A 72089-nucleotide genomic window follows, 5' to 3' on the forward strand; every position below is an offset into this window, starting at 1 on the left:
CCGTAAATTTTTTCTCTGAGTTGGTTACATTTAGTTGTATATAAGCCCAATAAGGGCCCATGTAGAAAATTGATTTTGATAATAATAAATTCATTTATCTTTCTTTCCTCATCTGTGAATCATGGCTCTTGTGCCAGAAATCTGCACAAGTTAACACACCCCGATCTTTCATAAATATCATGTTAAATTGAAGCTGAAACAAAGAATAACTTTGCTTGATATATTTATTGCTTGAGTAAAGACGGTTAGATCTTGAGTTAAGGGTCTTTTGCAAAACATGAATAAGAAGAAGATGTGAATGATATAATGAAAGTTTCATAAAATAAATTCTAAAATGTGTGCTCTAACAAATTTAGGAAAATTGAATGCAAATAAATAAACCGGTGAATCCCATTCAGGATAACTTGGAAATCTTAACATGAATTTCATGTTTACATCCAGCATATTGATCAACGAAACCCTACAGAATAAAGCTATCTCATTTATTATCGTGCACTAGAAGAATAAATGAATAACTCATATATAATTTTTTACTCTTAAAACAAGTTGGTTTTCGTGTACTTTTTAGTTTGCAAAATATCTCTATTTATAGATAAATTCATGCCACTTGGTGAAGTGTGATATCCTTCGAATCATTGGTCATTTTATCTATTGTTTCCGTTTTAAATCATTGCACAAATATTGCAATGGTTCGATGGTAGACTCATTTTTCTTTATCAAAAAATACTATTAGGAAAAACGAACGCATAAAGATAAAGATGAAGATAATAACAACACAAGAATTTAACATGGAAACTATAAAATCGGAGAAAAAACCACGATCATTGTCAAATGACAACCAGAGAACAAAACTATGTGAAAATTGTTACATCATATAGACTACCCTTAACCATCCCAAGGCCCCAATACGCCCACACTTTTCAAAGAAAATATTTAACTACCCGTTACAACACTCTAATACAAGAGTATGAGAAAACAAAAAGTTTTATTTCTGAACAAGAAAACATGAAAAGTTAGATACAGGCTTAAAGTGTTTTTAATTGGTGCATCTTGTAATGAAGAACTTGAATCTTTTATAAATCATTGACTTCCTTTTCCTTTACGAAACTAAGTGAAGTGTGACTTCTTTAACATGTATATTTTCAACCAACCTTAACGATCTCTACCTTGATTGAAAATAATACATGAGCTTTCATTGTCTTCACTAACAATCATACTCCACCATAAATAATATAGTCACTTGAAGCTACACCACTCTAAGAATTTTCACATTGTTTTCACCAAAAATCATACTCTACCATAAAGAGTATATTCACTTGAAGCTACGTCACTCCAATAATTTTCCCATTGTCTTCATTGACAATCATAGTTAAAAAATTATGATACTCTCCGATGAAGAATATATTTCACTTGAAGGTAAAACACTACAAGAATTTCACATAATCATCAACTACAATCATATACTATCATAAAGATTATATTTCACTTGAAGTTAAACAACTCCAAAAATTTCACATGTCAAAAACCAGGTTGAAAAATTATGGTGCAGGTTGGCAGAAAGCTCTTTAACCATCGACATAATCTCATAGCACTTCTTGTATAATCATGATTGTATCAACACATCTTTAACATAAAATTTTCACAAGTCAAAAAAATTCTTCCATCAATTTTCTCTAAGTCAATCTTCACTGCACTTGAAAAACTTGATATTGCATTCAAAACCTTTCTCGCAGAAAAAAATTCTCAATCAACATAGAGTATACAATTTCTTTTCTGATGTGAAAGATTAGACAAAACTGTAACCACATAGCATACTAAAAAATTTATACCAATCAAATCAAGACTCTTTATACCAATTGTTAAGAAAAACAAATGCATAAATAAAAAGATAAACACAATAACGAACACCGGAGAAAAACCACGACCGTTGTCAGGTGACAACAAGAAAATAAAACTAAGAAAATTGTTATAATACATAGACTACTCTCAACCACCAAAAACTCCGATACACCCACGCTCTCCAAACAAAATATTTAACTATCCTTCACAACACTCTAACATAAGAGTATGAAAGAAAATATAAAATTTAAAGTGTTTTTGACGGGTACATCTTGTAGTAAAAAACTTAAATCCTTTATATAGATTTGAACTTCCTCTTCCGTTACAAAATTAAGCGATGTAAAACTTTTTGAATACTTATATTTTGAATAAACATAACCAATTAAATCCAAAAACCTTATTAAACAAAATTAACCATTATCATTCAAAAATTAATATTTTGAATATTTTTCCAACAAAGCCATGGCAATTTCTACCAACATGTCTAGGAGACATACTTGCATGGATACAAACCTAAATTCATATTTTTAAAAACAACCAATAAAAATAGAGAAAATTCAAATTTATATAATATTTAATTTTGTTTTTAATTGGGTATCATGGGGGTGGTTGAGATCATGCCCGACCCTGTGCAAGAGCTACAACAGCACATGGCCTCAAATTTTAAAGGGCCCCAAATATTTAAAAGTGCAATTTTTTTATATTAATATTAATAAATGTAAAAAGTGTTGTAAAAAATTTCAATAAATCAAAAAAAAGTTATAATAAAAAATCAATACAATCAAAAAATGATAATCAAAAAATGAGATTGATCAAAGTCAAAATAATTATAATTAAATATTTTTTATTAATATATAATTATATTTTTTATGTATCATTTTTAATTATTATTTTTTTCAAAAATTGAACCTATTTTTTAAATTAGAAGGGAGACTCTTATTTGATTGGACCGGCCCTAATTGTGATAATGGAGGAGAGAGACAATTTTATTTTTATTAACTGTTTTCCCATATCCAAATATTGAAGATTTTTTAAGTTGTATTGACCTTTTCAATTCAAAAGTGAGGTAATATACAACAGATCATCGTTTACTTTTTTAGGCTCACATCATCTCACATTGACAAAAAAAACACAAATCACCATCAAAAGACATATTAATTAGTTCCTTTCCTTTTAATAAAGTTTATAGAATGTATGATTTGATAAACTAGTCTACCTTCTTGGACTCAAATTATATATTTAGAATTTTTAATGCTTTTGATGCGACAAACTATCCAATTAGTTATTTAATTACTTTTTTCACCATTAATTATATGTGTGTAGGGGTGTTTAAAATCAAATCAATCCAATAGAAAACTGCAAACCAAACTAAACTAAACTAAAATCGCAAAAAATCACATTTAGTTCGGATTTGTTTGAGTTATCTTTTAACAAAATCGTATGGTTTGGTTTAATTTGCAGTTTATATATTGCAAACCAAACCAAACCGCATTATGTTACAACCTAAATTTTACTTAACTCACATTCAAAGCAAATCTAAGCCTATTATACATTAGTCTTATGATTACGAACAACTTTCTCATTCTTACGCTTATGGTTTCAATTTCAATCTTCTCAAATCTCTCATAGAATTATCGCACCATCTTTCCCACATACATCTTACCTCTTCTTCTCTAATCTTTCCTATCTTATATTTTTTCTTTTTCACTTTCTCATTTTTATGCAAATGTTTCCTCTTTCAATTTCGTTTTTATCGCACATCTTCTTCTGTAATCTCTCATCTCTTATGTTCCTTCTTTTTCATCTTCACTAATCTCTCATTTTTTTATGGTTTCATTATAATATTTTTGATACTATTTTATGCTATTATTTTATGTTTATTATTTCACTTTTGTCTAACCTAATTTATACATATTAAATGGAAAGTTGTTGTCTAAATATGATGAATTTGTTGTTATTAGGTAGTGTATGAATGACTAAATATAAAGTTATGTTGTCATCTATATGTGTAGGTATGACTCAATAAAATATTTATAAAAAACCCAACCAATCGAACCGTATCAAACCGCATTGATTTGATTTTTTTCTAAACGCCAACCAAACCAAAGCAAACCGCATGTCTTTTTCTCCTGCGGATCGAAACAGCACCGCAAACACCTCTATGTATATGAGAAAGAATTAGTCAGCAACTAGATTATCTTGCTTCTAAACATGTATGTTTTTTTTTCTTTATAAATATACATATCCTTCAAGTTATATATGTACTACTTGGCATTCTAAACTTGCAATTAATATAACTATTTTTGTTAGAAATATGAAACTTCTCTACAAATTAAAGTCATTTGTTGCTCTCTTAGCAATACTTTTATTACTCGTGTCATTTATGATGGTTAGTGCTGCCCAATCCAATTTCAAACGTGGTATGTTTCTGTTTATGTATTTAACTTTAAAATGTGAGAACCATATGTCATATACTAGTTCAAAATATTATCTTTTTCTCTTAATTGTTTAACTGATTCATTTAAATTTTTATATGGTGCAGGGAGAAAACTTTTGGAGGAGGAGGATGTGCCTGCTTACAAGGGATTTCCTGGTGGTGGAGGATATCCATGACTGCTTAGAATATATCTTATGATATATTTATAATAACTGTGTTACTTTATATAACAAACAATTAATTTTTAGATTTATTAAATAATTAATATATCTATTATATATATATATATATAAATATATATATATATATATATATATATATATATATATATATATATATATATATTAAGTATTCGATGAATCTAAAAAAATAAATAGTCTCGTATATAAAGAACCGAAGTAATAATAATTAAGGAGTTGAACACATCATTTGTACTTTATTTGGTAATACTTCGGCATGTCCAGTTTCAAGGCAATCATATGTATAATATCATCCATATCACAACTAAATAATGACAAGAGAGCTGTTAAATAAATAATTAAAATTAGTAGACCTGTTTTGTAGCAGGTATAATTTTCCTCTTCCTTAATTTGTCCTCTAAAACTTTATTTGCTGGGTGGAAACTTGGAATGTATATTTAGTGCGGTTTGTGTTAGATATTAAAAATAAAAATTTATTTATTTATTTTTAATATGATTTTTATGAAATACATTTTTTTTAAATAAAAGTCATTTTAAACTCTTTTTTTATAAAAGAAAAAAAATAATTTTCTCACCCAAAAACTTAAATATTTATTGTGAAAAGATTTACATAGTAAAATTAGTTTTAAAAAGTAATTTTCACACCCAAAAAGTTAAATATTTGTGAAAAATTAAGTTCTAATAAAATTTATTCAACCTGGTTTTATATGTAATTAATTTTTTTAAAATTTTGATATCTTAGTTAGTTTTAAATTAATTTTTCATTCAAAATTTTTAATAAAATATATATCAAAATATTTAGATAATATCATCAAAATTATTTTTAAAAAAATTAAACAAACAAATTTGTTTATAATATCACTAAACTAAATGAGAAATCATCACTCGTTAATGGGCCTTACATAGAGATAAATTTGAAGTATGAAAATATCTTCCATGCACAATTTACCCTCTCTTCATTGTTAATAGATTTTGAGAATTTCTTAATATATTTTTAAGGATTTTTAGAAGTTTTTGGCAAAATTTCTGCAATATTCCCTTGATTCGGATATGCATATCTAAATATACTTAATATTTTATTTTTTGAAAACATTTTATTTTATGAGAGTTTTTATATCTGAACTAATGGAGGGTATATCAATTAAGATTAAGGTGTATCAATTATATTAGTTGTATTACATTATATACAATTTATATATACAATTTATATGAATAAAAATATACTCTAATATTATCTCATTAAGCACATATTATAATATAGAAAATACATTTTCAATAAAAGATACATTAAGAATACAAATTTTTCTTAATTAATAATGGATTGTTGAGATTGGTTGAAAATATACATGTTAATACTCTTTATAGTAATGTATGATTGTTAGTAAAGACAATAAAAACTTACTAACTTAAAATAAATTGGTTTAAATTGTCAATATATATATATATATATATATATATATATATATATATATATATATATATATATATATATATATATATATATATATATATATATATATATATATATATATATATATATAATTCTATTAAATAAGATAATGATGTATTTATTAATGTATTTTTTATTACATAATTCATATCTATTATAAAATTAAAAAAATGTTTATCCAATATACATTAATTCTTGCTTTATTCTCTACCAAATAGTTAAAACTGTAATCAAGAAAGGTTTTAGATATGCATATTTGAATTCATCAAAAATACTCTCTAAAACATAGGTTGTTTTCGAAGATGCATATTTAAATTACTATTTTTTTTACAGCCTCTAAACAATACACTACTAGAAATATTCAAATTTCCTGCGGATTTACCTGCGGAGTTTAGCTAAATTTCTGCAGGAAACACGTTACCTGCGGATTTTCCTGCGATTTCTTGTCCCCAGCTAAAACCTGCGTGGGTAATATTTTCGGCAGGAAGTTCCGCAGGTAATTCCGCAGCTAAATCCGCAGGAAAACATCCGCAGATAAATCTGCAGGAAATATATTTAAAAAATAAAAAAAAATATCTATATTAATATTTGCTCCCCTAGAAGTATTAGGGGCAAAAAATTCAGCGCCTCGACGCTTTCAAGCCAGATTCATGTTGAAAGCCACCATAAAAATAGAAAGGTTTGCCGATTACCTTTACCTCGTGGCACCTCCTTTTGATCACCAAGGATATATGTTACGGGCGGTGGGTTTAATTTCCCCACATCACGTCCCCATTTCCCTGCTTGGTTTCTGATACATCTCAGCACCAGTAGTTTCCCTCCACTGAATTGTAACAGACAACATGCTTATACTTGTATAATCTATCATGAACTAAAATTAAAATGTAGCTCCAAAACTATGCAGTCTTCAACTTTTGCAGCTCATATTGCCATATTGGCTTGTTTCTTCTGAGTATAAAATGCCGTTGGGAGATAGAAGGCGCAGAAGGGCCACAAAAAACCGAGCCTAATGAACACGATATTTCCATGTCAGTATTTGTTCACAAAAAAATACTAGCACTTTCTATAAATTCTAGGTCCGAGTCTCACCCATTGAAATCCAACAAGGGAAAACCAACAGCCTTGCAAACCATATCTACTACATAAGATCTGGCATTGAGGTAAATTGGGTGTTAGAGAACAATTAGTCAAGCAATATTTCTATGTACCCAAGAAAGGGTTGTTACCGATAATACTAAAGCATTTAAACAAAAGCATCCAGTCGTCGACAAACTTATAAATCGTAGATCCTATCCATCCCGAATAAGCAAATATACACAATTAGCTTACAACCTTAAAATAATACTTGTTATATAATGCATTCAGTTGCCTTTATTTGAATGAGTAGTAACAAGAAACAAGCTAGGAACAAATAAGAAAATACAAGACAAAGTTAGAGATCCTAGAATAATTAAGTGGAAACTCCTTAAATAATGAAAACCCAAATATTCTAATCGAACACACGAGCGTACCAGCAATGTCCCTCCAGGCTGATAGTTGCAGGTGTGACCACCAGCAATCTCTAAACTTTTTAGGAATTTTTTTATACACACCCTTAACCTTTTTAGAAGTTTCTGGCGAAATTATAGTTTTACTCTTTGAATTCTGAGAGGCATATATGAACGCACCATATTTCACTTTTTTATGGGTGTTTTTGGAGTTGTATTTCTGAATTCACCCATCGATTTGGCCGAAACAAACATAACGTTACACTTTTCAACAGAAATATATTCATTACCAATATAAATAAAATGAGAAACAAACTAAGTATCAATTCTGGCACTCTTTTTACCTCAGCTAGTTTTTCCCTTAACGATTCTAACTCCGCGTCTAGTTCTTCATGGGAAGCAGCTACAATATCAATGTCATCTCCACCAGGGACGGACCCAGAAAATTTAAAATGTGGGGGCAATAATCATTTTAAATTTACAATATTAAAAATATAATAAAAATGATCCATGTAAAAAAACATGTAAGTTTCTAAAATTAAAATTATAAAAATATATGTTATTGTTTTCAATAAAATTTCATATAATAAAGACATTTAATAAAAATATATATTATTAGCTAATTATTTACATTAAAATAATAATTATAATGTATAAATAAATTGAATATCTTTAACAATTTTTTTTTTAAATACTGATTTGCTTTTTCTAGTAAAAAACAACGTTTTTTTATCACTATTCCATCCATATAATGAGGTAAGTAGCAGACAAATTATTTCCAACATGTATTTATTCTATGACCATATTATTAAATATTTGGATTTAAGTTATGGTTAAGTACATAAGATTCATGTTTTGTTAGCTTCAGCCTTCTATGATATGATGTTATAGGTTGATTTATAGTGGGGGCAGTAGCCCACATATATGATAGAGTAGGTCCGTCCCTGATCTCCACCCAATGCATCCTGAAAGGCAGTAGTACACTTTTAAATAAACACAACATCTACTATTAGCGTCTCTTCCACAACATTGTCCTTACTCGTCATTCAAACCTTCCCTAACAACAAATATTAGTATTAATATTATTCTATCCTAACTTGCTGAGTTGAAAAATATGACAAATTAAGTTTTGTTTTAGCTGTGCATTTCATCAAACAGCTAGAAGTCATAAAACAGAGCAGAAAATGAATCGTTATTGTTTAACTTTAATACCCAATGATTATAAGCTTCTATGATTGGCATGAAGTTCAAAGAAAATAAGATTCTAAAATGTATCTTATCATCCTTCATATTCAGAAAATCATTGTCACTCATTCAAGATTAAAAGCTATACAAAGAATGAGATTATGAACCATGACGAGAACGGTGAACGGCGGTGAGGACGCGAACGGTGGACGGGAGAACAGTGGACGGGAGGACGGCGGACGGCGATGAGGACGCGAACGACGACGATCGACAGTGAAGAGATGAGAGTGGCATGAGAATGTTCGATAGGGTTTCGACATTGAAGGATAACTCTTTTTCTATTTTTTTAGGTTTATATTCATATTATTTTATTTTTATTATTATTATTTTATTATTATTATTTTATTATTATTATTATTATAATTATAAATAAATAAAACATTATCTTATATATCCTATCATATTAATATTTTTTATTTAAAATTTAAAATTTTAACTTTTTATATTAAACTTGACAATAAAATATCAATTGAATTTAGTGTCTTAGTGTTAGAGCTGTCAAAATGGGCTACACGACTCTAAACGGGCCGGCCCATGCGGGCATTAGGATTTTTAGGGCTGTATCAAAAAGACCCTGTGTAATATGGGCTCGAGATTTACTACACGAGCCCGGACATAAATGAGTTTTTTTATTTAAAAAAATTAAAATAAAAACTCCTGTTAGCTGAAGATTTCGTTTTATAAATTGGTTCTTCGAAGAAGTAAAAATTCGAAGGAAAGATGGTTACTGATGACCATCCCTTAAAAATAAAAGAATGGCTCTTGATGGCCATGCTTCGAGAATGAAGACTTCTAAGTTCGTTATGAAGATAATGAATACTGAAGCTAGTAGAAGTGTATGTCTTCGAGGACTTAGACAAAATTTATGAAATATGTTCAAGTATTACTACTTAGCGTGTTTTCGTAGTGTTTTTAAATACACTGCCACGCGTCGAAGAAGGACTCAGGCGGGAAGATTTGAAATTCGAAGACGGTTTCGTAACTGTCTAAATAACAGATGGCGTCCCTGGAGTTCTTATGAGAAACGTGGCATTAGATTAGCGTAGGGCCGTTAAGGTCGAAATTAGTATAAATAGGAGTCTTAATGTTAGGATTCTGTGTATTCATTTTGTACAAATCACTCACATATTACTCAAGTATCAAGTGTTAAGAGAAAGAGTTCGCTGAGAAAATGTACGTATGACACCACCATTTTAATACATGTGTATTCTCTTTCGTTTTCAAATATCTTTCAGTATTATTGCATTTCATTTACTTCTTGCCATTTACATTTCTGTATTTTTACTTTCATGTCATTTACTTTTGAAGTATTTAATATTCCTGCATTTTAAGATTCCTTATGCTTTAACAATACTTTCGTTTCATATGTTATTTTACTTATCCTTTCACTGAAATTATACTTACGTATAACCAAGTGATTGTCAAGATTACTCGTTTTATTCGAAACAATTCTTATTAACGAAGACGAATCATGACTATGGTTCGAATGACCATTGATAACAATCTTTTTGACTATGTGTCCTAGGATCAATCTAGTCGATCCTGCGAGTAACCAAATCATATTTATTATAGTTTGGAAGACTAGCGGTTGTTTACCGGAAATCACCGTAAACAAATTGGCACGCCCAGTGGGACTGTGTCAAGCAGATTGTTTTTAATCAATTGTTTTATTTTTGTCTAGACAATATCAAGACCTTGTATGAACCTTAGGAACGGTAAGTTAACGAACAGTGCACAACCGATTCCCAAACGAAGGTACAACAAGAAAATGGTCGTTACGGCCAGTGCAGGGGGTGACCAGGGTCCCCCACCAGGTTCAGGATCAGGAGCGGCAAATTCGACTTCTAGTCAGGGAACACGGGATACACCGGGTCCAAATGGATCGAGACCTGCAGATAATTTCCAGGCTATGCCTGAAAATAATACAGGACCTTCAGGGACTATTCCAGTTTCAGTAACGACAACCGCACCCTCATCCACAAGCGTAGAGGAAATACCATTTTCCTCGACAAATGCTGCAAATAACTTGTTTGGTCAAGGCACGAATTCTACTTTTGAGTAGGGGCACTAAGGTACCCAAATTTACAAAGTTTTCAGGCGAAACTAACGAGTCAACGGTAGAACATATTGCTAGATATTTGACAGAAGCAAGGGACTTAGCAGGAAACGAAGATCTAAGGATCAAATATTTCCCTAGTTCGCTAACAAAGAATGCTTTCATTTGGTTCACTACCCTGCCACCAAATTCAATAGATGCATGGGCACATATAGAAAGGCTGTTCCATGAACAATTCTACATAGGCCAAACTAAGATAAGTCTGAAAGAATTGGCCAGTATTAAAAGAAAGTTCACAGAACCAATTGATGATTACTTGAATAGGTTCCGTCTGTTGAAATCAAGGTGTTTTACAACAGTCCCAGAGCATGAACTAGTCGAAATGGCTGCGGGTGGTCTAGATTATTCAATTAGAAAGAAACTAGATACCCAATACCTTAGGGATATGGCCCAGTTGGCAGATAGGGTTCGACAGGTCGAACGCTTGAAGGCAGAAAAGGTTAGAGCAAATAAAAGTTATAAAAAGGAAAGGGTAGCGTACGTCGAAGCCGAAGACGCTGATGATGAGTCTTTCAATGACTCCTATAACCTTGAAGAAGTCGAAATAGACTTAGCTGAGTTGAAAGAAGCGCCACCTTATGCCTGCAAATTGCTAAACCCTGCAAATGGAAAAAATCCAGTAGAAAACGATAAGAATGATAGGTTCCCTAAGAAAACTTATACATTCGACGTTACCAAGTGTGATGAAATATTTGATTTACTGGTGAAAGATGGCCAAATGATACTGCCTCCAAATTCCAAAATTCCTCCGTTGGAACAACGGAAGAAAAGAGGTTTTTGTAAATATCATGGTTTTTTAGGCCATAAAACTTCACAATGTTTTCTTTTCAGGGATCTAATTCAAAATGCTATCAAAGATGGAAGGTTGAAGTTTGCTGACAAGACCAAGAGTCACATGAAGGTCGATACCAATCCCCTGAACATTGCTGACGCTAGCCTCTGTGAGCTAGAAGATATCAACATGGTGGAGGCATCTGAAGTCGAAGTTGCGGAAACCAAAACAATGTTCAATGGAAAGCAGGCTACTGAGAGCCTAAATAATGATATAGTCTTCAATACTGATGTTGAAGAATCTTCCAAGACAGAGATACCTGAAGAGTCGAAGGGAGACAACAGTGAGGCCACTGAAGACCTCAGAATGAAACTCCAGAAAATCCAAATCTCTGAAGTTCCTCCAGCAGTTGTTAACATGGTCAGCGCCAGACGTCCAGTGTCTGAATTTGGCGAATTAGAGACATGGCTGACGAGGCAAAATGGGGGCATCGAAGCTCCTCCAAAAGGTGAAAGCCTCAAAGACTACCTTTGGAATTGCCATGAGAGGAATGGTGGAAAACAATGGATGTGTCCAAGGTGTTCGATCATGCTGAATCGAAGGGTCGAAGCTAACTTCGAAAGGGCTCGACGCGAAAGATGGGAACACCCAGGGAGAGAACCAAGTCCCCTACTACAAGTGTACCCAAGGATGGAGGAAAGCTTAGTAGGATTTTTGGTCAGATGCCACAAAGGGAACACTGAAGTTGCACTATGCCCCAGATGTGGGGCAGTCTATGATGAAATGTTGGCAAGATCATTCGAACGTGTGTACTGCTACATGGGTCGAGAAACTCAGGGGTTGCGTCCTAACCTATACGGCTCCGACACATGGACTCCAACGAAGAGGCCTGATAGCCCACACCCCAGAGCTCGAAGGATAACATTCAAAGTCCCTGCAGATGCACCCAGGGATAGATGGGTGCAAGCTAATGCAAGAAACAACAAATGGCGAAGTTGGGACCAAGGAGGAAGAACTGCAATGGCATATAGGAAGCAATTTCAAAAACCAAATCGAGAGGCGTATCGACTGGAGAATTACAAAGGAAAAAATCCTATGTCCCGATCCCAGTGGAGAAGGCATCAGAGAATAAAAAAGGCTCAAAAGGAATACAGACCAAGAGAAGTGGGAGATTCTAGTAGCAACCAAGTCCCACACCAGGGGGCAAAGTCAAACAAACCTCCGGTGGAACGCAGGCTATTCGAAGCTGAAAAGATCTTGGACGAAGAAGAAAAGATGCGCTCCAATTCCTGGAAAGAAGAGGATAGAATGACAAATGATTTCGATTCTAATGGAGTGTCGTCTATAAACCTCAATTGCAACGTTGTATCCGTACTCCCTCATGAGTTTAATCAGGAGACTGAAGTTGAAGACTGCGAAGAGGCAGATATCGAGGAAATGGCGAAGCACAGGCCTGTGTGTTATTATGTGCTGAATAATGGTGCAGTTGAAGAACAGAACGCTTTCTTCGAAAGGCCTGATGAGGGTATGCGAAATCATTTGAAGCCACTCTATATCAGGGCTAAAATTGAGAATGTTGGCATTAATAAAGTCTTAGTCGATGGGGGAGCAGCGGTGAACCTAATGCCTCAATACATGCTAAAGAGAATTGGTATGTTCGATACTGATATAAGGCCACATAACATGGTCTTATCTAACTACGAAGGCAAGATAGGACAAACATTGGGAGTCGTTCAGGTCAATTTGACAGTGGGCTCAGTCACAAGGCCAACTATGTTCATGGTTATACCAGCAAAAGCAAATTACAACCTTTTGCTTGGTAGGGAATGGATTCATGGGGTGGCAGCTGTGCCCTCGACAATGCATCAACGGGTGACAATTTGGAGGGAAGATGGTATAGTGGAGAATATCGAAGGAGATCAGAGTTACTATATGGCTGAAGTTAACCAGGTGAATAAAACCAACTTCGATAGGAACCTGGCAAACATAAGTCCTTGTCATGCTGCAGAAGAGATGTATACCCCAAATAAGAATGCATTGTACTATTTAACTTTACACCCAAATGGATTCCAGTGGGATAGAGAGATCATGGATGGTCTAGCAGATACAACACCATTGGAGAATTATCCAGCAGTACGGCCAACAGGCTGGGACGATGACATTAATAATGTCTGAGTCTTCATTCTTCGAAAAGATTTCGGCTTACGTGGCCGAGAACAAAAGGAAGGCGGCTCTCGAAGCCTAACTATTAAATGCAAAGAAGGACGCAGTTCTAACCAAAAAAGGAGTAACAGAGTTAGAGATACATACGAGTTTCGAATTCTCTGAAGACCCGGTTCAAGTCGAAAAGATCGTGAGAGAAGAAGCGAGTCAAAGGTTAGATGCAATTTACGACGAAGAACCTTTGGGATTTGAAAAAGACCCAATGGCGTCGAACATAAAGATGTTGGCTCAGGATCCACTTGAAGAAGTAAATCTTGGAGACAAGGATCAAAAAAGAATAACATACATCAGCGCGAAACTAGAACCAGAACTAAAAGCAACGGTCATCAAAATGTTGAAAGAAAACAGAGATTGTTTTGCTTGGGATTATGATGAGATGCCTGGTCTAGGAAGAGACTTGGTCGAATTGAAACTACCAATAAAAGAAGGGAAGAAGCCTATAAAGCAAACTCCCAGGAGATTCGCGCCAGAGATTCATTCGAAGATTAAAGCAGAGGTCGAAAGGCTTCTACGTTGCAAGTTTATCCGAACTACAAGGTATGTTGAATGGATTGCTAATATAGTACCTGTAATTAAAAAGAATGGTTCATTAAGAGTATGCATAGACTTTCGTGATCTTAATGCAGCCACTCCTAAAGACGAATATCCCATGCCTGTAGCAGAAATGCTAGTAGACTCAGCCGCAGGCTTCGAGTACTTGAGCATGTTGGATGGATATTTTGGATACAATCAGATCTTTATTGCAGAGGATGATGTATCCAAAACAGCATTTCGTTGCCCAGGGGCAATAGGCACTTACGAATGGGTTGTAATGCCTTTTGGTTTAAAAAATGCTGGGGCAACTTATCAAAGAGCAATGAATTCTATATTCCATGACTTTACAGAAACATTCATGCAAGTATATATAGATGACATTGTGGTAAAATCTACCTCGGGTATGAGTCATCTCGATCATTTGAGCCAATCATTCGAAAGAATGAGGAAACATGGCTTGAAGATGAACCCCCTCAAATGTGCTTTCTTTGTGCAGGCAGGTGATTTCTTGGGTTTCGTAGTCCACAAAAAAGGAATAGAAATTAACCAGAACAAGACGAAAGCCATAATGGAAACCAAGTCTCCATCCACAAAGAAAGAACTACAATCATTATTGGGAAAGATAAATTTCTTAAGGAGATTTATCTCTAATTTGAGTGGACGCACGCAAGCTTTCTCACCTCTACTACGACTTAAGCAAGGAAAATTTGAATGGCGTGCTGAACATCAAGAAGCTTTCGATCAGATCAAGCAATACTTGACTTGTCCACCAATCTTATCTCCCCCAAATGGGAAGAAGCACATGCGCCTATACATTTCAGCGTCGGATAAAACAATAGGCAGCATGCTGGCGCAAGAAGATGAGAATGGCATCGAAAGAGCCATTTATTACTTAAGTAGAGTACTCAATGATGCAGAGACTAGATATACTGCTATAGAAAAGCTCTGCCTTTGCTTGTATTTCTCTTGTATCAAACTTAAGTATTATATAAAACCAGTTGATGTCTATGTTTCATCTCATTGTGATGTTATTAAACATATGTTATCCAAGCCAATACTACATAATCGAATTGGTAAGTGGGCTTTAGCCCTTGCTGAATATTCATTAATATTTCAGCCTCTCAAGGCAATGAAAGGTCAAATTGTGTCAGACTTCATTGTCGACCATGCAGTAGTTGAGAGTCATCAACAGTATGTGGGTTTAAAACCCTGGAAGTTATACTTTGATGGTTCAACGCATAGAGAAGGAACTGGAGTTGGAATGTTGATAATTTCTCCTGATGGAATTCCAACAAAGCTCAAGTATAAAATCGAAGGTCCATTATGCTCCAACAACGAAGCTGAATACGAAGCATTAATTGCTGGACTTGAGGCTTTGTTAGAATTGGGGGCAACCAGAGTCGAAATTAAAGGAGACTCCGAGTTGGTCATTAAACAATTGACAAAAGAATACAAGTGCATCAAAGAAAATTTGATCATGTATTTTGTCATAGCAAATAGGCTACTCAAGAAATTCGAATATGTGGAATTAAAACACATATCAAGGATAAATAACCAAGAAGCAAACGACTTGGCACAATTAGCTTCAGGATACAAAGTATCAAAAGAGAAGTTAGAGGAATTGATTGAAGTAAGAGAGAGAGCAATGTCTACTAAACTTTCCCCAAGTGACCTAGAGAATTCACAATTGGGTTATGCCAACAAAGAAGAATTCGAAGTATTAAACATAGACTCATTGGCAGATACAGATTGGAGGAGTCCAATAATAAACTATCTAAAAAATCCTTCGACGGATACAGACAGGAAAATCAAGTATAGAGCCCTGTCATATTTCCTGATGGGAAATGAATTGTTCAAGAAAACTCCTGAAGGGGTATTATTGAAATGCTTGGGTGAAGCAGAAGCATATCTGGACCTGTCGAACGTACACAGTGGAGCATGTGGTGCACATCAAGCAGGGCACAAAATGAAATGGCTTTTGTTTCGTTATGGGATGTACTGGCCTTCGATGTTAAAAGATTGCATAGAGTTTGCGAAAGGGTGTCGAGAGTGCCAAGAACATGCAGGTATCCAACACGCTCCAGCAAACAAATTAAGTACAATAGTGAAACCTTGGCCTTTTAGGGGATGGGCATTAGATTTGATTGGAGAAATTCACCCCAAGTCGTCTAAAGGTCAAAGGTACATATTAGTAGGGATAGACTATTTCACGAAATGGGTCGAAGCAATACCACTGGCGAATGTGGATCAAGAGGCCGTGATTGAGTTTATTCAGAAACATATTATATATAGGTTTGGAATCCCAGAAAGTATAACAACTGATCAAGGATCAGTCTTTACTGGACGAAAAATGCAAGACTTTGCCAAAGAAATAGGTTTCAAGTTATTTACTTCTACACCTTACTATGCTCAAGCAAATGGACAAGTTGAAGCAGCAAACAAAATAATAATTGGCCTTATTAAAAAACATGTGGGAAAGAAACCCAAGAATTGGCATAAGACTTTGGACCAAGCACTTTGGGCTTGTCGAACATCTCCAAAAGAAGCTACAAACACAACTCCTTTCCAGTTGACGTTTGGACATGATGCAGTACTTCCAATCGAGATATATTTGCAATCAGTAAGGATACAAAGACAAGCAGATATTCCTCCCAACGTATACTGGGAGTTAATGATGAATGAGTTGGTAGATTTGGATGAAGACAGACTTCGAGCGCTGGAAATGATAAAAAGACAAAAGGAAAGAGTGTCCAGAGCATACAACAAAAAGGTGAAAGGTAAAACATTTATTAATAATGACCTAGTTTGGAAAGTTATTTTACCTATAGATCGAAAGAATCAGGCACTTGGTAAATGGTCCCCACACTGGGAAGGACCCTTTCGAATCTTAAAGGTATTTTCGAACAATGCTTACGAAATTGAAGAGTTGGCAGAAGATCGTAGGATCTTGAGAGTAAACGGGAAATATTTGAAGAGATATAAACCAAGCATGTACGAAGTAAAGATTGCAAAAACGTAGACATTCAGGGTACTACGAAAGCCAAAATGGTCAGGCATGTATCAAAACATATACGTTGCATTGATCAAAATGGCTTTACAATCAGAATGGGTTGATAAATTAAAGGAAAAGAGTCAAAGAAAACACCAAAATATTTTCATTCAAACACAGAAGTACATGCATTACAAAAAGGATCCAAAGAACATGATCTAGAAACTTCCGAGATTACAAAAAGAAAGCATAAAAACCTAAGGCAAACACTTGCTAATTAATCCTTTGGTCTAAACCCTCCAAGGACAGCACAGGCAAGCTTTCGGCTTCAAACATGTCTATGGATCCAGAATTGCGCATCCTCCTCACTACACCTTTCTTAAGGAAAATGTAAGAGAGGAGTCTCCCATAGGGAAGACAGGTCACAGTCCCTTGACGTGTGACACCTATGGAAACAGCCTTAACAAGTCCTTTGAAAATCATCAAAGGAAAGTTAATCTTCTTCCCTCGAAGACCACAGAGAATAAACTCCAAATCTTCAACCATGATGCTGTTTTCATCAAGCCTCCGAGGATGGAAGTTACCCACAAGCAGTTGATGCCAGATCCTGATAACCTTGGCACTGAAGGGGTCGTTGTCCATGAGAGTCCTCAACATGAGATGAGTAGTCATGTTGAAGCTGTTATCATCAAAAGTTTCCCCAGAATTATTGCATCTCATTAGGTTGGCAATGGTGGTGGGAGTGATGCTGATATGAGCATGTCGAACCTCAGAAACAATGGTGGTCCTACCTTCAGGATCTATGCGTAGAGACGCAAACATCCAGAAATCTGCCAACATGTTGGGGTAGACAGGACCCTCCAGGATTTCTCCAAAGTAGAAGTCCAGTTCTTGGTTGACAAAGAGGTTTTCGAGGCTGATGAAGTTGTTATCAAGTTCATCTTCAGAAAGTTTGAATTCTTTCTTGATAAGAGCTTTTATGTTGTTGAAAGAAAGAGGTGCAGCCATTTCAGAAAAAGGGTTTGGAGAAAGAAGTTGGTTTTTCTTTTCTGTTGTTAGTATGTGAGAAAGCACAGGAATGAAGAAGTGAAAGTAATATTAGACCCTTTATATAGACATGGGATACTGAAGGTCGGTTTAAATGTTGATGATTGATTAGACTGCATTTGGTTTTCCAAAAAGGGAGTTAAGGCTTCCGCCGTTTCCCGCCCTTGGAAGTTGAGAAGTAATCATGAAACTGATGCACGCACGTCTCAAATAGACGTTTTGAAGAGAGTGACGTCACTGTTTAATAATGATTATGGCTAGAGAAGTGGAAACGTCAAGTGTAAAGGCAAGGATGCTGCGAAGGATGGTCAGGGTCTACATGTTGCATTAAATAAAATCACTGTGGAAAATCTGAAGATATATTCTGGCAGAACTTGAAAGATTTGCTAAAAGGTAGTGCTTGCGAATATTAGAAACATAGACGGAATGAAAATAGAAGTCAAGCATACAGATAGATGTTTCTACAAAAGGTTCGATTACAAAACGAAAATGCAACAAAATACAGGATTGGAAACAGCTAGTTAAAATCCTCAGGGAGGCTATTTTTGATCTTCAAATATTGAGTTTCCCACGAAGACATACAAAGCTCAAGTAACGCCCGGTGTTTCTTCAATCTTTCAATCTCTGGCACTAATTTCTGCGCAGTTTCGAAATGTTTAATCCCCGATTGCACCACTTCGAGCAAATCCTGTTGATTGGCTTTTTGTAGGGCTGCCTGACAATGTTCAGCTTCCTTTATCTTTTCTTCGAGGGCCTTTATCTCTTGCTTCCAGGAGTTGATGTTCTTCTCGTAATCATCAAAAGCCTTCTGATTTTCTGAATGTTTAAGCTTGAGGGCCTCACCTTGTTTCGTTGCATCCACAGCAGAATTCCATGAAGAGTCATGAGAGGCCATTTTCTCAGATAGTTCCTTTTCGACATTTTGCTTTCGAAGAATGTTGGCCTGGAGTTGTTCAACTAGAGAACCTAGCAAAACAATTATCTCTGAAACTTCTGTTGAGACTTGAAACAAATCCACTTTCTTTAAGAGTTGATTTAAGTTGTGACTCTTAATAGGTTCCCGGCTAAGAACATCCACGAGATTGACCCCAAAGAACTTTTCTTTTATCTGTCGAAGGAGGTTGGGAATGTCTTCCTTGTCACCAGATTCTATAACGACAGCTGGAGAGACATCAAGTTCTGAAGGCGAAGAAGTATTCACATTCATAATAGCCTTTAGAAAATTAAGAGGATCAGTTTGCTTAAGCTGTTCCAGTTCCAAAGGAGTAGGCTTCGCAGGGGCAGGCTTCGAAGTTGTCCCAGGAGTGGTTTCTGTGTCTAGGGCTGAAGTTTCTTGAGGATTGTGTTTTTCCGGTTTAGAAGTTTCCTCCATAGCATCTTGTTCTGATGCAGTGTCTTCGCTGTCATGTGGTTGTGGATTCACATTGTCGCTGCCTGAGAATGGATGCTCTTCTTCCAAATTTTTGTCTTGATGAGTAGGTGGGGATTCGTCAGTAGATTGGCTTTCTTCGACTGGTTCATTAGGCAATATGGTGGTGAGTGGCCTAGCATCTTCGAAGACTGGTGAGAGAACATGAGTTTTGTTTTGAGAGATATCTGTGTTAAACAAACCAGAACTAGTCGTAAGGATAAGGCTTTGAGGAGTTTATCGACGAAAGTGAAAGAGTTACGATTACCGTGAAGTTTATCAACATTAATAGTAAGGTCAGGAGCCTTAAGACCTGAAGTGGCAGTGCCAGCATCATCCTGCAATAAACAAGGTAAGATGTCGGTTTAATCATTTAGTTAAAATTACAAGATAGTATGTGGGTTGAAACCCAAATACCTTGGTTGGGATATTGTCTGGACTTGAATTATGGTTTTCGACAACGAAAGCATTACTAGCGGTTTTCAAAGGAGATTCTTCAGAAGATGCCTTGTCGCCAGGAGAAGCAACTTTGGAGGAACTTACCCCTTTCTCTTTTCCTGAAGGGGTAACAGCTTTTTGTCTCTTTCTATGTCCTTGTCTGGTACGAGGAGGAGATTTATCGTCATCATCTGAGACAACTGTTGAAGAGACTTTCCGTTTCGAACTTGTTGGGGGTTTCGAGCTCTGGAAAATATATATATTAAGCAAAATGGGTACTGCTCACAAATTATACAAGATTAAGAATATAAAGTGGGTATGTACCGTGGGCTTCTTGTCAGTAACAATGGAGTCACTCTCACTTGGTTTGTTTCTTTTAGATGCCCCAGAATCCTTTTGGGTAGGAGCTTCTTTAATCTTTCTCCTTCGAGCAACAGCTGTAGTTGAAACTGAAATCAGTATATCAGCAAAGAAAAGAAAAGTCAGTCGAAAAATTGTCTGAATCCAAACCTTCAGGTATTGGAGTCAAGACACGAACATGTTCAAGATCTATATGAAGATGTCCTTTGAAAGTATCCAAGGTATGCTTAGTCGGAACCACTCGTTCAGCACGTTTTTTAGTACTTTCTTGAAGATCTCTTAAAACGTTGCCACACACAAACCAATTTGGAAAAGGGGGGCTTAGAGCCCCATCAAAATCCGCACTTGGTAGTGGAGGGAATTGTGGAGGATTAAGTTTGAAAGCCACTTCATAACGTAGTTCTGGTCGAACATACGAGGGCAATTTCAACTTATCCAGTTTGGCGGAAAACTTTTCGCGCAAAATGACTGCAGCCTCACGAACGGTCCGACTAAGATCATCAGGCCTGTAGATAGTTTCAAAGAATTTTTGAAAAGCTTGGATTTCTTTAATGTGAGTCGAGGTACCTTTTTGAAAATTCTCCTGCACATCAGCAAAAGCTGCAGTTAGTTCTTGAGTAAGACTATCGGCATCAAAGATTTGAGAAGTATAGTAATCCGTCCACCACTGGTGAAAGTCTGGTGTAGTATAAAAAGCAGGTTCGAAAGGAATAGGAGAAAGATTGGCGACGCCAACGTATTTGTTGATTTTTTATTCACATTCTTCTTCAGTCAGGTACAAGGTATGGAAACACATATGGTTCCTTTTCTCATATAAACACTTGGGTTTTACTTGAACCAACTCAAACTGTCTCGAAACCAGATTTGGTTGGTAGCATACAAGGACATATTGACTTTTTGATGGTCGAAGGCGATGAGAAAACAACCTTGGGGTCAGAAAGGCCTCCCAAATTTCCATAGACTCAGTTTGTTGATCCTGAGATGTTGATGGGAACCTTCGAGTAAACCATTCAGGACCAATTGTTCTGTGTACGAACGGAGCCATAGAAGGATCGAACTGATTGCGCTGGGCGAACATCATTGAATATGCTAGAAAATGTTCACGAAGCTTCCCAGTTTCTTCTTTTGGAGTTAGGTAAGCCAACCTGGTTCCTTCTATAGTTCGATTCTTAATTTTGTTATCTTCTTCGTCGACATTGCCTCGAAAAGGAAGGTGAGTTTCGAACGTAGCATTAAGCCACAGTTGCAGTAGCCAGAAAGGACCAGCAAAAAGCAGAGTGCCAGTTTCGTAGTTTTTGGTAAGGTTCGAGGCTTCGCTAAGATTTTCATAAAGAGATCCTAAAAGTAACTGGCTTAGGTTGAGCTTTTTTCCAGCATGTAGCTGATTAGCCATGCAAAGGTATCTCTTTGCGACCTGTATGGATCTTGAGCAGAAGGCACATCGTGAGAGCCATAATGCCAAGAAAGCAATATGTTCTTCATCAGAAACTTCTTCTTGCGTTTTGTCATGGTGCTTCTGGATGAAAGCAGTGTAAGTAACTGTTGATTCATTAAAACCAATAGTATCAGTATCCATCTCATTGGGATCGAAGGTCTCCCCGGTTGGTCGAAGTCCCGTAATAGCAGCTATATCAAAGAGAGTGGGGGTAACCATCCCACATGGGAGATGGAAAGTGTTGTGAGAAGCATCCCAAAAGTGAACCGCTGCTACTAACATGGGTTGGTTATATTCTAAGCCTGTTTTTGACAATTGAATTAAATCATATATGCCTAACGATTTCCAGAAAGATCCTTTCGTTCTCTCTACTTTTTCTAACCAGGCATAGTACAAATCAGGATCTTTGGCTAAAGGGATTGACCTAAACACTTTTACAAAGTTGGTCATATAGTTTAACCTAATTTTCGCCAAAGCCAAAGGGGTCATAGTTGAAGTTTCTTCAGTATTAGCAGATTCTCCTAAGGGGGAACGACCATCTTCATCTATCTTAATCTTACTAACTAAGGGTCTAGTTTTGTAATAAGCGGGGAAGAATCTGTTCATAGATGAATTGTTTTCACCTGGTAACGGACCCATAAAAGCAAGAGGTTTTCCAGAAAGTTCAAAGGGAATGATTACCTGGGAAGCGTAAATAGCACGCACTTCTGCGGTATTAGGGTTTGGAATGTGTTCTTGTTCCCCAGACCGCGTTGTTGTTTGGAGCTTCAGAACAGGTTGAAGAACATTTGAAGATGAAGCCATGGAGAGGTTTTGATTGGAAAAGTAAGCTTTTGAAAGGGTTGAGAGTGTTTTTCTTTTTCTTTTGAAGAGGATGAAGAAGTGGGAATGAAAAGTTGTATAAAAGTGCAAAACCAAGTATTTAAAGGTTTAACGGAAACCCTTTTTTAAATCTTTTTGGGTAAAAACCAAGGGACACGTGGCGGCTAGTGATTTAATCCAACGGCGGTCGAATAAATTAGCTTTACTCCTAGTATGTAGGAGTAATGATCAAGAAGTAAGGTCAAAAACGTGGGAATGTAAGTTATGAGAAGACATCTTTGAAAATGACAAGACGTTTTGGAAACAGGGTCAGCAATGATTATGACGTTAGTCAGCAATCTTGGAACTTTCAAAGATCAACAAGAGACGAAATCTTATGATGGCAAGAAACGCCTATTTCTCTTGATTTTCGAAACAGGCATTTATTGGGGACAATTTGTTAGCTGAAGATTTCGTTTTATAAATTGGTTCTTCGAAGAAGTAAAAATTCGAAGGAAAGATGGTTACTGATGACCATCCCTTAAAAATAAAAGAATGGCTCTTGATGGCCATGCTTCGAGAATGAAGACTTCTAAGTTCGTTATGAAGATAATGAATACTGAAGCTAGTAGAAGTGTATGTCTTCGAGGACTTAGACAAAATTTATGAAATATGTTCAAGTATTACTACTTAGCGTGTTTTCGTAGTGTTTTTAAATACACTGCCACGCGTCGAAGAAGGACTCAGGCGGGAAGATTTGAAATTCGAAGACGGTTTCGTAACTGTCTAAATAACAGATGGCGTCCCTGGAGTTCTTATGAGAAACGTGGCATTAGATTAGCGTAGGGCCGTTAAGGTCGAAATTAGTATAAATAGGAGTCTTAATGTTAGGATTCTGTGTGTTCATTTTGTACAAATCACTCACATATTACTCAAGTATCAAGTGTTAAGAGAAAGAGTTCGCTGAGAAAATGTACGTATGACACCACCATTTTAATACATGTGTATTCTCTTTCGTTTTCAAATATCTTTCAGTATTATTGCATTTCATTTACTTCTTGCCATTTACATTTCTGTATTTTTACTTTCATGTCATTTACTTTTGAAGTATTTAATATTCCTGCATTTTAAGATTCCTTATGCTTTAACAATACTTTCGTTTCATATGTTATTTTACTTATCCTTTCACTGAAATTATACTTACGTATAACAAAGTGATTGTCAAGATTACTCGTTTTATTCGAAACAATTCTTATTAACGAAGACGAATCATGACTATGGTTCGAATGACCATTGATAACAATCTTTTTGACTATGTGTCCTAGGATCAATCTAGTCGATCCTGCGAGTAACCAAATCATATTTATTATAGTTTGGAAGACTAGCGGTTGTTTACCGGAAATCACCGTAAACAACTCCATAATATTTTTTTTTTGAATCAATAAAATATATTGGATTAATTCAAAAAAGCGATACAAAGCACGGTGATCACAAGGGATCCAACCGAGCAACTAATACTTACAACAATAATTGGGCCACACTCTCTCTATACTTCCTACTTTGCCAACCTCTATGTATGACCATATTTTTGATGTTATCTACAACTATATTTCTATCATATGACTCCCCAAAACAAGAGTCATTTCTATACTTCCAGCAAAAATAAATGGTTTCTGCTGCAGCCATCTTCATGATCCCACATTTTTTGCCCTTGCCATTACAATATCTCACAATCCAATCAATTTCAACCTGCCAGTGCATAGGGGTACGGGTCACTCCCATCCAAAGAAGAATATCCTGCCAAATAGCAAACATAGGTTTACAACAGAACAAGAGGTGCTCTTGAGTCTCCTCTTCGTGACAGAAGCAACAAATAGGATCTAGATCTATTCCAATCTTCTTAAGTCTCGACTTTGTAGCCAATTTCTGGTGGCAGGCAAGCCAGAGGAAGAACACAGCTCGAGGCCTAGCTAAATTCCTCCTCAGAATAGAGTGCCACGCAACATTAGGCTCATGTTGATACAACCCATGATACATCTTGCTCATTTGAAATTTGTTTACCACCATGCTTTTATCCCAATGCTCCTGCATACCTGCAATGTGCTCTCTAGCACTAAGAATATTCTTGAAAATCCAGGAAGCAGTATTAGGCACATCCATGTGGCTCAGCTCTTGATTTTTTATATAATAAGCATGTATCCAACGGACCCAAAGACAATCTGATTTCATATTAAGATCCCAAAGCAGTTTCATCATAGTGATTTTATTCCACCCTTCCATGTCAATCACATTGTATCCACCCTTTGCTCGAGGCTTGCAAACTTTCTTCCAGGCAACAGGACTCTTCCTGTTTGGAGCTGTACCCCCAGTCCACACAAAGATTCTGCAGGCAGTTTGAATTTTTTGAATAACAAACTTGGGGAGAGGCAAACATTGGAGCCAATAGTTAGCTATAGCAAAGCTGACACTCTGCACAAGCTGTATACGGCCAGCAATGCTTAAGAACCTAGTACTCCAATGATGAAATCTTTGGGTAATCTTTTCTATAAGAGGCAGGTAGTGCGCTTCAGATAACCTTTTGCATGTGAGAGGGATGCCAAGGTATCTGAACGGCAGCTCTCCTTCTCTGAAATCAGTTACATTTAAAATTTGTTGTTTGATTGGGTAAAATATTAAATATTAAAAAAAAAAAATATGTTATTTTAAATTTTTAATACCTTTTATTTTATTAAAAAATTAAGATGAAAATTTAAAAATAACACAATTCACATTAAAATATTAATTAATATAATAATATTAAATAATTAACCATTAAATATACTGATTAATTTTTTAAAAAAATTTAAGACAAAAATTACTATTATTTTAAGAAAATAGTAAAATTTGCAGCAAAATCCGCAGGAACATTTCCTGCGGATTTTGTATAATAGTTTGGTTTTAATAAAATAGATATCCGCAGCAAAATTCGCAGGAAACTTTCCTGCGAATTTACCTGCGGATTTTGCATTACAGTTTTATTTTATGTTTGAAATATATAAATCGCAGCAAAATCCGCAGGTATACCTGCGGAAGTTTCTGCCAATTCTAGATCCACAGGAAATTTTATTTTATTTAAGAAAGTCCCAGGAAAATCCGCAGGTAAACCTGCGGAAACTTTTCCGCAGGAAATTCCGTAGGTAATACATGTATTTCTTGTAGTGATATTTTTAAAATTTATTATGATGCGTTTAGAGATATATCTCGAAAGAAAAATTTAAAATTTTTAAAAGTGTAGTTCACCCCATAAAAATGTATTAAGAAATTTCTATAGGTTTTTTAGCCATACTATAGGTCAATTTGTTACTATCTGGTTGAATGGGTGAGAAATTTTAAAAAAGATTGGCTTTTCCCTCTTACTGGTGAATAGCCACCTTAATAAAATCTAAAAATGTTATGGTTATACTATGCAAGTATATTTTATACAATTATCAATTAAACCATACGCTAATATAATTCAATTAAAATGTCATATATTAAAATCAATCTAAAATCTATAATCAAACATCATTGTTGACAAATTACAAACTATAATATAAATATTATTAAAATAAAAATAAAAAGAAATTACAAATATTTGCCCACATATTCCTTCTCCCCCGTACTATAAGACAATCCATGCATCAGATAGAATGACCTGTATAATATTCCTATATGGCCGTCTTTAAAGGTGTGCAAGGCGACCTACAGCACAGGACCTCACACTTTTTCATGTTTAAGTTATGGCAAAAAGGGCCTCCGATTATATATTCCCCTACTAAATTACGGTTAAATTAGGGCCGTTAAAAAAAATTCACAATTCAACTAAAGATTACCTCAACTTTTTACATATGACCTCTCAAAAGTTTGAGGCAACTCTGCCCTCACATATCTTTCAAAAATTCTCATCTCTCTATCCTTGTTCGCGGAATATCCATAATGTTACTACAAGCAGGTAATCAGGTTGAAATGGAAATGGAAGTTACTAGTATTAGAAATTGGAATTTCTTTTTGTTTAGACAATGTCCTCTTTAGAATGAAAATAAATGAAGTTACATTTGCTTGTCCTTAATCTAATGTGATCTAAAATATTTATATAAATAAGAGGATTTTCATACAGGAAAGTTTAAACATTAGATATTTTATTATGTAATATGAAATTCAAATAAAAATATAAATATTTTTGAATTTAATTATTTATTGCAATTAATAATCGTATATTATCAACATACAAATTTTTACATAGCCAAATCATTACCATTATTCATTTATATTATTTCATAATTAATCAAAATAAAAATAATATTTTTTTTCAACATTCAACATTTATGACATCTTTTTATGTTACATTTTAATTAAATTCTTATTTATTTTGTTAAAAGAAAATTATTTTCTATCTTTTTTTATTTATTAGTAGTAGTGATGTGAAATGACTTTTGAAGATGGTTCCCGAAAGTATGAGAGTCAGGGCCGTCTCGAAAAAAATTAGAGGCCCCGTTCAAATTTTTAACATTGGCCCTAATAAAAAAAATCATATTTTATTAAAATTATAAATAACATCAAAAACTAAAAAAATATTTAAAAATATTTTAATAATATATTATTTAGTTGTAATCTATCAATATTATTTAAAATTTATTTTAAGAAATTTACATGGTAAACATAGGTGAGGATGGGTTTATAGATTGATTTATAATATAAACATAGTTTCTAAATTATTTACAAAGTTCATCACCCATTTCAATGGTAAGATAACGTGTGCTCGAAACATTTCAACGCCATTTTGTCACTTTTCGTAAAAATGAGTATAAAATAATACAGCTATATTGTAAAAATTGGATCCAGCTGGGATCGAAGCCTAGACATTATAAATAATATGTACATTGAATAATAAATATATATAATTATTTATGGTTTATGGTTTATAAAAAAACAAATTGAGGCGCTCATTTTTTGGAGGCTCTGTGCAACGGGTCAGGTTGTACGGGCCTAAATCCGGCCCTGGTCAAAGTTCATCGTGATAACAAAGATGATCAACATCGGTCGTAGAAAGAAAATCTCGCAACCACCAAAGACTCCAATACACCTATGCTTTTCAAAAAATATATTTAATTATCTTTCACAACACTTTAATAAAAAGAAAATATAAAATCACAAATATAAATTTAAAGTATTTATAACTATGCATCTTGTAATAAAGAATTTAAATTTTTATAATAAAAAACTTAAATTCTTTATATAACACGCTTACAAAATTAACCGTGGAATTTGTTCAACATATATATATTTTCATCTTTATATAACACGCTTACAAAATTAATAAGCTGGAATTTGTTCAACATATATATATATATATTTTCAACAAACGTAACCAATTAAATCCAAAAACTTTATTAAATAAAACTAACCATTATCATTCAAAAATAAATATTCGAATATTTCCCCTAAGTCATGGCAATTTCTACCAACATGTCCAGATGTTGAAGATTTTTTAAAATTGAATTGACCTTTTCAATTCAAAAGTGAGGTAATATACAACAGATCATCGTTTACTTTTTTAGGCTCACATCATCTCACATCGACAAAAAACATAAATCACCATCAAAAGACATATTAATTAGTTCCTTTCCTTTTAATAAAGTTCACAGAATGTATGATTTGATAAACTAGTCTACCTCTGTGTTGGACTCAAATTATATATTTAGAATTGTTAAATAATTTTGATGCGACAAACTACCCATTTAGTTATATATTTACTTTTGTACGAGATTATTTTGCTTCTAAACATCTATGTTTTTTTCTTTATAAATACACACATCTTTCAAGTGATATATGTACTACTTCCCATTCTAAACTTGCAATTTATATAGCTATTTTTGTTAGAAATATGGAACCTCTCTACAAATTAAAATTAGCAATACTTTTATTACTCATATCATATATGATGGTTAGTGCTGCCCAATCCAATTTCAAACAAGGTATGTTTCTGTTTATGTAATTATTTAACTTAATTAAAACTGTGAGAACCATATCATTATTCTTCTTCAAAATATAATCATATATTTTTTTTAAATCTTTTTCTCTTAATTGTTTAACTGATTCATTTAAATTTTTATATGGTGCAGGGAGAAAACTTTTGGAGGAGGAGGATGTGCCTGCTTACAAGGGATTTCCTGGTGGTGGAGGATATCCATGACTACTTAGAATATAGCTTATGATATATTTATAATAATTATGGAGTTGAACACATTATTTGTATTTTATTTGGTAATACTTCGGCATGTCTAGTTTCAACGCAATCATATGTATAATATCATCCATATCACACCTAAATAATGACAAGAGCTGTTAAATAAATAATTAAAATTAGTAGACCTGTTTTGTAGCAGGTATAATTTTCCTCTTCCTTAATTTGTCCTCTAAAACTTTATTTACTTGGTGGAAACATGGAAAGTATATTTAGTGTGGTTTGTGTTAGATATTAAAAAAAAAATTTATTTATTTTAATATGATTTTTATGAAATCCACTTTTTTTTAAAAAAAGAAGTCATTTTAAACTCCTTTTTTTTTATAAAATAAAAAAAGTAATTTTCACACCCAAAAACTTAAATATTTATTGTGAAAAGATTTAGATAGTAAACTTAGTTTTAAAAAGTAATTTTCAAACCCAAAAACTTAAATATTTATGAAAAATTAAATTCTAATAAAATTTATTCAACCTAGTTTTATATTTAATTTTTTTTTAAATTTTAATATACATTAGTTAGTTTTAAATTAATTTTTCATTCAAAATTTTTAATAAAATATATATCTAAATAATTATATAATATCATCAAAATTATTTTTAAAAAAATAAACAAACAAACTCGTTTATAATATCACTAAATTAAATGAGAAATCATCACCCCTTAATGGGCCTAACATAGAGATAAATTTCAAGTATGACAATATCCTCCATGCACAATTTACCCTCTCTTCATTGTTAATAGGTTTTAGAAATTTCTTAATACATCTTTAAGGATTTTTAGGAGTTTTTGGCAAAATTCTTGTAATATTCTCTAAATTCGGATATGCATATTTAAATGCATTCAATATTTTATTTTCGGAGGATCTTCGAAGTATCTAAACATTTTATTTTATGAGAGTTTTCAAATATGCATATTTGAAATAACCCAATATTCTGTCTTTAACGAGTTCTCGGATATGATTATCCGAACTGCTTTTTTTATTTTAAAGAAAATATGTACTATTACATCAATTTAAAATAAATTGATTTAAATTATCAATATACATAAATTTAAAAGCATTATATTAAAAAAGATAATGACGTATTTATTAATGTATTTTTTATTACATATAAGTTATTCATATCTATTATAAAATTTAAAAAAAGTTTATTCAAAATTCTTGCTTTACTTTCTCCCAAATGGTTAAAACTGTAATAAAAAAAATTAGATATGCATATATGAATCCATCTAAAATACTCTCCAAAACATCTTTAGGTTGTTTTCGGAAATTCATATCTAAATTACTATTTTTAAAATTTATTATGATGCGTTCAGAGATATACCTCCAAAAAAGAATTTAAATTTTTTAAAAGTGTGATTCATCCCATAAGAGTGTATTAAGAAATTTCCATAAATTTATTTATTTTTGGCCATACCATAGGTCAATTCGTTACTATCTTAGAGAAATTTTAAAAAGGATTGGCTTTTCCCACTCTTAGGGTGTGTTTGGAACAAGAGAGAAGTATTAAAGAGAGAAGTTGCTGAAAAAAGACTCACTTCTCTTGCTGATATTGCATAGAAATGTTGAATAGAGAAAAAATATAGGTAGGTCTCACCACTTTTTGCTTTCTTCTCATTATAGAGAAGAACTAGTAGAAAATCCGTGCTAAGATGAATAATGTATTATAAAGGTAAAAAAAGAAGTTTAAAAATTCGAACGAGGAATGTTAATTTAAGTCAAATCTTTATATAGTGGCTATGTAAAAAATGTAATAGTCATTCAAATCTTAGGTCATTCGATAAGGTTGGGTTGTTGGTGATATATAATTGTTACTATAAAATCACTAATAATTGAAAATATTTAAAACGAAATATTTATCAAATCACCAACATGATAAATTTAATATGTTTAATAACTATAAATATTTATAAATATGATTAATAACTATAAATATTTACAAATATCACTGATACCTATAAATTTGTACAAATATTTTGTTGATTAAAATAAAAAAGGTATTGTTGTAATAATGACCCGTAAAAATAGTGAATTTCATTGATAAAATTCACAAGAGTTAGTAAAAACTACATCAAATACATTACTTAAATTAAGTACAAAACTTATAAGTAAAAACTTATTGGTAAAACCTTAAAACGTAAAACTCTAGCATCTTTTATTGATTTAAATGTTAGAAAGGTATGGTGGTGTTAGCACAACATATCTTTTAAAAATGTATGGTGGTGATATTTTAATTTATTTATATGCACTAATATGGATTATATTAAATAAATACTATATTAACTCTCCATAAATAATTAATCATCTTTAAACAGAAAACAAATTATTATTTAAGAAAAAATCAATTTAAAAGATATTGATATTTGAAAAAATAAAAAATGTAATAATCTTAATCTTAAATAATTAACCTAATAATTTAATATATTTTTTATAAATAAATAAGTATTAATTTATTTTAGTGATAGCTAAAGAATGCTAAAATGGATATAAAAAAATAAAAATGTAATGAGTAATCATTGTTAATTTTTTTTATTGTAAAGCTCTCCATAGTGCCATATTTCAATGGTAATATACATATTAAATACTCATAGAGATTGTGAGGCTAAGTGTGTAACACCCCCAATTCTATACTAAACAAATAAGGCATATATTTGCATAAATCAGAGTAAAGAAGCATGCATCTCACGAGGGCGTTACACACATTTCAAAATAGAACAAATATTTTATTTTTAAACATGCAATGGTCATTTCCAAATAACACGGGATTTTAAAACAACATGCAAACCACAGCGGAATAATCATATCATCAAATAAATGGTAAAATAGGATGATTCCCATACATCATCCACCATGTCTCAACATCTTGGCTCAAGGCCACACATTAACCAAAATAACATATTCAAATACGAATACAATATGAGTAAACAAATATCTCATAATATCGACTCATAAAAACATAAAACCCAACTCCCATGTGTTACATATGACCAGAGCACAAGTGACTACTTAGTCACGACACCCTACTAGAGACCTAAATCTCGACGCTAAGCCTCCTTCGAAGCATCACTATCCATGAAACCTGCACGTTACCAACAAAGGATAACATTCAAACAGAAGGGTGAGAACTTAACTTCTTATAGAAAACATAATAATGGGAAATGTAAAATACAATAAGAATACATTTCAAGAATTCATCACTCTCCCCATAAACATGCATCATATGCAATTAATCAAGATTCACATGCTCATGTCATACAACATAGCTCATTCAATTCTAAGTGATCAAACATGATTCACATCTCCACATATATATACATATATCATTAATACATATAAATTCGCATCTATATCACATGTGTTCCAAATCACATATATCACATTCATAACACAACAACAATTCATATCAAATGAATCACCAAATCCACATATAGGCATATCTATCAACATCATTCCACACAATTCATATCACATAAATCACACCAACAATAACATTTCACACCGACACGTGCGACTCAAGCGTGACTATATGCGATATGCATGTGGATTCCTCCGTTATCATTTCCGGTCATGCCGATTGTCATTCTCTCTAGACTAGATAACCACCTCAAAGCCCCATACTCGTTAAGCTTTCGAACCTCATACTCGTTAGGTTTGGGACAAGTAAATAACCTTCGCGAGATTACCCAACATTGCCACTTTCAAAGACTCATGCTTGTGTACGTGTGCAACAAAATTAGACTCATGCATTTAAGACGATCTCTCTATCTCTTAAACTACACAATCACATCTTTACAACTTTGCACAACATTACACAACATGACTTCTCTTCCAAACAATGCATCAACTAACACACATCAATCAATCACATATATTCAAGTCTAGCATTATCATTTATTCAATCCAAATCTCGATACATACACATTTAAATGATCATCATCAACAAGATACATTCAAATAGTACATATAAATACATATATGCATTCCAACATATCATGGATATCACATCACTTAACACATCTATGAATATTAACCACAAGTCATTAATTTATAATGCACACATAAGTAATCACATGTTATCCATATATTAACACCCAATTTAAACTATTCCACATCAACTAGCATTTAGAAATCAATCACATAATTCACGGTTATTATATCACATAATACATCCATGAACATTGATCATGCACAATTCATCCACAACATACACATATAGGTAAATGTTATTCCCAATTATCATCATAATTAATTAATGAAGTGCCAATCCATTCTATTCTATCATATAGACAATTATTTAAGCTTCAATATGCTTCAAACGACACCTAAAAAGGAGTTACGGATCAAAAGTTATGACATTTCAAAGTTTGGAAAATTCTGCATACAGCAGGGTTCGCGGCGCCAAAAAAGTTCGCGGCGCGAACTGAGTGAATCAAATCTTCCTGAGTTTCTGCCAAGCAGTTCGCGGCGCCAACAAAGTTCGCGACGCGAACTGGCGATTTTAGAAAATCTCAAATCACAGAAAACAGCATACGAATTTCATCCCAAATCCCCTAAACTCAACCAAATCAAGTTGAAAAACATCAACCATCACGAACAACAATAGAATACATGTTATAACCACAAATATAACACATATTATGGATCTCTTAACATCATAACATCATCAAACATCAATTAAAACACGTTTCAAATCATAAATTCATGCATTTGTTCATAAACCCTAACTTTTCTATGTTTCCATGAAATGGTAAAGATGAAGAGATAATCACAACAACACACATTACCCAATCATATAGTCTATAAGAACTTGGATTCAAACCCTTACCTCTTGAATTTCTCCTTTTAACTTCAAGAAATCTACAATTCCTCTTCTCTTGTTCTTTCTCCTCTCTTCTCTTCTTTTCCCCAAATTGTGTTATCTCTAAAACCCTAGTTTTCCTCTTCTTACTATCTTTCTCTTAATGGGCTTAGTTATGTTATTACCCACCCATCCAATTATTAATTTGGCCCAATACATAGTATACTACTAATAACCTAATTATACCATAAAACACAAATATGCATATGATTAGATATTTCATTTAACTAGTAATACCACATAATAATTAAATAAACAAATAATTAATAAAACACACAAATAAGCTAATAAATAAAATATCTAATAAAATCGGGCTGTTACAAAGTGTAATGTAGGAAAGGAAACTTAGATACAGCATTTACACTCTTGTATGAGAAAAAATCTTACACACTTTCTACACAACTAAACTATATAGTAAGCTATAAAGTAGGGAAATGAATGGTGCTCTAATATCAACATGCAGATCATTATATGAGCTGAATTTATCATATACCATCAACGAACGACTCATGCAAATGAGTGATCATACAACATATAAATTAAGGGGACAACTTTTCTACCCATCACAAAAAGATGGGTAATGTACCTTCAACCAATCAAATGACACCATTTAATTTGTATATAGTTATTCATTTATTAAATAGTATAATTGTTTGTTGTTTTCAATGTTTTTTACACTAAGGGTAACCTTAACCAACTTTTTGAGTTGGGTAAATAAGAATTCACCATAAATTAAACCAAATATAAGAAATTAGAAATCTAAAGCAAGTCAGAAGCAAAGTGTGGCTGTAAAGCAGCAACGACGGTGATTCACTTGACTGTTGAATATATATTACACAGGAGAACTGAGGAATTGGAATGAATATATATATTACACATCATGCAGATTCATGCATCATTTCGATTCTGGTAGCCACGGCCAAAAGAAAAAGAAAACTTATATTCAAGATAGTATAAGGAGAGAATATGTAGTATTAATTTTATAACCTCATATCATAACAATATTCAAAATGGATCCTTGAATCGGAAGGACGTCGTCTATCCTCCAATATATGAGAAGCCAAGTTCAGTAACCATCTATATATTTCTTCACTAAAATATGCAGATTAAAAAGTCAGTTTGATTGAGACTATGAAAGAAATCTGTAAAGGAAATCTTGTTTCTACGAAATTGGGAAGATGAATGTCAAAACACTGAATTCGAACTTTATTTAAACTGTGATGCAGAAATAACAAACATCTTCAAATTCATATCTTGTTTCTATAAAATTAAGGAGATGAATGTTTAAACATTGAATTCATGTTATATATCTTCAGAGCAAAATCAATTCAATATCAACTTAATACCTACGTTTTAGAAGTGCCGCCACGATCTCTCTCAACATGCTCCACAAGGGACACATGGTCTCTGAATCCTTTACTACATTTTGGACACGCATAATATGTAACATTAGTCGTAGATCGGTTGCTGCTTCTTTCATGAACTTTCTGCACATGATCGACCAAAGAAGTTACTGAAGAAAACTTGGCACCACATTGAGGGTATTGCTCCACTTGACCATTGTTATTGCTCTTTCCCCCAACATCAGTTGATGTCCCCCAGACTTGATTAATTTCAACACTCAACTTCGACATTCCAGCCTCAACTGAAGCTAAAATATTGGAAGTAGCATTAAGAAAGCTCGTTGTCCACTTAGATATTAATATAGTGACATATTACTATAGAGACATCTTGCTTGTCATCTTTTGTACACTGATGTTTGATATAACCTCGGTGCTCCAAACAATACACCTAAAATGGTTTGGGATAACACAGTTAGGTAAAATAAAAAGCTCTTAAGATTGAAAAAAGGAAGAATAATAATCCATAAAAAATCACCAGAATTTCATAGTTTGATGAGTTAGCATAGTCTTCAGTACTTCATACAACACAGTGGCAATCTGAACAATCGTAACCATCACCGGTCTTCGAGAAATATCAGAAGAATAATAATTAGAAATTGTAAATTCACATAATTCACACAACCTCCAAGAGCATGTTTAAGAAAAATCGAGCCTTATGGTTTTTTAGTAAATTCACCATCCCGGATTCTATTCTCATAGAAAGTTTGGTAGTACACTCTTGAGCAAATATAAGTGGACAACACCATTGATTAAGAAAAAACAACAATAACAGCAACGATGGAAAAAAAACAACTCTAGGATTCTCCAATTCAGTACCAATGGCAGCTATAAGAATAGGCACAAGAACATCCAGTGAAGAAGGAACAATCTCACCATTCATAATATTCTCTTCATTTGGCAACTCAACAGTCCTTGTTGGTGCCCTTATCATCCTCTTTGAAGGTTGTCTAGAGATCTTAAAAGGACCCATTGTTCCACTGGCGCTAGCCATGTTTCTACCACCACCAGAAACACCACCTACAAAAACACCAAAACCAATGCAAGTTTATATTACAAATCAAAAAGCAAGTGGCTTCAATCGGGGAAATACACTTAAACTACATTACTAAACCCATCTTAAGTTGTGAAATCATTCCATGTATGTATCTCATCCACACCAAACGTGATCCTTAAGGGTCATTTCATGTAACACGGGACAAAATCGCTTCAGCGTAAATGCGAGACAAAATTGTGTTTCTTGCAAATCTAGGTGATCTTTTGCTATGCCTACAAGATCTACTCATTTGGTTGATTAAAAGATTGTGCAGTAAAAAGGTGAAGTATGTCAAGTAATATTGGTTAAGAAAGTACTAAAGTTCTGATATTTGACATTGAAGTAACATGACACGGGTATCAAGGAACATATTTATGTGGTAAGAAAAATCAAAAGCAGCTAAAGCCTAAGGGGCTGTTTGTTTTAGAAGAAGTATATGCGAAAGAGGTAGCAAAGAGAGAAATTCCAAAGAGAGAGAACACTTATCTCTTTTGGAAGAGGAGAGAGAGAGAGAGAGAGAGAGAGAGAGAGAGAGAGAGAGAGAGAGAGAGAAAGAGAGAGAGTCTAAAATGAGTGATTTAATGTGGGGCACACACTTTTCTTTTTCTTCCCATACTTGCGAAGAAAGACGAGAGAAGCTCTGAAATTTGTTTCTATTCCTATATTGCCCCTTATCTTTCAAATTAACAATTACCAATTTATTCATTTGTAAATGAACATCTGTATATGAGTATTGAAAAATGGTACGCTAATTTCCAACTTACATTTCTTTTATTTTTAATTTGTTTTGATAACTTATTATTTTTGTGTGATAATACCATATATTTTATTTACTAAAATCCAGTTTAAACAACCATTTAAATAATAAACTAATTTTGTAAAAAAAAAACTAAGTAGCAATTAAGTTTATCATCTTATATACGTAATCATTAATAAATTTGGTCTAATTTATAAAACCAATAATAAAATTAAAATTAATACATTAATTTAATTGATTAATTAACTGAAATAATTAATTTTGGCCAATGTGCTTTTAACTTAAGAGTAATTTTGTACTTTTAAAAACAATAAACATATCTTTCTTTATTATTTATTCTTTATTCTCTTATACTAATTAATACATCAAATGGACTCTATTTCTCTCATACTTCTTTCTTTTATCACTTTTTCTCATCTCTTTCTCTCTTTTTTATGTAAAGGGTAATTTTGTATTTTAAAAAATAATTACATTTCTTTCTCTTCTATTTATCTCATACTTCTCTTATAACAAACAATACATTAAATCTATTCTATTTCTCATCTTTTTCTCTCTTCTCTCACTCTCTCTTGCCTACTTCTCTCTTCACAACTTCTCTTCTAAACCAAACAGAAACCTGCGAATACAGCAGTCCTTGTGCCTAGGTGCACAGAGTTTCTATATGTAGCCGCTTTTAGGGACTCCTGCAGCTAGAAGATTCAAACTTAGCTGTGACAACATCGATATAACATATATGGACATCATTGATAGAAATTAGCTGTGACAGCATTGATATAACTTATATTGACAATAATGATAAATATGATATATTAAAATACTTATGGAAAAGTACAAATAGTACAAACATAGTACACGGGTAAAGTGATAACAATGCATTCTCCAACTAAACTATAACTTTTAAGGGTTAATGAACTTTTTGGTCCCTCTAAATATTGCAGATTTCGTTTTTAATCCCTCCAAAATTTTCCTTTAAGAAATCGTCCCTTAAAAATTTTTCGTCTAAACTATTGGTCCCTAATGTCAAATTTGCTAGAGATTAGCTACGACTTTAGCCACCGATTAGCTACGAAATTTGACGTTAGGGACCAATAGTTCAGAAGAAAAATTTTGACGAGACGATTTCTTGAAGGAAAATTTTGGAGGGACTAAAAACAAAATTTGAAATATTTAAAGGGACGAAAAAGATCATTAACTCAACTTTTAATTCAAATTAGTTCAAGTTGTTGCAAATGTTAGTAATGACAAAATATTAGTAATAACAAATTAGTCCATATATATATATATATATATATATATATATATATATATATATATATATATATATATATATATATATATATATATATATATATATATATATATATATATATATATATATATATATATATATATATATATATATATATATATATATATATATATATATATATATATATATATATATATATATGTGTGTGTGTGTGTGTGTGTGTGTGTGTGTGTGTGTGTGTGTGTGTGTGTGTGTGTGTGTGTGTGTGTGTGTGTGGACATGGTTTCAGGTTGAATTGCATAATTTAATCAAGCTTAGGCATGTTAGAGTATATATATATATATATATATGGATATAAACAGCATAATTGTCAAACCAAAATAAACAAAAGACTGCTGATAAGCTAATCTATCAAGCTTTCTGTTAACCCATGGCCTTAACAGTTTTATTCTCTCATTCTCTAGAATACATGACACCAGCATCAAGCATTTCCTTAGGGTCTGTTTGGATAGCTTACAACTAACGGAGCGGAACAGAGCGGAATGGAGTGGAGCGGAATGGAATGGAACGGAACATAAATTTCATTCCACTGTTTGGATATTTTACAACGGAGCGGAACTAATATCTCATTCCACTGTTTGGAAATAGGACGGAGCGGAAAATATTATAATATTTTTATTCCAATTTTACCCTTTGAGACAATATAGATAGATCCAAGTAAAACAATATATAATCATAGAAAAATATCAACTTAGCAGAAAATAAAATAAACTATAATAAATTTAAATATTCATAAATAGAACATGATTATTATAAACTGAAATTGAAATTTCAAAGACCAGGTACATAAGTTTTGATAAACACCATACTTAATAATCATAATAATTCAAAAAATTGAAATTTTGCTAAAATTAAAAGATAAATATAGGTCTATGGTAGATAATAATAGCAAGTCAAAAAAATCAAATACACAATTTTAAACCAAAATTAATTGAGAATCTTTATAGCAAATCAAAAAATTATATTTCTACTAATCCTTATTTCTCTCTGTACGGCAAATTGAAAAAAGCAATTATACGGCAAATTGAAAAAGCAACGATACAGTAGAAAAATACAAACTTTGTTCTTAATAATAATGAAATTTATCACATAGAACTCTTTTCTTAAAAAGAAGCAAGTAAATCCTAATTTCTTCCATTTTCTAAATTTTAACATTCAAACACTATACCTAATTTTTCAAAACTGAAAGAGATATGAACATGAAAATAAATCAATGTATTTCATATAATAGAACACACATATAATTACAGGAAAAAAATGATAAGAAAAATGATGTACCTTGTTAGGGTTGAAGCAAGAAGAAGGTTGGGGAAGGAGAAGAGTTTTCAGTAAATGAGAACAAAATTCTAACGTGAATTGAAATGAGTAATAGGAATAGATAATGAAAGTGAATTTTTAGAGGACAAAATTGTAATTGACTTTTAAATTTGATTCCATTCCATTCAATACACCCCAATTTGGGGGGAATGAAAAATAGGCAAAAGTAGTGGTATTGGATGGAATGAGTTCCATCAGATTCCATTCCATTCCATTCAAATTTTGTAAATCCAAACAAGGGAGCATAACTCCATTCCATTCCATTCCATCCTATTCCATCCCATTCCATCAATCCAAACAGACCCTTAAATACTGCTAATGCTTCATTCTTCCTTCTAGCTTTCCCATAAGCATTGATGAGTAAGGCATAACTAACCATGTCGGGTCTGAGATCAACTCTTTGCTCTTTGATCTTTGTATCCCCTGCATGAAGAAATTAAAGTTAAGAATGCAACAATTAATATATTTTACTTCATACAAAGATTATTGAAACCACTCCATGAATGTTTTGGAACCAATTTACACAACCCACAAAGCCAATTAACAACCTCACAACAGGGTCCTGAGGAAGTGCTATTCTAGGATCATAAACACTAAAAAACTTCCCTTTCTTAATAAGCGGAATAGCTCAATCCACAACTGATGGCGGCGAATAAGTAACATCAATTGCTTTCCTTCCACTTATAATCACCAACAAAAAAAATCCCGAAACCAAAAACATCAATCTTAGTACTCACATTTAAAAAATCACATTAAGAAACAATTTATCATTAACTTTAGTCATTCGTGTGAAAAGAGAAATGCTACTTTTCACATTGAGTCATAGCCTACATTTTCTTCACCTAGGTGCATTGCATCAATTCCAGCAGCAAATTGGTTTACACCCTTCCAGAAATATTCCTCACGTGTAGTTCCTGCCAAAATTTAGACCACTCATTACATTACCCAATTAAATAGCAACAATATTAATAACACAAATAAAAAATATCAGCATGTCATATATAATCAGTTACCTTTTATTTACTTACAAGTAATGTTTTAAACATTGAGTTATAGGTGAAAGTTCGTAAAAACATTTTATCAAACATGGAAGGTGCAAAATTAAGGAAATCTAATTCACTAAGATGGAAAAAATAAAAATCATTCATACACTACTTATCAAGTTGTGAAACTATGTATCCTATACAATATAAAATTAGATATAATATTGGTGTAATCCAAGTTCAGGAGGACCATATTCCATATGAATATATACAATATGCAATCCAAGTTTCATGGTTCTAATATTATGTTACCATTCAATGTGTGTTTCTTTTGTGAGTAAACAAATGAAAAGTATTATTATTAAATACTTGAAGTGATATCTAGGCTGCTTGCAGTGATTCTGCTTCAAGATATTTTTACATATTTGGGTAATAAAACGAAGCAAACAAACTAGTGACAACAACAACCTTTTGTTAAATGGAAACGAAAAAACAACGAAAAATATGATGAACATGAAACCAGCGATAAACGAACATGAAAATGACCAGCGAAAAAACAGAACATAAAAAGGAGCATCAACAAAGACGAAACTGGATTTGTGAATACGACTTGATGGATATGTAAAATGAGATGAACATCAATATTTAACAACATTAGATGGTGTTTGGTCGCACAAATTTTTACCTGAGATGAAGTGGAAGGAATCCAGATCTGGATGAATGGAAGGAAGTTCTTTCTTGAGTTTGAATTTGGGAAAAGTGATGAGAGAGAGGGAGACTGTATGATAAAGACGAGAGGGGGGAGAATAGTATAGTAGAAGAGCCATTGGTTTGAAAAGGAGGAGAAGAATTTTATCCGGTCATTTACATGTTCCAATTCCAAAATTTCAAAATTGTTTGAAAAAAATAAGAGGGAAACATTGAAAATGGGATGTAGTTGTCACTTGGCATAATTCTTGGTTTTCATTGGACAACAAATGTGTATTTAGTCAATTACATAAAAAGACATCAATTAGTGTAAATGAAAATTGAATTAAAGGGCAATATAGGGTGTTTGGTGGTATGTCTCAATTTTAATTAAGTAGTTGAAGAGAAGAGAAATATCAATTTCTTTTTTTGTTTTCAATCATGCCCTTATTTCTAATGTGTATTTCTTTTTATATTTCAACAACAAAATCAATTCATACATTCAGTGGTTTAGTGTGATTTTGTTATTTCTTATATGACTTTTAACCATATGTTTTTTTAGAATCTTTTTAATCATGTTTAACTAATATTAAATATATTGGGATTTTTTTACATGCTAACTGGTTTGTTTTTCTTATAAAAACAAACAAATTTTATAAATTAAATTATTTTAAATAATTGAAATGGTAAAACCATTAATTAAATTAAATTAATTAAATTATTATGATTTTTAACTAAAATACATATTTAAATAGATATTGATAGAAAAAGTAATTATAGAAAATTTTGCAGTATTAATTTTTATAATTTAAGGGTATTTTTGTCCTTTTAAAATAATTACACTTTTCTCTCTTCTATTTCTCTCATACTTCTCTTATAATAAACAATACATTAGTGATAAATAGCCACCTTAATAAAATCTAAAAATGTTATGAGTATACTATGCAAGTATATTTATATACATATCTAAAATACACCACGTTTATTTATTTGTAAGTGAGTTGTTCAATTCATTTCATAAAAAAATAGTACATAAATGTATCTCTGTAATTATAGAAGGATGAATTTGTATGTACATTGGTAATAATTCTGAAAACACTTTGAACTCCTGATAACCTCTCAGGACTTTGGGATGAATACATTTTCAAGACTCAAGCATTCACCACTAGATGATACGTTAATATAATTATCAATTAAACTATACGTTAATATAATTTAATTAAAATGTGATATATTAAAATCAATCTAAAATCTATAATCAAACATCAAACCATAATACAAATATTATTAAAATAAAAATAAAAAGGAATTACACATATTTGCCCCCATATTCCTTCTCTCCCCCTATACTACAAGACAATCTATGCATCAGATAGAATGACTTCTATAATATCCCTCACCTAACATAAGTGTCTTTCAAAAATTCTCATCATCTCTCTATACTTGTTCGCAGAATATCCATAATCTTACTACAAGCAGGTAATCAGGTTGAAATGGAAATGGAAGTTACTAGTATTAGAGAATTTCTTTTCGGTTAGGTGATGTCCTATTTAGAATGAAAAATAAATGAAGTTATATTCGAGGCAGATTGATCTAAACTTGCTTGTCCTTAATCTAATGTGTCTAAAATATTTATATAAATAAAAGGTTTTTCATACAAGAAAGTATAAACATTAGATGTTTTATTAAGTAATATGAAATTCAAATAAAAATATAAACATTTTTTAATTTAATTATTTATTGCAATTAATTATCCTATATTATCAATGTAAAAAATTTTATAATGCCAAATCATTATCATTATTCATTTGTATTATTTTGTAATGAATTAAAATAAAAATCAATTTTTTTTCAACATCCAACGTTTATAAAATCTTTTTACGACTAATAACTGTATAAAATCTTTTTATATTATCGGTTCATTTTAATTAAATTCTTATTTATTTTGTTAATATTATCGGTTCACTTTAATTAAATTCTTATTTATTTTGTTAAAAGAAAATTATTTTCTATCTTTTTTTTTTATTACTAGTAGTGATGTGAAATGACTTTTGAAGATGGTTCCCGAAAGTATGAGAGTGAGAGATAAACACAAAATATATAACCAGATGGGTCCAGAACTCTCACAATTATTCTCAAACTCTCTAAAACCTTCTCCACCTTTCACACTCACTCTATATATTCACATCTCACACTTCCCACTCTTATCAACATAACTGCAATCGATTCTAATCCTACGAACCAACTCTTGTCGCACTTCATTTCTTCATATTTTCCATAACAACTAACTATGGCTCAGGCAGTGTCATTGTCAACAATTGCTTCACCTATGCTGTCCCAAAAACCATGCAACTCTGTCAAAAGCACACCACCTTGCATGGCCTCATTTCCATTAAGGAAGCAATTGCGGCCAGGACTGAGAAATGTAAGAGCTCAGGCCAGTGGTGGTGGTGATAACAAAGATAACTCCGTCGAAGTTCATCGTCTTAACAAAGACGATCAACAAACTGCCGTAGAAAGAAAGCCTCGAAGAAGTGCCATCGATATTTCACCATTTGGTTTATTGGACCCATGGTCACCTATGAGAAGCATGCGTCAGATGCTGGACACAATGGACAGAATCTTCGAAGATGCCATGACGATTCCCGGAAGAAACATTGGAGGAGGTGAGATCCGTGTGCCTTGGGAAATCAAAGATGAAGAACATGAAATAAGAATGCGTTTTGATATGCCTGGTGTTTCTAAGGAAGATGTTAAGGTATCAGTTGAAGATGATGTTCTTGTTATAAAAAGTGACCATAAAGAGGAAAGTGGTGGAGAAGATTCATGGTCAAGAAAGAGTTATAGTTCTTATGATACAAAGCTCAAGCTTCCTGATAACTGCGAGAAAGATAAGGTTAAGGCTGAGTTGAAAGATGGTGTGCTTTATATTACTATTCCTAAGACTAAAGTTGAACGCAAGGTTATTGATGTTCAAGTTCAGTGATGATAGGCTTAAACTTGAAAAGTTGTGTGCTTTTTATGCTATCCTCCTCTCTGGGAGCTGATGCGTTTTTTTTTCTTGTTTTATCTATAAAAATGTTTTGTCGAAATGTAGAATAAATAAGATCATTACTATTTTATAAATGTCTAGTTTGACTAATTATGCAGAAAGAATCGATACTAATTACAAAACAAAATAAAAATATCTAAATATGATGTTAGAGTTAGTTTTATCTTCTTCAAAATAGATTTAAGACTCATGATTCTTAGGCATGACAACGAGGCATGACAACGAGGCGGGTCGATGATGGTTATTACTTCCACTAAAATCAAAACAAAATTTTAAAAAAATTATGTTTTTCACCCTGAATTCAAACAGGGATGAAGAATTAAAACTCAAACCCAACCTAAACTGGTCTGAGTATCCCTGCCCGCAAATAGGGATGAAGAATTAAAACTCAAATCCAACCTAAACTAGTCTGAGTATCTCTGCCCGTTTAATAAAATCATTTTTTAATAGAAATACTTATTTTTTCCAAAATCAAATTACATTATAAATAATAAAATAAAATAATTTCAAAAAATTTTATAATACATTTCAAATACTTTAATAATAAACACAAATCAAAATATCAAAACATTAGTTACATATTTAATATTCTAAATTATCAAAAACTAGCGGGATACCCGTGCGTACGCACGGGTACTGGTACGGGATGCGAATTTGTTTTTAATACATAATAAAAATGAAATAAAAGAAAAATGAAATTGTAAAATAAAAAAATTTGATTAATATATTATTTATTTAGAAGATAAATTAGTAGTAAAGTTGTTATTGTTTATTACAATAATAATTTTTGTCATATATTAAAGTTAGATTAGTTATTTTTAATACATAATATATATTATGTACAACAGTATTATTTCTCCCCTTAATGTTTTCACATATTTGAAACAAATTATTGATAAATAAATTTGTTATCCAATATTTAGATTAATAGTAAAATTCTTTCCATTTATAATAGTTATAATTTTTGTATATATAATAGAGAAAATGAAAATAATGTGATAATGACATAAAAAACAAAGGGTTAATAAATTATTTTTTATTTATACAGAGTGGTGATAAAAAAATATTTTAAAAAGGTAGTAGTTTGTTAAAAACATAAATGGAATGTGTAGAATTAGATATAATATTATTAATGTGTATATATAATGTTAAAATAGGTAAATTGAGATATGAGATATTTATAATCTATATATCTATATATAGTACCAAGTACATCGCAAAAGTCAAAACTTCCTCAAAAAAGAAATTGTAATAGGTCCAAAACATCTATAATATACAGAGAAGACAATAAATTGAGTTGGCCAAAAAAGAACTGACAAAAAGACAAATTTTCCAACGAAGAAAAGTATTTCCCAATGTTATGTTTTTTTTTTTAAAAAGGACAAAGGAAGTGGTATAGGAAATGGGCCCAACGACAAGGACTTAGGTTAAAAAAAGCATATAGTGGCCCAAGATAGAAACAGAAGTACGTATTTGTGTTACTTTTGTAAGTGAAAAGCCAATCATTCCAAAATAGACGGTAGGGTTTTGCCGCTGTGGCGAGGAGCAGGTTGACGCCGCAAGAACTACATTTCCGGAGCAATGACATATTCTTCGCCCTTCAATATTCCAGAGCCGTAAGTTGCATCTTTCATCGTTTATAAGTTGCATGTTCATTGTTGTGGTTTATAAGTTAAATCTGTTGTCTTTGCTAAATTAGAAACGAAGAGGAACTTGCAACTGAAAATAACTGGGAAAGACTCAAGAGGGAGGCCGAGATTCGGCGAGTGATTGAGTTGTTTGATGTAGCAGCGGTTTGGAGGAGAGGTTGGGAAAGACCCAACCGCATGAAGTGGAGGGGATGCTTATGGAAACGTGAAAGTCATTTTAGGGTGGTTATGGGTGCTCTTGAGAAAAGACGAACATCAGTGAAATGGAAGGCAGCTTGGCAAGCATTAAAATCTGGGGTGGGCGGAAATCGATCTGGAAATACCGTAGGGGTCGGTGAAAGGCGAAGTATGTCCAGAAGAGAAGCAAGACATACTGTTATTGTTTTATCTTCAGATTCAGAGAGGTAAAATGTAGAAATGATTTGTGTTACTTACATATTCATTGCTTGGCTTGTCTGTTATTAGGAATTTTTAGGCTGGACATGTTTTGATGCATGTAAGATATAGTTGTAAATTTGAAGGTAATAGATATAGGAATGTTTAGCAGCCGATTTAACTTCTGTTACTGATGTTGTAACTATTATATTAACATTGAGACATGTTCTAATGTTGTTTCTCGGGATGCAGGGATGAGATGCTTGGCAAAGAAAGTGATAATTGGAAGAACCCACGAAAGATTCAGAAAGGACAAAGTTCAGGTGTTAAAGGAAGGTAAAACATAGACTTGGTATTTGGTAGTTAGATAAAGTGTTGATTCATGTAAGATAAAGAACATAACAATTATATAATAAATAATGACAATGATTTAGTCATTATTGTTGAAATGCTATTTACAAAGTGTTATTGTTGATTTTCTGGATGCAGGGAGGAGAGGGATGGAAGGGAAAGGAGTTCAGATTGGAAGGGAAAATCGGTTATGGTAGAGGATAAATAAGAAGAAGAAGGGTAAATATATTAATTTATGTTACATATTTATAAGCCAAATCATAAAAAGTTGTCCAACATAAAATCTGGTTTAGTATGATAGTTTGAAATGTTTATTTCTTTAACAGGGAAGCTGATGAGGTTGTTGTAATTGAAGAAGAAAAAACCTGGACCAAGGTGGTTTCAAACCCAAGAGCTTTGGGCAGACAAGTTCTCGTAAGTTATTTAGTAAGATTGTCCTTTTGTATGGATTTAATCTAAGTGGGTGAAAGTAATGCGTTGTGCTAACTCTATGAATCTATATTGAATGTGTAGCAAATTCCTGCTGATGTCATTACTGGATGTGAACTGGTAGGCAAGAAAGCCATCAGACTATACGACAAGGACCAATGCAAGAGCTACCAATGTGTCCTTAAGAAGAGAGATGGGGTGAACGAAATGTTTCTCTGCAGGGGGTGGTATGAATTTGGGAAAAGCAGGACTTTCAAGAAAGGTGATATCCTGCATTTCACCATAAGGTATCCCCCTGTCGAAGAAATCTTGGCTTGCGTTGTCCGTGGTAATGAATGAAGAATTTGAAGCTTGTAATTTATGTTGTGGTTTAGAATTCAGTGACTTTTGGTGATGTTTAATTAAGTTTAACTACATTTTGTTGTAAAATATGTATGGACAAGCTAACTTGATAGTAGCTGCACTTTGGAACTTGTAATTATAGTAGTTAAATTATATAAATCAGTGTTTGTGATATCTGTTTTATTGATATATCAGTGGAACGATAATTAAATGGGTGTTTGTGATATTAAGGTGGATATTATATTTTTGGTATAAGTATAAAGTTAAAAGAATTTCCTCTAAAATATAATTTAACATTATTTATTCTTCTAAAATATTAATGAAAATATTTTAAATAGAAACAGTATAAAAGCAAATAGTAGAAAGAAGAATAATATAAAACAAATTAAATAATTATATTAATTTACATCTATGCTATTATATTGACATGAATATATTAATACTAACTCAATAGATTATAAAACATACAAAATTATTTAATTTAAAATATAATAATTAATTTTTAATTTTCTGTTTTAATATAACAAACTAAAGAAAATTTGATTGATTAACTATATTTTAGTTTAATAATGATAAAGCTAAAATTAAAATAAATTTTTGTTCTATAGAAATATATAAGCTAAATATATATATTAACTAATAAAAACGATTTGTTCAATGGTGATTATAAAATCAATATAAATTTAATTTGTAATCTTTAATTGTTTTTGCTATAAATACAAAGTAATGTTAAATAAACTAACATATTTAATAATCTATCAAATAAAATATTTTAAAATTTGTATTACCACGCATTAATCAATAAACTTAATTTGTAATAAATATAAATCAATATATTATTTTCCCAGCCAATTAACAGATAGAGTTATATATTATGGTGTGAAATTAATTATTACTCTTTAAAAGAGTTGATCATATTTAGTTCTGCATGCACAGAAAAAGGCGTTTCAACAGTATACAAAAATTAGTGCACGTTTACCAACTAAAAGGAAGTGTAACAGGTAATGGGCCTTTGAGTATATAAAGGAGTGATGAGACATTGCTTTGCCACGCTTAAAGTACCAAAGCAAGAAGCCGAATCCGTACGTTGGAAGAAAATGGGTAGCTTCTCCCAAGTTGTGAAAGCTTGCAGGTTGTTGATTATTTTTTTCTGTAATCCAATCTTTGTATAATTGTTTGTGTTATCTGAAATTTTACTTTACTTAATGATTGTTTCTGATTATGTAGATCTATGAAATTTCTTGTGGTTCAAGACCGTCATCAGCGATTCGTGATGAAACGGAGGATGAAGCAAAGGTCGAAGCTGCTGCGAATGAGGTTGAAGATGAAGAAACAACGTTTTACCAAGTTGTGCACTGAGTGGGCTTTGTATGCAGTGGACGGTATTGCATGCGCCTGGGAAAGGGAAAGTAAGATTCAGAACATATCATGGGTGTGGCAGAATGAGATGCTTGGAATCAGGTGGTCAAGGAAGCATCAGGAACTGAGGGCTGGTATGAAGTTTGCGATAGTTGAAGACGTCGATTTTATAGCAGATGTTCTGGGAAGCGTCGGACTGCAGATAAACCCCAGAATGGTTGAAATATCCAATTCAGTGTATTTTGGGAAGTTTGTCTTTGAAACTGAAAGGTATAAGAATCCTATTCAAAGATTTTTGGAAATACATGACATTAGGTTATAATATTTTCCTTCAGATTCACGCATTAAGTTTATGTTTGTTGTTTGGATGATAGGGAATGGATGATATGGACAGAGTTGGTGAAGAAGCTAGAAACAATGGTTAGTAATACCTTTTACACATTAAAGTTAAAACTTATATATGTTGTTTGTTATTCTGTATGTTTATGGAAATTAATTGAAATTATGATTCTTGTGTGTTGCAGGTTTAAGTGAACATGTATTGTTTAGGTGTAGATGGCTATAATGGATGAAGGAGTGGAAAGTTTTGGAAGAACAGTAGTTTGTGTTCAATGATGTTGCCGGTTTTTTTTGGTTTAGTTGTATGTGGTTTCATGTAATGTTTCAGACTTTTTTTGTTTCTTACTTGCAGTTTGTCTATGGATTATAACAGTTAATGTTTACATAGCTACTTTATAATTGCAATATAATACTGGTATGCTTTGCACCAATGTGTGAAAATCAAATGGATGATCATAGTTTACATTCAGTGATATGTACTGATGTTATTATAATTTGGTTATGTTTAAGATTTTAATAATTTAAAGTTAAATGTTAGGTTAATAGGAGAATGGGATATATATATATATATATATATATATATATATATATATATATATATATATATATATATATATATATATATATATATATATATGTATTTTTGATAATATGATGATAATTGTGGATATGAATGATAATAATATATATGTTGAATAATATACATAAGGATATAAAAAATTGGTAAATTTCTAGATAAAGGGTGTTTTTGTCATTCTTAAAATAAAACACACTTCTTTCTCTTAAATAATAAAGTTATAAACCAAGCAACATAAAAGTGTAATGTCGAATGCATGGCCCATAGGCCCAACAAAAAAATGTACTAAAAGTTGAGGGAAAAAGTAGGATTTCTGTGTCTATAAATTAGGTGTAGTTGCATTTAGATTTTCCACAGATTCGGCACGCTCTTTACACAACATCAAGTCACTTCCTACTGTGTAGTTTGCAGAAATGGAAAGCAAGGGTCCATTCAATTCTTTTGCGTTTCCAGTCGAAAGGAAAGTATTAGTTTTTCCTTTTTATAAATTATTTCATAAATTATATTGTAATATTTTATCTGACTAAGAAATATATAAAATGGTTTGTTAAATGTTTTTCAGATGTTTGGCCTCTTTGCAAGCGGAAACATCATGGACACGTATGAAGATAGAGAAGGCAATTCGCGAGGACATGGAAGAACTTTGCCTAGCTATGGAGGCCAAGGGAACAACGGTAACGGAGGAAGCTGGCATGAATGTTGGGAAAGATGATGGTGTTAACATGCAACAAAATGGTCGTCATTCAGAAGAAGCTGGGAAAGATGAACGGCTTGGTGATGTTAAGGGAAAAAACATTGGTTTGGGTGAAACATGTGATGAGCGGGTGCAAGATGTTGAGAAGGGGAAGCTGCATGCAACTGATGTTAACAAAGGCAAATTGTCAGTGAAGGATGGGGCTTCTCAGATCCACGTTTCTTCAGATAGTGAAAGGTACTGTGTTATGTTGTGTTTAAAAGATTTCCAAGCTGATATTTTTTGGATTTTATAAAATTAATGGTTGAGAATGTGTCTGATGTGTTAAAGTGGAATTTCAGTTCAGATGATGATTCAATTGAAGAAGAAATTTGTAGGAGGGCAAGGTCTTTTCTATGGAAGAAGAAAATTAAATCTGGAAGGAGTGTTAGAAAGAATCTTCTTGTAAGTAAAAGAAATGTGGAAGTATTAATTTGTTATTGTCGCACGCTCGCGAAAAATGAACAGAGTCGCCACCAATATATTTATCCCATAAGGGAAAGGAATATCAGAAAACCTAACAAAGGAAGGAACAGGGTCTTGCGACCAGAGAATCAAGGTACGGAAGTCGGTTACGCGAGGGGAAGGTATTAGCACCCCTCACGCCCATCGTACTCGATGGTATCCACCTATGTTTGTTTCTATCTAAAGGGTATGTACTATGTCTATGTCTATATGCGAATGAATGCAAAAAGGAATACGGGGAAAAGAAGGAAATATTTACAAGTGTGCTCGTTCAAGCCCCGCGACTTGATGCCTACGTATCCTTTTCAGGAATCAGAGCGCCGTAGTTCGGCTAACGATTTTCTGTTTGTTTTTGTGTTTTTTAGTTGGGCGGAGTTAACGCTCACGCTCTTGCATAAGGGATCGACCTAGGATGCAGTGGAGCAGAGATAACGGTGCCCTTAGGTGCCAAGCAGGCAAAAGAAAAAGAAATGATTGGTTTGTGTCTTTTAGGGTAATTCCATGATGACGAGAACCTACTACAAGGTCTCGCACCACTTCCTCACTTTTGTTTTAAGTCTGAACATTTATTAGGTTTTTTTTGAAGTGTTTTTGGTTGGTGTTTTTTAAGGGGATTTTATTCAAGTATTTTTATTAATGTTTTATGGTTGTAAAAGAAAAAGAATGAAAAAGTGGGGGACTAGCCTAATCTCTAAGCCTATTTTGTAAGAATATTCTAAAAGGAAATGGGGAAGAAAAAGCAATTAAGCGGATTAAAGCAACATTAAAGACCAAGGGTATTTTAGACAATTCACATATATGGAAAATATTCACACCGAAAGAAAGAAAATTAAATCTAAACTATTTGTGAAAATATTTACAAGCAAATGTATTTTATTCATGTGAGAAGATATTTTTGAATTAAAGACTAAAACCATTTATTTATTATGGTTAATCAACCAATCACAAATCAAAGAAAACAATCAATTAAAATTCAATTAAAGAAAATAAAATTCTAAAAGTCTAATTGGTTAGAAAAAAGTTTTTTCATTTTTTATTTAAAAAGAAATTCAATTAATAGGCAAAAGAATTAAAGGGAATAGAACTATTTTTATATGGTTTTTTGTTACCAGCATGGGGGTGCCTTAGCAAACCAGAGTAAACTAAAAAAACAGTTAAAAGCATACTGGGCTCAAAAAAAGGGGGGTGGCGAAATCAAGGGTGCGCAAGGCCCAAGTTCATTAGCATGGGGCGCACTAGCAGTGAGGGGGTGAGATCCAGAACCAGTCTAAGCCCAGGTCACGCGTGGCCCAAAAGCAATCACTCATCCACTTCCTTTTATTATTCTACTTCAGCATGTGGTTTGTTCCTTAATGACTTTACTACATGGGTTTTTTATTAGAATAAAACGTAACAGCAAAAGGGAATATGTGTAACATGATATCAATAGGATCAAGTGGGTTTAAGTGACTAAAGGACAAAATTAAAACCCAGCCAACGATAAGCTGACACGCGCCCCTCCAATCATCACATGCAGATTGTAGCTGCCAAGAGATAAATGCATAGGCGAATGGGAGGCTGCCACGTGTGCGCATGCATGAGGCTGCATGAAAACTCCGCCGGAGCCAGCCACGGACCACCACCCTCTCCGGCGGCCTCACCACGCCGGAAAAAAATTTCGCCCAGAATTAAAAAACAGAACCTCTTTCCCACTCGATTTTTCGTGCTGATTTCAAAAATGCAGTCGGTTTTTAATAATACTCGCTCTATCATGCAGAATGAAGGGATTCTTAAGCTTTAGCTAATGAAAACTTCATCAAAACAATCACTAATGGCATCCAATTAATTCCTACTCTATGCATAGTTCAAGCACACATTTCAAACATCCAGAGAGTCAACATTACACACCAAACAGAGATGATAATTCAAGGCTCCTAATGTTAGACATAATGGGCATGAATTTGCTACATGATATGCAAAAGGGGTTTGTGAACCTTACTTGTGGAAGAGTCTTGGACTAAGCTGTAGAGAGAGCCTCAAAGTTCCTTCAATATGCGGATGAGATGAAACCAATGGTGCTTCTTGAATCCAAAATGGTGGGGGTGAAGGATGGAGCTTGGAGATGTGTGTGAGAGAGAGGGAGAGAGGTGAGAGAGAGAGAGAGGAGAGAGAGAGGGAGAGAGAGAGAGAGAGAGAGAGAGAGAGGGAGAGAGAGGGAGAGAGAGAGGAGAGAGAGAGAGAGAAGAGAGAGAGAGAGAGAGAGGGGAGAGAGAGAGAGAGAGAGAGGAGAGAGAGAGAGAGAGGGAGGGAAGTATAGTGATATAGTGAAGAGTGGAGGTGAAGTAGAATGAAGTGTATGAGTTTCTATTTATATGGCCAACCATTGGTTTGTGATTCACAATTCTTGGATGTGGGACTTGGACTAGTTTGCAATACCTCTTTCTCATTTTTCCAATGTGGGACTTGCAGCACCACTTTTTCCATTTCTCCAATGTGGGACTTTAGTGTGTGTGTAGTGCAATTGTGTGTTGTTTTACTTTTTCTCTTCATGCTGGGGTGCTTACTTTGAACACTTATATCTCAAACCATGGGTTGTTAAATGATGCAAGAATGGGGTCATATCAAAGAGGGCATGGGATAGAACAAGATTGGTGTTGAAAATATCTCAAGATAAGGCTTGGAAGTATGAGAAAAATGGCCTTGAATTCATGCAAATACCACTGCACACGCCCAGCAGCTTGCTGTCACATGCGTATGGCCAGAACGTGACTCTGCGAGGGCGATACTTTGAGCCTCTCTATCTCGATCAATACATGTCCAAAATCAGTGATACTAGTCTCATTGGATAGAGGACATGGCAAGGAATAGCTTAGAACTGGGCTTGTTTAAGATAGAGACTTGTGGAGGAAGAAATAGGCTTTGACATTTGGCCCACCATGTGTTTGCTGAAATGTGTTGCGTGCCCAGAATTCTGTGTCATGGCTGCCTGCAGAATTTGGCCAGGGTTGGGGCACCACTTTGAAGGCTTGTATCTCACTCAATATTTGCTCAATTACCCCAATTCTTATTTCTATGGATAGAGGAGATGGCAAGGAAGGGAATGATACCAAGTTTGCGTTCATATCAGTTCTGTACAGTTCTAAAAATGACTGGAGATTTGGCATGCCATGTGTTTGTGAAAATGCCAGGTCATGACCTGGCTGGTGACCTGGAATGTGACTTGATTCAGATGAGTTTCCAGCAACTTCACACCACTTTAACTCTTCATACAAGCTTCAAATGAAAAAGTGTCCAACTACAAAGTTGTTCTCCTCCATGAGAGGAACAACTTTGATGTTGGAAACTTTTTCGGAAAATGTCGTTTGCCACGTGTAATCTGGTGCTGAAGTGGACTGCTCAACAAGATTTAAGACATCAAAAATTTTTCTAAGTGTTGGAATGTCTTTTTTCTATTTTTCCCAACTTTTTGCCGAACTCCCGATTTTATCCGTTCTTCGACTTTCTTGATTAATTTTCCACCAAAAGTCAATAATTTTCCCCGATTTTGACCCAAAAGTCAACTGTTCCGATTTTTCCGACTATTGATGAAATTCCCGATTAAATCTCTTCCACTCACATCCAGTCAAACAAACACATCCACACAGTCAGTATGAGAAGTTTTCCACACATAGAAGCCACTTCTGATTAAATGTTGACCAGAAAGTCAACTAATCGACTTTGGTCAAAGAAACCCTGATTTAGAGAACCAGATGATTTGCAAGCTTGTACCCTCTAATCAATGCCCTGATTTGGAGCGGAGAGACACCCCAATCCAGGAGGACTTCAATGAACATAGAGCCACATGATTATACTTCAGTTTTCTCGTTCTCTGATCAAAATTCTTTGCAAAAGAGCTTTTTCTTGCTGGCCCTTGAATAACACCTATGACATGAATGCATGGGTATGGATTATGACCTAAGTGATGTATGTACATGAATGCAAAGCCTAAGCCAGTTAGAAGTTAAAGGGTAGGACAAATTTGGGGTATGACAGCTGCCCCTATTTAATCGTCTTATACTCGAGGGTGAGGTTGGCGCTAGCCTTTCGAACATTCGGAGTATAAGAAGGTTAAATATCAAAGTACCAGAAATTTGTCCTGAAGGGGAGATGGTGTAAGTGGTATCCTTATTTTGTTTTTTTTTTGTTTTGATATCTGCTGGGGAAGTATTTACAGTGAGTAACTGGATGGTGATAACTCGTAACGTAGCCAAGGTGCCAACGCAAGGTTCTCAAAGGGATTGATATTTACATGGAAATGATTGGGAGAGGAGTAGGTTTGACAGAAAGATAAAGTGACATAGACAATTGTTTTTTGAGGGAGATACAGACGAGTATCGAAAGAGTGACACATACGAGCATCAAAAGAGGATACAGACGGGTATCGAAAGAATGACACAGACGAGCATCGAAAGGAGATACAGACGAGTATCGAAGGAAGGACACATACGAGCATCAAAAGAAGACACAGACGAGTATCGAAAGAATGACACAGACGAGCATCAAAAGAGATACAGACGAGTATCGAAAGAATGACACAGACGAGCATCAGAAGAGATACAGACGAGTATCGAAAGGATGACATAGACGAGCATCAAAAGGAGATACAGACGAGTATCGGAAGAATGACACATACGAGTGTTTGAGGGGGGGTATAGACGAGTATCGAAGGAATGACACAGACGAGCCTCAAAAGAGATACAGACGAGTATTGAAGGAGTGACACAGACGAGCATCAAAAGAGATACAGACGAGTATCGGAAGAATGACACAGACGAGTGTTTGAGGAGTTTGGTAGATTGAATTACTGGGGGTTGGGATACCAGGCATCGGCACCATGGCTGGAAGAGATTTGCGATGGAGTAGCAGATATCAAGTGAAGTTTATACGGACGACAACTTCTGTGAGGATGCACCATCGGCTTGATTGAGTGATGATTTGTACTATCTGGCTTATGCTTTGAATGCATGCTTGAATTTTTCTATGGCGTAATGCTCCATTTTGATGGATATGCTACGCTTTTGAGGATGCAATGTTATATGCGATGAATTCTATATGCAAAGTGCCAAATAAAGGCGTTAGTGAGATAGAGAAACATGATCCTTGGAGTCCGCTGCTTGTTGTCTTGAAACATTATTGCGGATGGGCGTTGGAAACCTCATAGTGCCACAGCTTATTGGCAACCATGTGGAGAGTTAGAACATAGCTTTGCTGGGGAGGAAGTGACTTTACTCGACTTTCCTTACATCCTATGATGCTTGGGGAATCACGAGTTTTGAGAGACCGCTCTTCGTCCGTCATATGGAAGAGGGATATGGACTTTTCAGGCGCTCCATGCTTACCAGTACTGATGGATTACACTCTGGAACTTTCACGTGGGATGATGATGACCTTTGTGACATATCATGAGCCAAGATGATGGCTAGAACCTGCAACCTGCACAGAAAACAACGTTTGGATGCAGATGGCGCCTCTTAGAGCACTTTTATGTTTGTGTAACATCATGTTTCGTTTTGATTTTGTGATTATTGCCCCCATGCTTTCAGTGCAATGTTTAATAACGAATTAAATCACATCTCGCATGCGTGAAAATAAAAAAGAAAGAAAGAAAGCTTTTGCATCAAAAGATCATTTTATTGATGGAGCGCCTGTGAATAGGCTTCTGTACAAGGAAGCAACTCCTAAATGAGGTAGTTGCGAAAAAGAAAATACAAATGCAAAGAGCAAAATGGCAAAGAGAAATGCTCGGATTTCCACTAAAACTGATATTGCTACAGTTCCCATATCCTCGATCCTCTCAATGCTTTGCTTCAGAAGGGTAGCGGTTGGATTGATTTGTCCGTTCTGTCAAGGGCGTATAGTGGTCTTTGTGAAGGATATTCAGACTGCAGCCTCTCGCTTTTGATCCCTAACTTTTGCCTGGATCGCCCTTTCGGGTTTTCAACCCAGCGGGATGCCCCTTTTTTGCCTAAGTCGCCTTTCCAGGTTTTCAACTTAGCGGGTTATTCTTCTTTTCTTTTTTCTTTTTTTTTTCTTTCTTCTTTTTTTTTTGTTTTATCCCTAATTTTTGCCCAAACCCTTTTGGTTTGCCGGGATGCCCTTATTTTTGCCTAGGTACGTCGACCTAGCGGGTCTTTTATGCGTAGTATTTTTTGACTGAGTCTGAATTGACTGGAAGCGGAACGTCTTCCCCATCCATCTTTGTCAGGATTAAAGCACCACCTGAAAATGCTTTCTTCACAATGTATGGTCCCTCATAGTTGGGAGTCCATTTGCCCCTAGGATCGGTGTGAATTGGCAAGATCTTCCTTACGACTAGGTCACCGGTGTGGAATTCTCGAGGCCGAATCTTCTTATCATACGCTTTCTTGATCCTCTTTTGATACAACTGGCCATGGCAGATAGCAGATAAGCGTTTCTCCTCAATTAGATTGAGATGATCAAGCCTCGTTTGAACCCATTCCGTTTCATCGAGTTTGGCGTCCATCAAGACTCTCAACGAAGGAATTTCCACTTCAACAGGTAGTACGGCCTCCATGCCGTAGACAAGAGAGAAGGGAGTTGCCCCAGTTGAAGTACGGACAGAAGTTCTATAGCCATGCAAAGCAAATGGCAACATCTCATGCCAATCTTTATACGTTCTAACCATCTTCTGGACAATCTTCTTTATATTCTTGTTAGCAGCTTCGACTGCGCCATTCATCTTTGGCCGATAGGGTGATGAATTGTGATGTTCAATCTTGAACTCTTCGCACAACTCCGCCATCATCTTGTTATTAAGATTGGACCCATTATCAGTGATGATCTTGTTTGGAACCCCATATCGGCATATGATCTCTTTCTTGATGAAGCGAGTAACGACTTGCTTGGTTACATTCTTGTAAGAAGCAGCTTCAACCCATTTGGTGAAGTAGTCGATAGCAACAAGAATAAATCTGTGTCCATTCGAAGCTTGCGGCTCTATCCGTCCGATCATGTCTATGCCCCACATAGCAAAGGGCCAAGGCGATGTCAGGACATTCAGAGGAGTCGGAGGGACATGAATTCTGTCAGCATACACTTGACATTTGTGACATTTCTTCACATACACATAACAATCACTTTCAATCGTCATCCAATAATATCCTGCTCGCAAGATCTTTTTGGCCATAGAATGTCCACTGGAATGAGTTCCAAAAGATCCTTCATGAATTTCCCGCATGATCAATTCTGCTTCGTGTCTATCCACGCATCTGAGCAAAACTGAATCATAGTTTCTTTTGTACAGGACGTCTCCTGACAAGAAGAATTTTGATGCTAACCTTCGAAGCGTTCGCTTATCACCAATCGTAGCATCTTCGGGATACTCTTGCTTCTCAACATACCTCTTGATGTCGTAATACCATGGCTTTTCATCATACACATCTTCGGTAGTGAGACAATGAGCCGGGAATGCATGGGCAGGCTCTTTGTAACGGAGGATCGTTATGTCTGGCACTTCTTTAGGGGAGCTAACTCTGAACATAGCCGCCAAAGTAGCCAAAGCATCTGCCAATTGATTTTCCTCTCGGGGGATGTGATTGAAAGTGATTTCCTCGAAAGCGGGCAGCAACTCCAAGATGTAGTCCTTATAAGGAACTAAATTGGGGTGTCGTGTCTCCCAATCACCTCTCACTTGATGTATAACCAAGGCAGAATCCCCATACACTTCAAGGATCTTAATCCTCATATCAATGGCTGCCTCGAGACCCATTATGCAAGCTTCATATTCTGCGACATTGTTCGTGCAATCAAAGCATATTCTAGCTGTGAAAGGGATGTGAGTTTGACGAGGAGAAGTCAAAACTGCCCCAATACCATGGCCCATAGCATTTGATGCACCATCGAACGTGAGAGTCCATCGCTCCCCTGGTTCGGGTCCTTCATTATCATCTAGTTTCATGATATCTTCATCAGGAAAGTCAAACTTCATTGACTGATACTCTTCTAATGGCTGATGAGCAAGATGATCTGCAAGGACACTTCCTTTGATGGCCTTCTGTGTGACATATTGGATGTCGTATTCTGATAAAAGCATTTGCCATCGGGCTAGTCTTCCTGTAAGAGCCGGTTTTTCAAAGATGTACTTTATCGGGTCCATTTTGGAGATCAATAGAGTGGTGTGAGTCAACATATACTGCCTCAGTCGGCGAGCAGCCCATACCAAAGCACAGCAAGTTTTCTCGAGTAGTGAGTAGCGGGATTCACAATCGGTAAACTTTTTGCTCAGGTAATAAATGGCGCACTCTTTTCGACCAGACTCGTCATGTTGGCCCAGCACACACCCCATAGATCCTTCAAGCACAGTTAAGTACATAAGAAGCGGCCTCCCAGGAACCGGAGGCATGAGAATTGGTGGCTCTTGGAGATACTGCTTAATCTTTTCGAAGGCTTCCTGACAATGATCATCCCAACGGATATCTTGATTTTTGCGCAGCAGCTTAAAGATGGGTTCACAAGTGTCAGTGAGGTGAGAAATGAACCTGGCTATGTAATTCAATCTCCCAAGGAACCCTCGAACTTCTTTTTCATTCTTTGGTACTGGCATATTCTGTATTGCTCTTACTTTATCAGGGTCGACCTCAATCCCTCGCTGGCTCACAATGAAACCAAGTAATTTACCAGATCGCACTCCAAAAGTGCACTTGTTTGGATTAAGCCTCAACTTGAATTTACGCAAACGGGCAAACAGTTTCTCAAGATATACCAAGTGTTCCTCCTCAGTTTGGGATTTTGCAATCATATCATCGACGTACACCTCAATCTCTTTATGGATCATGTCATGGAAAAGGGTCACCATCGCACGTTGATATGTTGCACCAGCATTCTTAAGACCAAAAGGCATCACTTTATAACAATATGTACCCCACGGAGTGGTAAAAGTGGTCTTGGTCATGTCTTCAGGAGCCATTTTTATTTGATTATAGCCAGAAAAACCGTCCATGAAGGAGAACACCGAATACTGAGCAGTGTTGTCGACTAGCACATCAATATGAGGCAGAGGGAAATCATCCTTCGGACTTGCCCTATTCAGGTCTCGGTAGTCAACACACATGCGTACTTTTCCGTCCTTCTTAGGAACAGGTACTATGTTTGCAATCCAAGGAGGATACTCACACACAGATAAGAAACCCGCCTTCAACTGTTTTTCAACTTCCTCCTTGATTTTCAAAGCCATATCAGGTCGAGTTCTTCGTGGTTTCTGTTTTACAGGCGGACATTCTGGTTTGAGCGGTAACTTGTGCATAACTATATCTGTGTCTAAACCAGGCATGTCCTCGTATGACCAGGCGAAGATGTCAACATACTCTCGAAGCAGCTCAATCAACCTTCTCTTCACATCACTTTGCAAAGCGGCCCCTATCTTGACTTCTCTCTTTGCTTCTTCTGAACCGAGGTTGATGATTTCTATGGCTTCCTGATGTGGTTGAATAGATTTCTCCTCTTGTCTCAAAAGTCTTGCCAATTCCTCAGGGACTTCACAATCTTCCCCACTATCCTCATCAGCTTGGTCAATTGGATTCTCAAGGATATTAAGACGTGGAACTGTAACATTATCATTTTTGATGGAATTCGAGCCGGATCTGCACGATGGATGATTTATGCCTTAGAATGCAACACATAAAGAGAAAGGAAAAAGATTTGCCATTTTTGAAAAAGTTTTTAAAGTAAAAACAAAAATGAAAGAAATGGAACAGTAATTGCATGCGAAGATATGATTTTCATTCAATATTAAACAAATTGAAACAACATGGGGGCCCTTCTTTATACAAGCGGTCAAAATGCTTAGGGCGAAGCATATGACTTATCGAAACAAGAAAATTACATCTCCATAAAAGTGACTCTGGGGATGTCCAAGATGGTCCAATTGTTGAGTTCCTGTCCAGGCGCAGCATGGCAAATGAATCTGGAGAGATCTTCTTCATCATCATCATCCACGGCGAGGACCTGACTTCCGGAACTGGTGCTTGCACTGACGAACACTTGAGAAATGGGGGGAATCACCTTCTTTCCAGGAATTATGCTGAGCTGAGTAGAAGAAGATGGTTGATACCCAAGGCCATACTTGTCTCGCTTCTCATGAACATCAATCAGCTTGCCCCAGGCACTATGGGGAGTGCCAGCTTCTAAGAAGGCCTTAGCATCATTCAGAGACGAGAGGGGTGCTCCGAGTTCCTTCTTATTCTCAACCACGGGGAGTTTATCAACCGACACAATCTCTAATGCCTGAAAAGGTGTCTCTTGTATCTCTCCTTCCACTTCAACATAACGGTATGACGCCAGATTATTGACTATCAAATCCTCTTCACCAGTGATCACAACAATCTTGTCATTCACAACAAATTTCAAACACTGATGGAGGGTAGATGTCACAGCCCCAGCAGCATGGATCCAAGGACGACCCAAGAGGCAAGTGTATGAAGGACGTATATCCATAACATAGAAGGCAATATAGAACATGTGAGGACCAATCAAGACAGGCAGATCAATTTCCCCTTCTACGGACCTTCTAGAACCATCAAATGCTCTGACACTCATAGTGCACGGTCTCATCATAACCCCATCCATACTCAGCTTAAACAAAGTAGTCTTGGGCATCACATTAAGAGAAGAACCTGTATCAATCAGAACTCGAGACAACACAGCATCCAGACACTTGACTGAGATATGCAACGCTTTGTTATGTGCCCTACCCTCAGGTGGAAGTTCATCATCAGAAAAACCCAAACAATTACCAGCAGCAATGTTGGTCACAACCCCTTCAAACTGAGGCACGGTAATATCTTGAGTTACGTGAGCGGAAGCCAAAACTTTCATCAGAGCATCACGATGAGCTTCAGAATGCACCAAGAGAGACAAGATGGAGATCTTGGCTTGGGTCTGATCAAGTTGGTCGATCACTTTGTAATCACTCTTCTTAATGATCTTCAAGAGTTGCTCGGCATCTTGTGCGTTACGTGTTACAGGAGGATCAACAGCAACTTGCTTTCCTTTTGCTTGTGTACTAGCCTCTTTATTGGTCTCTTTAGGAGGCGAAGGAGGGGCAGCAAAGATCCGACCACTACGGGTAATACCACTAGTGCCAGTAATATTTGTGATACTCGAGGTGCCCACTGGAGGACAGTCAAACTTCTTCCCTCGAATATACACGGCATTATAGCTCCAAGGAACAGCCTTAGAATCATTCACAGGAGAGGGAACAAGAGATGAGGTTGGAGGAGTCGAAGGAACATTTGGAACCTGAATAACCAACGGAGTCCTCGGAGCCTGAATGACCAAGGGAGTACTCGGAGCACGAATGACCAAAGGAGTATTCTGATTCTTCGACACCTCAGCAGGATAGTAAGGTATCTCTAGAGTAGCCACATCTTCGACAGGAACGACCCTTTCCACTCTAAGAACACCTTCGTCCATTAGTTTCTGGATTTCTTCTTTCAACCTAGTGCATTCCTCAGGGTTAGAAGAACATTGCAAACAGTAGTCATGTAGCTCACACAAAACCTTTTGTTGCATAAGGTATTCTCTGACAACTGCTAGCGGCATCCTTACCTCATTAACATCATTTACTAGGACCTGATCATCACATAACTCAATAGCATTGGTCGCACCAGCATGAGGAGGCATAGGATTATTCTGCACATTAGGACCAGTAGGGGCGAACGAGATAAGTTTGTCATCAAGGAGATCCTGAACTTTGTACTTTAATGCTCTACACTTTTCAATAGTATGGCCCGGGGCACCTGAATGAAATTCACATCGAGCATTAACATCATAACCAGGAGGGAGAGGACTAGGTGGAGGTCCAAGTTCACGGAGTTGCACCAATTGACCAGCAAGCAACTGGGGGAGAAGCTGAGCATACGGCATGGGAACCGGATCTATACGCCTGTCAGGGTATCTTTGCCTCTGTGGACCTCTTTGACCTTGAGGCCTAGGATTCTGTTGGCGATTCTGAGGAGCAGCAGCTGGTTGTTGCGGCACGAAAGGCTGTTGAGGTGCCATCCAAGGTTGCGGGAGAGCAGCAGCATATGCTTGAGGGACATACGGACCAGGAACAGCATAAGGCATCGGATAATAAGGAGGTGGAACAGCAGAATATGCAGGAGCTCGGCCTTGGTCAACAGAAGCGGTGCTAGTCTCACCTTCCTTCTTCTTCACAAACCCAGAATACGGCTTCTTACCATTACCACTTGAGTTGCTAGGATTAGTAACACCTTGAATGGTACCAGCTTTGACACAGTTCTCAACTCTCTCACCAATGATGACCACATCCGAAAAGGAAGGAGAAGTATTACTAACCATGTGCTGAAGATACTGCCCCTTCAAAGTTCCCATAAACAAATCAATCAACTCGCGGTCCAAGAGAGGAGGTTGGACACGGGAAGCAAGTTCACGCCACCTCTGGGCGTATTCTTTAAAAGACTCCTCAGATTTCTGTGACATATTTTGCAACTGTGCGCGGCTAGGAGCCATAACAGTATTGTAGTGGTATTGTTTCAAGAAGGCATCAACAAGTTCTCCCCAAGTACTAACATTAGACCTCTCGAGCTTCATATACCACTCTAATGGGGCTCCAGTGAGACTATCCTGGAAGAAATGCATAAGCAGAGGTTCGTTCTCAGCGTGAGCGGCCATCTTACGGCAGTAAGAACGAATGTGAGTCTCTGGGCAGGTAACTCCCTTGTACTTATCAAAATCTGGCACTTTGAACTTCGGGGGAATAACAATCCCAGGTACCAAGCACATAGCAGCGGTGTCGAAACTCGAAGTTTTAGCAACCTCAACGGCCTTAAGGCGTTCTTCGAGAGCTTGGTACATCTTAGCAGTCTCAGTCAACTCAGCAGTAAGATCATGTTCAAGGTCAATAACCTCGTGGTGGTCATCCACTACTTTTGTTATCCCCTCAACAGGAATCTCTTTAGTTTTCACCCCTCCATCATCAGAATTGGTAGGAGTATCTTTGATCAGCCCAGCAACGCTCTTTCTGAGCTCTTCTTGTCCTTGGACAACGACATGAAGAGTCTCCATAAGTTGGGTCATTCTTTCCCCCATAACATCCATATCCCTACGGAGGGCAGCTTGACTCTGTTCAAATTGATCCATGATTCTCTCGTTGCTCCTGGTGCGGTAGGGATGTAAGAAAGTCAGCTTCGTCGTCGGAAAAGAAATCTGTTGTTGGAAGGGACCCCAATTAGAATCTGATAAAAACCTGAAAATGCAGTATGATATGAGTGCATGGGTGCATGTGTGCATGTTTTATTATTTCCAAGACTTTTTAGCTTTGTCTCAAACCAACAACACAAGATAACGGAGAAATAACGAAGCGCAACCAAGATAAGCACAACCAAGATAAGCAACCAGGATAAGGAAACATAATCGATTAATTCCACAACCACGTTTTTGAAGTACAAAATATTCCGCTCTCACGAGCCAACAAATACATAAAATGGAAATAGGAACCCCATCCAACAAGACTGGTGGTGATTCAATAACAAAAACCAATACTAAGCAGGATCTCCCATGTCCAAATGACGAAGTGGGCTATCTCCAATGTTCTTATAGCTCCAAGCCTTCATTTCTTCAAACAGCTTTTTGGTCTCAGCATGGGTTGGTCTTTTAACAACTTCTTGAATCAATAGGTCCTTTCTGAAATGCATGGTCTCCAAGTAACGGCTTCTCAATTCCCAACCTCTGGCCTCCTCTTGAGCTTGAGTATCACTTTGCCCCTTTTCCTCCACTCGACCCTTCAACTTGCGAATCTCTTCATAACACCCCTCAATCCTTGCCTGACGTTCCAGAAGGAGCTTGTCTGCTTTCTTTCGACGGGCTTTCTCTGATTTGGCTATATCAGTTTGGATTTGGAGCCTCTTTGTCAATTCCGCCAACTGATCCTCATAATGCTCTTTGATCTCCCTCTCTTGAGATTTAGCAGATTTAGAGTCTATGGTCACCCTTGACCTTTTCTGAGAAGTACTTCCTCTAGCATACAATTCTTCAAGCTCTATTTCTCTCATTTTCAACTTATGAAGGGCAGAAAGCTTCTCTTGCCTATCAGTATTCATCTTAACTTGCATCGTCTCCATTTGTTCGGTCAATTTCCGATTCTGCTCCACAGTCTGATTATAACAAGGCATGGAGACAATGTCGGGTTGTACACCAGCAGGAGGATACAAAGGATCTTTTGGAGGGAAGGGCATCCCTCGGGTGTTGGCCACAACTTCAACCCACTCAGTATAGTCTTTATAAGTCGCACAGTCTCTTTGACCAAAATACTTCTTATCTCTCCAGCAAATATTCTTCCAGGCTTGCGCAGCTTCTGCCATTTGCCCAACATTGGTGGCTGAATGATAGTAAATATTCTCAGCAATCTCTGCTTGTTCAGGAGGACTAATGAAAGCGTATCCATATGTTCTTCTAGCCAGGATAGGATTATAGTTGATCCCACCTCTGATGCCCATGAGAGGCACATTCTTGAACTTCCCACAACTCATAACAACTTCCATATGGTCCAAGGATCGGTTGTACCAGACGATGTCCTTAGCTCTAAGCCCCATGATTCTATCAGCCCATCTGGATGTGTACCTATTATCAACAAAAGCTCCACGTTCCGGCAAATGTGATCTGAACCAACGGTATAGCAGCGGAGCACAGAATCTAACCAAACCTCCTTTCTGCTCATTACGATGATGAACGGAATGATAAACATCCCCCAGAAGCGTAGGAATGGGGTTCTGCAGAATGAATATGTGGATGGCATTCATATCAACAAAGTCAGGTACATTTGCGAACATCACAATACCATAGATACTTAGAGCCAGGATAGCTCTAAAAGTGTCCCACTCTTTGGCTTCAGCAGCATCACAACCTCTTTTAACCAGGAACTCCATACGAAAACCATGACAACCTCCTTTCTTGGTGAGATTTGCCTCCACGACTGACTTGCTCAAATAAAGAGCCTTAGCAATCTCAATGGAATCAGGGGCCTTCATGGCGCTATAATAAGGTACCTCTTTCCAACAGGAATACCAAGGAATGATGAATACTCTTCCAAGGTAGGAGCCAAAAGATAATCAGTGAAAGCGAAACAACGGAGGGAAGGATGATAGAACTGAAGCAAAGTGTGAACTCCTTCTTGCTCATCCTTGGTGAATGGCATCTTGAGGAGGCTCAGAATGTACCCATATTTTTCTCGGAAATTGGTTGACTCATCCGGTGTGATCTTCTTTGCCAAACACTCAACAAACTTCAGATTAGGATTCACAAAAGAATAAGAGTAATTGCGCTTGCCAGTCTTCAGTGGTGGAGCCATGTGTTAGTCGGAGACAGAGCCAAAAAGTTCCTGAAAATAAATGAACATGCATGTTAAATGATATGGTGGAATGCATTTCATTGGGAGAATCCTAAAATCTTTTCATTATTCCTTTCCTTTCTTTTTTTTTTTTTGCAAAAAGGTATGTATATATTCTTTTTCTTTTCTTTTCTCTTTAGACATAGATTTTAGGATTCTCCACGGATGAAGTGAGGTGGATGCAATAGCATGATGTGTCATGTGCATGATGTGGTGAGAGACTGAATGTCCCTCGCAACTCTGAACATCTGGGTAATACTGATTGTAACAGGTTCAAAATTTCGACTTCAGATTGCAAAATGGAAATCCGGGTATGATGAAGGCTAGTATCCTGTCCCTCCCCAAAACTCACGGGTATGAATTCTAGACACGGACAGGTGGTCCCTAATGGTCACTGGGGTCTATAGTTCCCATGGGGTACAAAGTGTTTGAGGCAACAAGAGTGCCAGACACAGTGTTCCATGAAAGAACCTCGCCCAGTTGTGGTACCCCACATCAACTCGATCGTAGCAAGAGCTACGGGAGCCAACATGAGCATCCACGCTAATCCTAGGTGTCACTTGGCCTGGGTAGTGGGCCTTTTACCTCAAAACATCCCACCCAACCTGCAAAACAGAACAGAAGACCCCAAGGAACACAGAATATAATCCATATGCATGATGTGCAAACAGAAATAAACATGATATGCAAGCAGAAAAGTAAACATGCAAACATATATACAAGGTATAGACAAAAACAAATAAACACCCAGTAAATAAACAAACAAACGCAGGCTAGGATCGACTCACTAAGGATGGACCAGCAACAGGTCTAGCAACATCCCCAGCAGAGTCGCCAGCTGTCGCACGCTCGCGAAAAATGAACAGAGTCGCCACCAATATATTTATCCCATAAGGGAAAGGAATATCAGAAAACCTAACAAAGGAAGGAACAGGGTCTTGCGACCAGAGAATCAAGGTACGGAAGTCGGTTACGCGAGGGGAAGGTATTAGCACCCCTCACGCCCATCGTACTCGATGGTATCCACCTATGTTTGTTTCTATCTAAAGGGTATGTACTATGTCTATGTCTATATGCGAATGAATGCAAAAAGGAATACGGGGAAAAGAAGGAAATATTTACAAGTGTGCTCGTTCAAGCCCCGCGACTTGATGCCTACGTATCCTTTTCAGGAATCAGAGCGCCGTAGTTCGGCTAACGATTTTCTGTTTGTTTTTGTGTTTTTTAGTTGGGCGGAGTTAACGCTCACGCTCTTGCATAAGGGATCGACCTAGGATGCAGTGGAGCAGAGATAACGGTGCCCTTAGGTGCCAAGCAGGCAAAAGAAAAAGAAATGATTGGTTTGTGTCTTTTAGGGTAATTCCATGATGACGAGAACCTACTACAAGGTCTCGCACCACTTCCTCACTTTTGTTTTAAGTCTGAACATTTATTAGGTTTTTTTTGAAGTGTTTTTGGTTGGTGTTTTTTAAGGGGATTTTATTCAAGTATTTTTATTAATGTTTTATGGTTGTAAAAGAAAAAGAATGAAAAAGTGGGGGACTAGCCTAATCTCTAAGCCTATTTTGTAAGAATATTCTAAAAGGAAATGGGGAAGAAAAAGCAATTAAGCGGATTAAAGCAACATTAAAGACCAAGGGTATTTTAGACAATTCACATATATGGAAAATATTCACACCGAAAGAAAGAAAATTAAATCTAAACTATTTGTGAAAATATTTACAAGCAAATGTATTTTATTCATGTGAGAAGATATTTTTGAATTAAAGACTAAAACCATTTATTTATTATGGTTAATCAACCAATCACAAATCAAAGAAAACAATCAATTAAAATTCAATTAAAGAAAATAAAATTCTAAAAGTCTAATTGGTTAGAAAAAAGTTTTTTCATTTTTTATTTAAAAAGAAATTCAATTAATAGGCAAAAGAATTAAAGGGAATAGAACTATTTTTATATGGTTTTTTGTTACCAGCATGGGGGTGCCTTAGCAAACCAGAGTAAACTAAAAAAACAGTTAAAAGCATACTGGGCTCAAAAAAAGGGGGTGGCGAAATCAAGGGTGCGCAAGGCCCAAGTTCATTAGCATGGGGCGCACTAGCAGTGAGGGGGTGAGATCCAGAACCAGTCTAAGCCCAGGTCACGCGTGGCCCAAAAGCAATCACTCATCCACTTCCTTTTATTATTCTACTTCAGCATGTGGTTTGTTCCTTAATGACTTTACTACATGGGTTTTTTATTAGAATAAAACGTAACAGCAAAAGGGAATATGTGTAACATGATATCAATAGGGTCAAGTGGGTTTAAGTGACTAAAGGACAAAATTAAAACCCAGCCAACGATAAGCTGACACGCGCCCCTCCAATCATCACATGCAGATTGTAGCTGCCAAGAGATAAATGCATAGGCGAATGGGAGGCTGCCACGTGTGCGCATGCATGAGGCTGCATGAAAACTCCGCCGGAGCCAGCCACGGACCACCACCCTCTCCGGCGGCCTCACCACGCCGGAAAAAAATTTCGCCCAGAATTAAAAAACAGAACCTCTTTCCCACTCGATTTTTCGTGCTGATTTCAAAAATGCAGTCGGTTTTTAATAATACTCGCTCTATCATGCAGAATGAAGGGATTCTTAAGCTTTAGCTAATGAAAACTTCATCAAAACAATCACTAATGGCATCCAATTAATTCCTACTCTATGCATAGTTCAAGCACACATTTCAAACATCCAGAGAGTCAACATTACACACCAAACAGAGATGATAATTCAAGGCTCCTAATGTTAGACATAATGGGCATGAATTTGCTACATGATATGCAAAAGGGGTTTGTGAACCTTACTTGTGGAAGAGTCTTGGACTAAGCTGTAGAGAGAGCCTCAAAGTTCCTTCAATATGCGGATGAGATGAAACCAATGGTGCTTCTTGAATCCAAAATGGTGGGGGTGAAGGATGGAGCTTGGAGATGTGTGTGAGAGAGAGGGAGAGAGGTGAGAGAGAGAGAGAGGAGAGAGAGAGGGAGAGAGAGAGAGAGAGAGAGAGAGGGAGAGAGAGGGAGAGAGAGAGGAGAGAGAGAGAGAGAAGAGAGAGAGAGAGAGAGAGAGGGAGAGAGAGAGAGAGAGAGAGGAGAGAGAGAGAGAGAGAGGGAGGGAAGTATAGTGATATAGTGAAGAGTGGAGGTGAAGTAGAATGAAGTGTATGAGTTTCTATTTATATGGCCAACCATTGGTTTGTGATTCACAATTCTTGGATGTGGGACTTGGACTAGTTTGCAATACCTCTTTCTCATTTTTCCAATGTGGGACTTGCAGCACCACTTTTTCCATTTCTCCAATGTGGGACTTTAGTGTGTGTGTAGTGCAATTGTGTGTTGTTTTACTTTTTCTCTTCATGCTGGGGTGCTTACTTTGAACACTTATATCTCAAACCATGGGTTGTTAAATGATGCAAGAATGGGGTCATATCAAAGAGGGCATGGGATAGAACAAGATTGGTGTTGAAAATATCTCAAGATAAGGCTTGGAAGTATGAGAAAAATGGCCTTGAATTCATGCAAATACCACTGCACACGCCCAGCAGCTTGCTGTCACATGCGTATGGCCAGAACGTGACTCTGCGAGGGCGATACTTTGAGCCTCTCTATCTCGATCAATACATGTCCAAAATCAGTGATACTAGTCTCATTGGATAGAGGACATGGCAAGGAATAGCTTAGAACTGGGCTTGTTTAAGATAGAGACTTGTGGAGGAAGAAATAGGCTTTGACATTTGGCCCACCATGTGTTTGCTGAAATGTGTTGCGTGCCCAGAATTCTGTGTCATGGCTGCCTGCAGAATTTGGCCAGGGTTGGGGCACCACTTTGAAGGCTTGTATCTCACTCAATATTTGCTCAATTACCCCAATTCTTATTTCTATGGATAGAGGAGATGGCAAGGAAGGGAATGATACCAAGTTTGCGTTCATATCAGTTCTGTACAGTTCTAAAAATGACTGGAGATTTGGCATGCCATGTGTTTGTGAAAATGCCAGGTCATGACCTGGCTGGTGACCTGGAATGTGACTTGATTCAGATGAGTTTCCAGCAACTTCACACCACTTTAACTCTTCATACAAGCTTCAAATGAAAAAGTGTCCAACTACAAAGTTGTTCTCCTCCATGAGAGGAACAACTTTGATGTTGGAAACTTTTTCGGAAAATGTCGTTTGCCACGTGTAATCTGGTGCTGAAGTGGACTGCTCAACAAGATTTAAGACATCAAAAATTTTTCTAAGTGTTGGAATGTCTTTTTTCTATTTTTCCCAACTTTTTGCCGAACTCCCGATTTTATCCGTTCTTCGACTTTCTTGATTAATTTTCCACCAAAAGTCAATAATTTTCCCCGATTTTGACCCAAAAGTCAACTGTTCCGATTTTTCCGACTATTGATGAAATTCCCGATTAAATCTCTTCCACTCACATCCAGTCAAACAAACACATCCACACAGTCAGTATGAGAAGTTTTCCACACATAGAAGCCACTTCTGATTAAATGTTGACCAGAAAGTCAACTAATCGACTTTGGTCAAAGAAACCCTGATTTAGAGAACCAGATGATTTGCAAGCTTGTACCCTCTAATCAATGCCCTGATTTGGAGCGGAGAGACACCCCAATCCAGGAGGACTTCAATGAACATAGAGCCACATGATTATACTTCAGTTTTCTCGTTCTCTGATCAAAATTCTTTGCAAAAGAGCTTTTTCTTGCTGGCCCTTGAATAACACCTATGACATGAATGCATGGGTATGGATTATGACCTAAGTGATGTATGTACATGAATGCAAAGCCTAAGCCAGTTAGAAGTTAAAGGGTAGGACAAATTTGGGGTATGACAGTTATATCTACCTATGTTTTAATAATTATTTTATGTGCAGCAACTTCCTCAGATGGTTGTACGTAGTTGCAAATTGATTGAAAGGCCCATTAAGTTGGTCGATGCAAAAACAGGAGAGAGCTATGAGTGTGAGATCCATGTTGCTGAGAGAAAATACTGTGTTGAAAAGTATATAGGACATGGTTGGTATGAGTTTGCCCGGGACAAACAACTGAAAAGGGGTGATAGGTTGTCCTTTAAGCTGCGCGATCCTCCAGCTACAAGATTGGTTGTGACCTTGTTGAATCGCTAAATCCAGGCTGAAGATATTAAGAAGTTAGAAGTGTGTTGATTAGGGTGTAAGATATTTAGTATGAAGACATATTTTGTGGCGGTTAAAAATGTTTATGCAGTGTTTTTGTAATAGTGATCACTGTTATATTTTGGAACAATGGTAGTTATTGTTAGTGTTATATTAAGTTGTTTGGATGGCAAGGGAAATTATGTAAAAGTCTGGTAATTTGTATTGATGCAGCAATCTATATTAAAAAAAGGTTGTTATTAATCTTATTGAAAGGTATCTCATCAGTGTTATATAGTAATCTTTGTATTGACAAACTGTTTAATTGGCATAATAGCCATAGGTAATCTGTGTAATTAACTCCAAAAATTTTGTTATGAAAACTTATATTAAAGATGAAAAGATGTATCAAACATGAAAACATATATCAAATTAAAGATACTTCTAAAACTCTCATAACAGCGGTTAGAATTTAATTACAACATTGCAGTAGTGA

At 35.3% G+C, this 72089-nt stretch overlaps 3 protein-coding genes and 1 long non-coding RNA gene across 4 annotated transcripts; 1 reads left to right on the top strand and 3 right to left on the bottom strand.

Moving 5' to 3' along the window:
- Positions 1 to 6563: 6563 nt before the first annotated feature.
- Positions 6564 to 7443, bottom strand: LOC131626183 (uncharacterized). The gene is made up of 3 exons (XR_009291059.1): positions 7153 to 7443; positions 7016 to 7075; positions 6564 to 6932 (listed from the first exon to the last, which is right to left on the bottom strand). It is a non-coding gene; the product is annotated as an uncharacterized LOC131626183 (long non-coding RNA).
- Positions 7444 to 24299: 16856 nt separating this feature from the next.
- LOC131626205 (uncharacterized) lies at positions 24300 to 24941 on the bottom strand. Its single transcript, XM_058897037.1, has one exon. It carries the CDS (start codon positions 24939 to 24941, stop codon positions 24300 to 24302), a length of 642 nt encoding a protein of 213 aa, XP_058753020.1.
- Positions 24942 to 43598: 18657 nt separating this feature from the next.
- Positions 43599 to 44531, top strand: LOC131626184 (small heat shock protein, chloroplastic). Its single transcript, XM_058897013.1, has one exon. The coding sequence runs from the start codon at positions 43680 to 43682 to the stop codon at positions 44373 to 44375; it is 696 nt and encodes a 231-aa protein (XP_058752996.1). The 5' UTR covers positions 43599 to 43679; the 3' UTR covers positions 44376 to 44531.
- A 19943-nt stretch (positions 44532 to 64474) lies between these two features.
- LOC131626206 (uncharacterized) lies at positions 64475 to 66083 on the bottom strand. Its single transcript, XM_058897038.1, has 3 exons — positions 65143 to 66083; positions 64681 to 65073; positions 64475 to 64568 (listed from the first exon to the last, which is right to left on the bottom strand). The coding sequence occupies exons 1-3, from the start codon at positions 66081 to 66083 to the stop codon at positions 64475 to 64477; spliced, it is 1428 nt and encodes a 475-aa protein (XP_058753021.1).
- Positions 66084 to 72089: the final 6006 nt, after the last annotated feature.

Source organism: Vicia villosa, unplaced genomic scaffold (genome assembly GCF_029867415.1).
Source record: "Vicia villosa cultivar HV-30 ecotype Madison, WI unplaced genomic scaffold, Vvil1.0 ctg.000273F_1_1_3, whole genome shotgun sequence".
NCBI classification, from domain to species: domain Eukaryota; kingdom Viridiplantae; phylum Streptophyta; class Magnoliopsida; order Fabales; family Fabaceae; genus Vicia; species Vicia villosa.

Coding starts and splice junctions, on each gene's coding strand:
- LOC131626205 (XM_058897037.1), bottom strand. CDS start 24,941: ATGGATGTGCCTAATACTGCTTCCTGGATTTTCAAGAATATTCTTAGT.
- LOC131626184 (XM_058897013.1), top strand. CDS start 43,680: ATGGCTCAGGCAGTGTCATTGTCAACAATTGCTTCACCTATGCTGTCC.
- LOC131626206 (XM_058897038.1), bottom strand. CDS start 66,083: ATGAAGGCCCCTGATTCCATTGAGATTGCTAAGGCTCTTTATTTGAGC. Junction 65,074..65,142: donor GTTAAGATGAATACTGATAG/GCAAGAGAAGCT, acceptor ATTGTATGCTAG/AGGAAGTACTTCTCAGAAAA. Junction 64,569..64,680: donor CATGCTGAGACCAAAAAGCT/GTTTGAAGAAAT, acceptor AATCACCACCAG/TCTTGTTGGATGGGGTTCCT.